The following is a 61897-nucleotide window of genomic DNA, read 5'->3' on the forward strand; positions in this document are numbered from 1 at the left end:
GCCCTACCCTTGGGTGTAGAAACAGAGTGGCCCCATACTTGATTTGGTGCATTAAAATCACCAAGTATTAGGAGAGGGTGATGTTTCGCGGCCGCAATGGCTCGGGCAAAGAGAGTATTGAAGCGATGGTGTTTCGCCTGTGGCCTACTATAGACGTTTAATACGTATAAAGGCGATTCTTGAGTTTTACAAGGAAGGACCTCCAAAAAGTTGTGCTCCACATCGACGCCGTCGAAATTAGAGTGAGTTACCGTCAAATGTTTTTGCGTTAATATTGCAGTATCGGGAGAATTTAGAGATTTAGTTTGGTGTACACTGTAACCGGGAAAAGTTATGTTTCCGTGGGTCTCTTGTAGGGCAATGACTGCAGGGGGTTTGGGGCAGGAGGCCAAATATTGTTGAAGAGTCGCTTTCTTTTTGCGGAACCCCCTGCAGTTCCATTGCCATACTACAAAGTTCGAGCGATTAGGGTTTGCAGCCATTGTCGGGAGGGGGTGTAGGAGAGAAGGCGGGTACGGCTATATTTGGATTATTGGCCGTGACGGCCGCAATCCATGCAGTGGTCTGCTGCATTTGAGTTTGTACAAAATCTAGACACTTGTCAAGTTTGTCATTTATGGCAGCTTGGCCCGTCTCCTGAGCTGTGAATCTGCTCTCTATGTGAGAAATCTTACTTTCAATGACGGCGAATTTCTTCTGTGTTTTATTTTCGAGGGCGTTTATCCTATCGTTAAGAGTTAGAACTGTGTCGCTGAGAGATTCTTCTTCGCGTGGTGTGGCAGGGGTTTTGCGCTTATTTGAGGGTGGCAGCTGGGAGGTGTCTCGAGGCATTGTAGTGTCCATGTCAGTAGGAGGAAGAGGTATCGTGGGTTCAACAGCAGGGGGCGATTGAGCAGGAATGAAAGATCGTGGTTCGGAATGCTGCGAAAGATTGCTAAGGGGCATTCGGGATTGTAGCTCGAGCTTTAACTTTTGAATTTCTGCCTTGAGGCTAGCGTTTTCAGCTAGAACTTTTTCTAGGCTAATGTTTTGAGATAAGGAGCAGTTAGAGGAAGCTGCCTGTGCCCAGCTTACCTTTAATGGGTTTGGCAGATGACTGGTGGAATGGGGGTTCGTTGACTGGGTCGGGAAGTCAAGTTCTTTGGGAGTCGAGTTTGGGCCCCGCCTCTTGCTCTTGCTGCGACCCCGCTGTGGGCCACGCTCTTGCGAGCGATTAAGGCTCGGTGTCCGGGATGATGGAACTTCTGAGGGCTTAGGTGTCTGGTATTTAGGTGTCTTAGTCTTGTAACGCTGTTTGCACAATGGGGAACCGGTGATGTGAGCTCCACCACACACGACACAGACGGGTTCACATTCATGGTCCATTGAGGAATCCTTCAGTCCGCACTTGTGACAGATTGCATCTGGAGTAGAGGGGCAGACATCCTGGCGATGTCCAATTTTTCGGCAACGGGTGCAGGCTTCCACCTTCAGTCGGAATGGGCGGCAGCGAAGCGTGCAGCCTTCGTAGTTGATGTAAAAAGGGACGTGCGTGCCACGGAAAACAACCAAGATGGTTTCGGTGGTGCTCAGTCGGCGAGCGGCCCCAATGGTCATGGCTGGATTACATCTTTGGAGGGTTGGAAGGATTTCCTCGTCAGCGTAATCCAGAGGGAGATGAAACCTTCCACGACAAGAATCTACAGGGTCGGCAACGTGGGTGACGACTTCGTAGGGGACTCCGTTGAACTTTAAGGTCCGGATGTTGTGGTATAAATCTGCTCGGTCCATGCTTGACGTACTCACGAGCACTGTGTGACTGGTGGGATTGACCCTGATTTGATCAGGGCTGCTGATGGGAAGTCCAACTGCTTTGAGAACGAGTTGTCGTAAGACACAGGGGTGCAACTTGGTACAGTCGAGACCCCCGCGTATCCGAAGAATCACCTTGTAGTCCGCATCGGGCAGTGGTGGAGGTTTAGGCTCCCATGAAGATGGTTTCTTCAGATCCGCTGCGCAGGTGTCAGCCGATGAACCAGTGGGACGAAGGTCAGCATGTAGAGCACGCCATGAGCGAGCGGCGTCGCCTCCAGCAGCGACGCCCGCTGCGACGCTGGCCGCGTCGCGCTGGGCGCCTCCACTCATACTAGGCCGGCGGTTAGGCCTAGCGCGGAAGCGGTCGAGCTGAACAATAAACAGTCAGCACTGTTCTCAAGGAGCATTATCACATCCCAACAAGGTGTCGAATGGGTGCCAGGTCCACTTACAGTTGGTGTGATGTGTGATCCAGGGTCCAAGGACCTGAAGAGGTGGTCATAACACGGTAAGTAGCCGGAGCCAAACGTACACACGTCAGCGTTTGATCGGGATCAAGACGCGTCCTCCAGTTTCTAGGGGACCTTCGACGCAAAAATTTTGGTCTGTCTGTACATTCGTCTGTTGGTACACCTTCAACGGTACCCTAAACGGCACCAAACGACACCCCTAATGGCTGACCCCATCTGCAGCGCCCATCAATATTGCTCAAGGTTCAGCGTTCATACTTGTGCGTTTGTCAGTTAAAAAGCAATTATTGCGCATATCGAACGCATCATAACAACACGTCAATATTCTGTATGTGTGTCTGTTACTAGAAAAGGCATACATAAAGGACCTTAGCGTTTATCACTTTGCGCTGACCATGCAACGCTTGCACAAAAAGGCAAGTGTTTTCAACGCTTTGCTAAGACGACGTGGTGGTGACACCTACTCGCCGCTTTGCGTTCTACACCTTATCACTTCCGGGACGGGTGCGCAGGGCACGCGCGTTTTGTTTTCCAAGTTAACTGCCAGATAGCGCTCATGTCTCACGTGTGACGTGAATAGATGCGCTTGTTTGCCTCCGCTGCACGCTCGAGGCACTCTGACGCAGCGCCTACAAAATGCCATTCAACGATTTTCTTGCGCAGAACATCAAATAAATGTTTTTTTCACTCTCTCCAGAGGCGAGGCTATCGTCTTTCGACGACATTTGCAGTATACCACGCAGATACGGGGCCAATTTTTTGTTCTGTGTTTGTCATGAAAACGTCGGAAATTTCAGTACAAGGAAACTCAGGCAACGGATGTGGGACGCAGTGCATGCTGCGCTTATTCTGCTGGTATAGAAAGCACATGGGAACCATGAGACAATCGCCATGCACCACTCGCCTTTCAACGAACGCATGGTTGTTTAGCCTGAGCTTATTTTTCCGTAGTAGTCTATTCGTCTGTCACCAAGAATTCCGAAAAGGCATGCGAAAGCAGCTGCCATATGTATGCGAGAGCTTCGTTCAGGGACTTCCACCTTTGCATCTGCCAACATGTAACTATAAACGTAACGGACATGCACGGTCTTCTCACGTTTGCGTGTGGAGGGCGTATTCGTATAGGACACTAAACTCTTCGTTGTTGTAACAGCGAAGCTTAAATTGCACTCCATCACAAACAAACAAACAAACAAACAAACAAACAAACAAACAAACAAACAAACAAACAAACAAACAAACAAACAAACAAACAAACAAAAAATCAATCACACAATACCCAAGAGCAAAAAAAAAAAAAAAAAAAATCGGCAGATCCCACGTACCTGGGAATCGATGTTATGCGAAGCACGCGGAGGTAAGTGCACCATGTTGCAATTTTTTGATTGAGCGACACGTCATGAAATGACACTAAATATATGTACAAATCGTGCACGCACAGACATATGTTGAAGAGTTGGAGATGTCTATATAACCAGTTGTTTGCACTTGCGCAACGATGCCAACTGAAACATGCGTAATAGTAACACCACAAGCTGATATGAAGCGTTGATGCTCGCGAGGATGCTGGCCCTGGACACAGCTACATAAATCAACTTAAGCATATGCCAAGTAACCACAATTGACCTTAACCCGACGCGACGGCTGTATCAAAGGAGTACATATGTAATGTTTATAAAATTGGGTGGGCAGCACTGCAACCACTATTGGCGTTTCACGAAGATTAGCGTCTACTTTAAAAGTAGTTCCGAGACCTGACGTAGCGCTGTGGTAAAATGCTTCATTTCCACGCACAATGCTTGGGTTCGATTCTGGCTGGGACCCTGACATTTATTCTTTGCATTTGTCGGGTCGACGCTACCGATGTCGGGTATTTCTTAGCGCTCGCTCGCTAAAATTGTCCGCGTGCATTCTCGTCGTTCCTTGGTAGATATTAAGTGTCAATCACCAGTGGCAGATACCCGAATACCAGCGGCACGTACCCGCCTATGGGTATGTGCCACTGTCTGGCGGGAAGCGTTTGACAACGTACGCGACGGGATTGTGACATTATTCATGTCTTGCCTAGGATGCTAATTTTGGTTCACGCCAAATTAAGGGGGTGACCACGAGAGCACCCAACCGTAAGCAGCTAGATAAATAGATAGACAGATAGATAGGTACGCTCAAAGTCGCCGAAGTTTACTAAGAAATGCTTCGCATTTAAAACCGGTATGCGCTCTCTTCATTGTTCTTACAGTGAACCTGCTTAAGGTATGATTAACATGGACTCTATTGTTCAAAACCCCTCATGTCGGTATGCGCCAAAAGAATTGGGCAAGCGCGACTCAAGAACAGAGAAAGCAAAAGATATAGAGATAATAGTGACATAAGAAGTCAAGACAGAGAAACAAAGACAGAAAGAAGAAGAAACAGATAAAAAGAGAGATAGAAGGAAAGCATAGAAAAAAAGAGCCGCACTATCGCGTATAACAAGGGCGAGCGTCAGCAAAGGGGAGGGCGTGAAACATGCGAATGGGAAAGAAAAAAAAGAAAGAACTAAAAAGAAAAAGAAGAAAAGAAGGAAAAAAGGAAGCGATAAGAAGAAATTGAAAGAGAAAAGGGCAGAGAGAGAGAATGGTACAAAGAAACAGATGCAAGAATGAGGAAAAAAAAGACACAGCAAGAAAGAAAGATAATTAAAAAAAAGACGAATACAATGTCAGAAAGAAAGAGACAGAGAGATAGAAAAAAACATGAAAAGGCAAAAAAAAAACGACGGGATAACATGTACAACGAAACGCACAGGCTAGTAAGAGAGAAAAAAAAGAGTTCACTAGAGAAAGGCAAAAACAAAGAGAAATGAAAAAAAAACCCCAAGAGTTAAAAAAAGAAGCAAAAAGAGATCGAGAAATAAAAAGTACCTAAGAAAAAATAAACAAATAAAAGGAAACAGATACAGAAAAAAAAATACAACAAACAGAGATATAAAGAAAAAAAAGGAAGGGCAACGAGGTGAGTTTTTTCTTGAAGATTGACATCAATAGTGCAGAGCCGCCATAATTTTTTTCCATCAGCTACGGAGAAAATTTTCGTTGAGCTGTGCTGGATACAATACAGGAGCAGCTGGCCATAGTGCATTGAGAAGTAAAGGAGACAATATAAAAAGAAATATGGAGATTGAAGGCCGCAGTCGCATTGTATCTTGGCAAATCACAATATCTTGAGTAAATTCGTTTGTTTCAAGCCGTGGTTACACGCAGATGACCACGCCACCGTTTTAAGCGGGTAATTTTCTCTAGCAAATGCATCGTTCTGCAGTTTTTCACCGGCTCGTTGAATGATCATAACTACTTGCAAAGTACCGTTGTTGATGGTCAGAAGAGTACAAAAAAAGTACACCGATTGCTGACTAATATGTAACGCAAGAAAAATGAAGCTTGCTTTAGTCACCACAACACTTGTTCTTATCGTTATCATAGCCAACGAAGTGGAGCTCACCAATGTAAAAGGTGAGCAATTCATTCTCAAGGTTGTCCCTTCTATCAAGATATGCTTTGCAGCAAAAAGTAAAATTAACATCACGAAGCTTCAATTTCTCTCGCGAAGATTGCCACGGCTCAAAAAAAATTATTGCATTAGCGGCGGCGCCCAGACGCCGGTTTGTAATGCACGTAAATCAAAGAATTCACAACATACCCCGATAAGCTTGACAAGGTGAGCTAGCGAAGAGATTCTATAACTTTTGAACTAGTAATTAACTGCCGATTATCTATAGCTGTTGATTGAACTCAAAGAAACGGTGTCCTTGGGTGTCGTGTGGTTCTTTGTAACATTGAGTTACCGCAATAAGCTCGGTATCGTTTGACCTTGAAGAAAGTAGTGCCATTAGCAACCGATATCATAGGTGTACGCAGGATTTCTTCACTTGGTCTGAATTAAATAGAAATGTGGTTTGGGGTTAGCATTGTTTTCTGCGCCTTTAAAGACGAGTAGCATATGCGCCGCTGTGGAAAGGAGTGACGGCAAGGGTAACAAAGGCCAAGGGGGGTGTGGCATTAGTCATAGAGATGATAACTATTTTGTATATTGTGCCCGGAATATTGTGTCGGAGATACCACTGTCTTGCCGTGCCTCTTACATAGATCGAACGGGCCGATGCGTTAGCACGAGGCTCAGAGAGCACACAATGATGTCAAAAAAAAAAAAATGAGCATGATCACTTGGCCGCCCATTGTGGTAAGTGCAATTGCTATCATGTCTTAAAATATACAAGCGTTACATCAAAATCACAATATGGGGGAAATAATCGAAGCATTTTACGCCAAGATGAAGGAAACTAGTATTATGAGCAGGCCTCACTTAATATCCTAGTAGATGAGATTAGCTCTTTAAATGCCACTTAGGATGTGTAATGTGATGTCCGCTTGAGTTGTGCATGGTGTTATAAAAATGAAACCTTGATACGCATATGCTGATAAGCTCTACTCGAGCACAAAGACGCACGAAACGAACGAACCTGTATTCACAAAACGAGCACGAATAACTATCGTAATTCTCACTTCCTCGTGTGTCAGCAGCACGCTCATTTCGTAAACACAGCTGCGGCAGCGAGCGAAGTGACCTTCGGGCACTCTTTAACTACTGTAACTTCAATCAAGCTTGTGGTGGAAGTAAAAGATGTACAAAGCACCCGAATCACACGATAAGAGCGTGTACAGGAACGACATTGCTCCGTGAAGGCGTGCGCATCGCAACGCGTGAGGCGACGACCTTCAGAGGGCGCACAACGCGAGCCCGTCGCGCCATCTCGCTATTGATGATGAAAACGCGCTGAAGTTGCTGAAGTCTGAGGACCGCCAACAGTATATGCTGTATACGATCAGTATACTGAGGACCGCCAACAGTATATGGTGTATATGATCACTGTACATTCTAACCTAGTTAGCATGTACAGTGATCACCTGTTTTTCTTCACGCAGTCCTTCCTGTTTTCAATTGTCAAACTAAAACACTTGTCTGCATATATTTATTGTTTAATACGGTTCCTTGATAACAATACTCGATCTGTGTTCTCTTCTTTCTGTGCTTCGTTTTTTCTCGACTCCTGTTTTTTGTTGGTGTACGATTGGTGTACTTCGTACTTGGTTATCGTTCAAATGTATGATTGTTCTATGCCGTACTGCTGTGTTCAGTAATTATGTGTTCTTTATTATTCTGCTTTTTTTATTCAAACGTCGAAAGTTGTGACAGTGATGCTCACCCCTGTAATAATCCCCATGGGGGGATTAACAGTATTCTGTAAATAACTAAATAAATAAATAAATAAATAAATAAATAAATAAATAAATAAATAAATAAATAAATAAATAAAATATAAATAAACCGCCGTCAGCAAGCTGTACAACTCACGATTTGTGGCCCAGTGGTTTCATGCCACGCGCTGCGGAGAGAGAGGTTCTACGTTCGATGCATGATTACAGAAATTTTCGTTTTTTTTTTTGCTGCAGCGTGTTAGTGTTTTTCAATGTCATGCACCCGTGAGGGAAATACGTCAGCGGAGCCGCAGTTGGCCCCCGGCATAAAACACTCGGATGTTAAAAATATTGAGCGACAGACCGATTACACCGAGAGACACAGAGACAGACAAAAAGAGTAGCAAAGAGAAAAAAGAAAAAAAAGAAGAAATAAAGTGATAAATCGAGAAATGAGTAGGCACAGATAGGAAGATGGAAAGAGACAGACACAAGAAAAGATACAGAACAAAGAGAGAATGTGTAGTACAGCCCTAACCATCTAGAGTATAGTATAACATAGGAAAGGGTGGGAAAGAGAAACATGAAGAGGTAAAAGCTTCGCCAAGGCTTGACCAGCTGGTAACGTTTTCAACAACTCTGCTGTGACCTGGGCCTTGTGCGACTTGGTAGAAGCTACGAAAATTTGTAGCTTTTAAGTTGTTTGGCGATTAAGTTAGCCGTGTTTCAGATAAGAAAGGTAAGGGAAAGACAAATTTTAGAATTTGGCCTGAATGGCTTTCTTCAACACTTACGCTTTGGAACGAACTGTTGATAGGGCACTATTAGCGTTGGAGCATCCCCACCCCCCTCCTCGCCCAAATATTCACACCCTTTTGATCGCAAAAGTGTGCCATTGTTGGTGATCGTCATTTTTAAATATTGTGGACGCTCTCACGAGTGTTTAAAGAAATTTATTCTCACGAACAGCGGACATCAGCAACATTCCAACAGAACATCGTGACGGAACACAACATGCATAGGAACACCACAATGTGTTAAAAAAGATATGTTTCTGTGCCGAATATACAGATGTCAACTAGCACACTCGTAACTTTTTCAAGAGAAGCTTGGCGTTGATGCTTCGGCGAAAGCAAATGTCATAGCTCTAACCCTAAATTGACACTGCTCACGAGTCTAGCTTATTAGTAAACATAAGTACGGGGGGGGGGTCACAAGTTCCAGGCCACATCTCACGTATTTCTGTAGATGTGTGGCCTGGAAACTTTTAACCAGGACTTTACATACGTTTAAAATACAAAATGCTAGGCTCAGACACTTAATTCTGGTTAAAGAGGGAAAGCTGGGCAAAGTAGTATTGGTTAGTGATGTAAAAAAATGCCAGAAAGAAATAATGGCACAAAAAAGAAAAAGTCAGGAAGGCGCCTGTCCCATTTCTCTTCTACTGTCCCTTGTATTTTGTGCTGTTGAACGTCATGAGTGAAATTCTCGATTTTATCACATTTTGACAAACAATTTGTAGGCAAACCATATGGATATGCGAGTATAAATATGTAGTAATGCGGCAAGTGACTCCACTATATTAAAAAAAAAGAACACGGCTTTAGTTCTGTTCTCAAATTGAAGTTCTCTTCTTTGTGATATTGCCCTGACCCGTTTGCATACGCGGGTATTGAAAGCAGCATATTCGTTTTGAAAGGTGTTATGCAAAAAAATTGTTATTTATAAGATCTTACTCCTTGTACGCAAAAAATGCATGAAAAAGAGTTACCATGATTATGTTTGATCGTTTTCATTAGGCCGACAATGTAATAGACCAAGTGGCTGCAGAAAAAGTAAAATCTGACTGTTTTTGTGCAAGAAGGAAGACTGCTGATGTTAGCAAGGATTATTCCACTACAGAAGCGTAACATGTATCACACATTGTCATGGACTTCCACATTGTTAAAAAAAATGCGTCAAGTATTACACAGATGACATTTGTTTTTAGTAAGTTAAGCTGCCCACAGATGGAAAAAACAACGTACTAGTGAATGCTTAAATATTAATAAACATTTAGATTTCAACTCTGTCTATGTCTCAGGTATAATATTTTATTACAATATGCAGTTGACAAAATGGTTTTAAATCCATCCATAATGGAGAACTTGTGTTTGCTAGCTTGGTAACTAATTAAGTATATGTTTTTGTCAACAGCCACCTAGGTACTTTCAGGGATGAAAATTTTGAAGGCTACTTTAGAGTCCACGTTATATTTTATTTGCTGGGGGGCACTCTGCATAGGCATATTCTTTATATCTTTCTCTCTGTATTTGTCTGCGCTTTTAACACTTTAATAATTTAGAACATCTGATGGCAGTGTAGACTGAAAAAAAAAGTTGCATTTAGAGAGCCCGATGAGAGTATGTCGTTCCTGTGTTGTTTTAAAGCATCAATTTAGGACCAATTTCATGCGTAATGAACACAGATTTTTTTTCAATAGTTCGTAGCATGCATTCGCTAACGCGCCCAGAGTACGTTATTGGAAAGTGTCCTTTATCGAGCAGACAAGGATTCTCGGTGCTCAGGTAGGTATTTTAAGCTATTATTGTCAAATAATTTCTCGGCTACTTTTTGCATTTCACAGATGACCTTGTTAGTACCTTTCTTTTGTAGCTAAGTGCTGGTTTGAGCTCAAACTATGAGAGCTGGCGTAGTTGAAAATGGGCCGTATTTTCTGACCACGTGCAAGCGTATTGAAATATCGGAGATGAGTATTTAGCAGCGATTCGGACGAAGGTTTCCTGCGTACCCTCTTAATGCTTTCAGAAGCATTGCTATGAACAGAAGTATTTTTTTTTTTTGAAGAGTGGAGACACGACGGTTGTATCCCTCTAAATAACGAAATTGTCGGAGCAGCTTACTCCTGAATAAGGAAAAAAAAAGACCCTGATTCTAAAACTTGTCTGTGCGCAAGTGAGGCCATGCCTCACTTGGATACAGACCCAGAATGTGCACATATTTTATGTGAGCAGGTCATCTGGAACGTGCTGCGAAAGACTTGCACTGTACCCCTCGTACGCCGGAAGGTGGATGTTTACGACGATGCCGAACAATTCGCTGTGCATAAGGCGCTTGATCTAAGAACAAAGTCTGAACTTCCGAGCGCCGAGGTTCCGTTGTGAGGTGTTCAGCTGATGATCGCAGGGGCAGCGACAACCCGCCACGCGCGCTTTAGACGCTTCCGCTTTGTAGCGTGATAATGGTGGCTACTACGGTGCACGATGATGAGCTTTACGATGAAAGTCTAGGTTTAGCATATTGTAAAAGTGCTTTTAATAGTCAAAGTTGTTTCTTGAAAGAGTGTGAAACACGTGCAATATGAATATCTGGTGCCTGCAGCTCTCCAGTTTCACATCAATATCTTGAATTGGGAACTTATTGAAGGAATGGCTGTGGGCTTTGTACAGTGCGATGAAATTACAATGTATTGTAGTCGTATCATAATAAACATGGGTACTAGCCATGTTCTTTGGCCAAAAAGTCCACGTGTAATATAAATGTATAGTCTGAAAAACACACATGTTGTATAAATTATACCAGTGCTTTGCTAGAGAAATTAATTGGGTATTCTTGATAAATATAAGAACCAATTCAGGTTGTCATGTGCACTGTTAAGGGGTTTTCAAATGTGTACGTAGGAACTGGTAAGAGCCAGAAGTACGATGCATATATCAATAATTATTACCCATCTCTAGCTGTTAAAGGTTCAATGGCCCAAAGGTGGAGGAAAGCTCCATTACGGCGTAGTCGTAAGTACACTAATATTATACACTAATGAAAGTTCTTCGCATGTTCCAGTACAAAAAATGTTGAGGTCGTCATAGAACACAAGGACACTAATTGCAGGCTACTGCCTGAAACACCAAATTTATTTCAACACCTTTCCACTAAAAGTAATAAGCTTTTCCTTATGTTGGTCTTGGTACTGAGCTCATAAAGTGTAACAAGTTCTAATCGCCTATCATCATTTAAAACCTAACGATTTTAAAGGCTTGCATGTGTCATGAAGTTTGAGATGGTTATGACGCGCAAAAAAGTCGGGCCTTCTGAACTAGATAAATTTTGAAACTTAAGAACTTGTTGGAATTGAAAGGTATTTTTGTATATTGATATCAACCGAACGGGATTCATCATGTCATATAACGACTAGAAGTTAAACGCGTCGTGAATTGAGGTAAGGTGACCATGACATTGCTTCGCTTTTAATTGTATTTAATAATCAATGAAAAGTGAGCATAACATATGTCATAAAGTGGAAGGCGGAGTGCCAAGTATCTCGTAGAAATACCCCTCAACTGCAATGCCACTAACATGTGAAATTTTGGAAATTCCAGCAGGACCGAAACGCTTTTTGAAAAGACCTGCATCTGCAACAAAAAGTGAGCGAGATCCTTTCATTACGCTGCCGTGGGCACTGCCTCTTTTTTATCAGTTTTTGGTGGGCTTATTGCTTCCTTCGGTAACTGCCTTTTTAGAGTGGTAACTCTTTAGGCACTTGTCGCCGAGTACTGCGTCAATGGGGAGAAAGCTTAGGTAAACTTGCAAAGACGCAATAATGCACATATTTTATTTTGCGAGCACATTGCCATTTTCTATTCCTCATCAAACGCGAAAAGTGGTCATCGCCGTCAGCGTCAAGATGAAGATTGCATAAAGTGACGTGATTAGAGAGAAAATTGATGGCGTCATTATTTGAAGAAAACCGTGACGTGACAAACACCATTTTGTGAACTTTTGATGACTTGACACAATGAAGTCATTACATGACGCCGTCGCGGCCGATCTTGGATTCAGTGTTGAAAACCACGTGAGTGGCAGACAGCTGCAGTGCCTTCAGTTCTGGATGCACTTCAGTCAAATTAGATGCAGACAGCTTCATTGGAAGTAGGGGGGCGAGGAGGAACTGGGAATAATTGAATCGACTGAGCAGAATAATAAAAAAAGCAAAATAAGCAGAGCGCTTCTGTCCGGAGAACATCTCAGAAGCATGTATCAGGGACCCTGTGAGCATAGGTGGAATACCCCGAGGTTAGCGTTATCTACCCAAATGAAAAGCTAATATGTCACTCACGATAATGACCTCATGCCATGCGCCTGGCTTCAGGCATTTATTCTGCTTGTCGCATAACCATAGACACCCTCACAGGTCGGTCAGTCCATCAGAGCAAACCAGTTGGGTATGAATACTTATAATTAGGAAGTGCCAAAAAAAGAAGAGCTTTGACAGAGACGTCTGTATGAATCCGTATGTGCAATACGTAGCTTTGGGGGGTCGCCACAGCACTTTCGGCATTTTCTTTAAATGACGGCAGAAAAACTTTAATTTTGTAAATTATTTTGCAGCAGTGATATTTAAGTAATATTAATGTTCTTCCAGGCAAAGGACACACGCACAACGGACATGCAACCCAGTGGAAAACACAAAAGAAAGGTAACTATCTAGCTTACCACGTGCTCTTATACGTCACTATGACTGAAAAAAAAAGTACGTGTGACAGTTTCAGTTAATAACCAAGCCTCCGTAAAGCTTAACTATGATACAGAGATCATAACATGCTCACCCGTAACACAATCAAAACCGACCAATCAGTAACGAGGCCAAGTGCTCTAAGACCATTGTGCATTTATATTCTGTCATTTTGCCACGAATGCATTATTCTTACTGAGTCATTCTGGTGTAAATAAATTTGGAATCAAATCATTTGGGCATCGCCTTGTACGGCCACACTTCGGCTCCCTTGTAGCGGTGCGTCGTCGATGTATGTAGAATTCTCATCGTCTTCGCCTAAACCAAGGTATTAAATAACGTTCAGTCTTTACAAACTAATGGCCATGTTATTTCTCAAATTGAGAAACACCAAATTTAGTTTAACATCCTTGCACCACGCCAAGTTTTATCATACGCTCTTTCTTCAGCCAAATTTTATTTCATTGAGCAAGTATGTGCAACCCGTGCAAATTATTAGCAGCCTTTTGAACAAGTACCATCATTTTGAAGCAAAAAAGATACAGTAATTTGAAATGACCACGCGTCATTTACATCTTAGGTCATAAAATGAAGAATCCGATGGGGAAAGACAGCTCGAAAATGGGTGAGTGGTAATGCCATTTTGCGAATAACGACAATATGGTTGCAGCATTTACGTGTAAAAATAACGTGTTCCATATTATTTGACACCAAGCGGTGCCTTATCATGGTATTTTTTGTTACTACCGTGCACATGCACTTATAGCTTATGCTGTCGTTGAAGTGCAGTGGCTCTTTAGTTGAGCTCATTTCGCGTTTCTACACTAATAACGAGTTTCTCACAGGTACGCGCAGATACTTCCTGGAAACTTGGGTAACACGACTTGAAGCCAAGATTTGAAGTATACACTGCGTTGTAGTGGCATACAAAGTATTAAAACGATTACTGCATTCTGCGCTACAACCCTCGAAATTTCAGTATTGATATTGATAGCACTGTATTTGAGCCCAATGTCGTAGAGCGAAATTCATTACCGATGCTTCCAGATTACCAAAGTTTTCCAATGTGGGACACCTTTGTTTAAAACACCGTTTTAGTAATTCATGAACTTGATTTATTTGTTGAAGGGTACATTATAATTATATTTTTAGATACACATGGGCTCGTCAAAACTTCTATGTCGTTGCAGTATTGAGACATGTCGCTATTAAATTCCATTTGAAGTGCTTCATTTGTGAGAATGTCCACATAAACAAAAATACAGTAGCATGTCAGAACACATTAGGGCATGGTCGCTGCACGTTATTTAGTGTAACAGAAAAGAGTTGCATACATTACTTTAGCAGTTGGTTTTTGTGAGTGCTTACTTGGTCACTAGAGAAATATCTTAAGTGCAACTGTGTTTGTGTGTGCATACGAGTACTTGTGGTGCATGTTTTGTCTGTTAATTGCAGATAAAGTAATGACGACAATGATGGTAACGCAAATAGGAACTACATGTAAGTAAAGTGTCCACAACACCAAACTTTTGCATGAGATTTAAACCATTAGATGATAAGTGAATAAAGAGCTTCTTCCCATCTCCAGTGCCTCAGATAAATTCAAGTTTTAATTCCGAGGCATATCTTTTTTCTACGACTTCAATTTATCCTATGTTGCAAGTTGCTCTTGTCGTAGTCAATGTAGGCAACAAGCACGTCAGCATCACTCCTGACTTGCCACCAGCGATGTGTATTTATCGTTAATCAAGATGCTTTCCGATTTATAAGCTGTTCACCAAAAAGCATGTGAACTGTCTTGTTGACGCTACCACAACAGCTCTATGTCGTAGCCTTCAATTAAAGTGAATAATTTACTGGACACCAATTCGGCATGGCCCCTGCTTCCACTGCTGCAGTCTTTTCACTGATGCGGCAAGTTTGTTGGTCTGTCCGTGTTACAAGGAGAAATTTGGTTGATTAGCAGGCTACACATGCCCATGAGCAAGTTGCCAGCCATATGGCGTCACAACCACGGAGTCCTTGATGAAGTAGTGCACCCAGATTTATACGCAATGAAACAAAAATGTGTTTAATAACGAAGAATGATTCTAAATGTGAAACATGATTGAACACATTATCAAGACAACAGCGAATCTTTTTATTACATCAAGGTTACAGTAACAGACATTTCTGACGAGCACACATTGCTGCCTTGGTAGCAGAAGAGAACCCTGTCACATATGTGTCATAACAAAAAGCTCAAGTACAACAAATGTTTGTAGTTACACATATAAATGTGCCACCACAGCAGGCTATGAATCGTCACAGTAAAAATATCGCTTATGTGCCGCAAAGACTTTGCCGCTGAACTTAAGAAACCTTATGATGCAACAGACCTCCAGCAAAGACTTGCGACGGACAAAGAATAACAACGTAGCAAGTGCATCATCATCATCATCACCACCACCACCACCACCACCACCACCATCATCATCATCATCATCACCATCATCATCATCATCATCATCATCATCAGCCTGACTACGTCCACTACAGAACAAAGGCCTCTCCCATGTTCCGCCAGTTAACCCGGTCCTGTGCTTGCTGCTGCCAATTTATACCCGCAAACTTCTTAATCTCATCTGCTCACCTAATCTTCTGTCTCCCGCTAACCAGCTTTCCTTCTCTGGGAATCCAGTTAGTCACCCTTAACGACCAGCGGTTATCCTGTCTACGCACTACATGCCCGACCCATGTCCATTTCTTCTTCTTGATTTCAGCTATGATATCCTTAACCCCCGTTTGTTCCCTAATCCGCTCTCTTCTTGTCTCTTAAGGTTACACCTACCCTTTTTCTTTTCATTGCTCGCTGCGTCGTCCTCAATTTAAGCTGAACCCTCTTTGTAATTCTCCATGTTTCTGTTCCTTAGCTAAGTACTAGCAGGCTACAGCTGTTATATACCTTTCTCTTGAGGGATAGTGGCAATCTACCTGCCATAATTTGAGAGTGCTTGCCAAATGTGCTCCACCCCATTCTTATTCTTCTAGTTACTTCAATCTCATGGTTCGGCTCCGCGGTTATTACCTGCCCTAAGTGGACAGTCTTTTACAACTTGAAGTGCACTATTACCTATCTCGAAGCGCTCCTCTTTTCTAGGTTGTTGTACATTACTTTCGTTTTCTGCAGATTCATTTTAAGACCTACCTTTCTGCTCTCCTTGTCTAACTCCGTAATCATGAGTTGCAATTCGCCCCTGAGTTACTCAGCAATGCAATGTCATCGGCGAAGCGAAGGGTACTAAGGTATTCTCCATTAACTCTTATCCCTAACTGTTCCCATTCTAGGCTTCTGAAAACCTCCTGTAAGCGCGCGGTAAATAGCATTGGGGAGATTGTGTCTCCCTGCCTTACACCCTTCTTGATTGGTATTCTGTTGCTTTCTTTATGAAGCACTATCGTAGCAGTTGATCCCCTGTCGATTTCTTCCAGGATGTTTATATATACTTCATCGACCCCCTGATTCCGCAGTGTCTGCATGACGGCTGATATTTCTACTGAATCAAACGCCTTCTCGTAATCTATGAAGGCTATGTATAGTGGTTGGTTATATTCTGAGCATTTCTCTATTACCTAATTGATAGTATGAATGTGGTCGATTGTTGAGTAGTCTGTTCGAAATCCTGCTTGTTCCTTTGGTTGATTGAATTCTAACGTTTTCTTTACTCTGTTAGCAATTACGTTTGTAAATAGCTTGTATACTGCAGAGAGCAAGCTAATCGGCCTGTAATTCTTCAAGTCCTTGTCATCTCCTTTCTTATGTATTAAGATGATGTTAGTGTTCTTCCAAGACTCTGGTACTCTTCCCGTCAGAAGACACCTCGTAAACAGGGTGGCTAGTTTTTCTAACACAATCTGTCCTCGATCTTTCAATAGATCTGATATTACCTGATCCTCACCAGCAGCTTTGCCTCTTTGCATGCTCTCCAAAGCTTTTCTGACTTCTTCTATCATTACTGGTGGGGTGCCATCTGGGTTACTGCTAGTTCTTCTAGTATTAAAGTCGTGGTTGTCCCGGCTACTGTACAGATTTCTGTAAAACTCCTCCACTATTTTAACTATCCTATCCATATTGACAGTTATTTTGCCTTCTTTGTCGCTTAGTGCATACGTCCGATTTTTGCCTATCCCAAGTTTCCTCTTCACTGCTTTGACGCTTCCTCCGTTTTTGAGAGCGTGTTCAATTCTCTCCATATTATACCTTCTTACGTCGGATACCTTCCGCCTATTAATCAACTTCGAAAGCTCTGCCAGTTCTATTTTGTCTGTGGAGTCACAGCGATGGCGTAGTGGTTATAGCATCCGCCTCGCTTGCAAAAGGTCCGTGGTTCAAATTCCGGTGCCGCGCAGTTCCCAACCGGATAAAAAAAAATCCGCGTGGTGATGGAACTGCATTACGAGGCCTGGGGTGTGGCCTCACCGGTAACCACCACCGGGAATGCACTCCCTCACCAGAGAAGGATTGGCCACCCTGGTGCAGTATCTGGCCACTACCTCCCACATGCATACGTCAAATAACTCACGGCCCTCAGTCCCCAGCAGCTGTGAAGCAATTCACCACGGCAGCAGTCAGATCTGCAACGCAGCAGAGGGTGCTAAGAATCTCTGGATCCTTACAGGCCGCCATTGGAACCTGAACTTGGCAACGTTTAACGCTAGAACCTTATCTAGTGAGGGAAGTCTAGCTGTACTATTAGAGGAGCTAGAGGGTGTTAAATGGGATATAATAGGGCTCAGTGATGTTAGGAGGACAGATGAGGCATATACGGTGCTACAGAATGGGCACGTCCTTTGCTATCGGGGCTTGGCTGACAGAAGAGAACTGGGAGTGGGGTTCCTAATTCACAGAAACATAGCTGGCAACATAGAGGAATACTATAGCATTAATGAAAGGGTGGTAGGTATCGTAATTAAACTGAATAAAAGATACAAGATGAAGGTAGTACAGGCTTACGCGCCTACATCCAGCCATGATGACGTTTCAGTTGAAAGCTTCTATGAAGACGTGGAATCGGCAATGAGTAAGGTAAAAACACAGTATACTATAGTGATGGACGACTTTAATGCAAAGGTAGGGAAGAAGCAGGCTGGAGACCAGGCAGTAGGAGATTATGGCATCGGTACTAGAAACGCCAGAGAAGAGCTACTAGTAGAATTCGCAAAACGCAATAATTTACGGATTTTGAATACCTTCTACCGAAAACGAGGAAACCGGAAGTGGACATGGAGGAGCCCTAATGGCGAAAATAAGAACGAAATATACTTTATAATGAGTGCACACCCAGCCATCGTGCAGGATGTGGAAGTGGTTGGCAAGGTACGATGCAGGGACGATAGAATGGTACGGTCTCGAATTCACCTAGACTTGAGAAAGGAACGCCAGAAACTAATACGCAAGAAGCCAATCAATGAGCTAGCACTGAGAGGGAAAGTACAGGAATTCAGAGTCTCGCTTCAGAACAGGTACTCGGCTTTTAGTGAGGAAACCAACCTTAGCATAGATACAATGAATGATAATCTGACGAGTATCATTAGGGAGTGTGCAGTGGAAGTTGGAGGCAGGGTAGTTAGACAGGACACTGGCAAGCTTTCCCAGGAAACAAAGAATCTCATTAAGAAGCGTCAAATCATGAAAGTCTCAAGTAGCAAGTGCAAAGATACGCAAAACGTCAGAAATTCCTCTCAAACAATGCTGTTGCGTTTTTCCTTCCCTTGAGGTTTATCACTCATAGAGATTTCTGAAGCACCTAACGATAGCTCATTTTGAAAAACAAGCTACTCCATCTCCTGGACATTTTCATTCAGCCCATAGGTTTGTGCTACTGGTTGTTTGTGGCCGTTCTCAGAAAACTATTCTTTGTTAAACGTCGTGTCACGCCGAGAAGAGATAACAAAGGAAGGAGAACAATACGGGCTTGTTTTTTTTTGTAGAGCACTACATGAGATAGAACTCGCCGGCACTGAATTTTCACATCAAGAATATTACTTTAAACAGCATCTCCAATGCCTTCCATACCTTTTTTGTCTGTTCCATGTAAGGTTGAAACACGAGGTGTGCAGTTATCACCTATAGCTCTATATGAATCGTATTTCTTCGTTAATACTCATTCCATTGTCAATGTAACCCTCCAAAACAGAAAAACTTTCCCGAAAAGCCTTTGGTCATTTAGGGGATACAAAGCATCATAAAATGAGTCAGAACACTTGAGGTAATCCTAATTTTCCCGCAACTTGTTGCACCCAATGCATTGCCTGGTGTAAAAAAATGTGCTCCATGTATCAATTCGCCAAGTACACCGCCGGGCCATACGATCAGTAAAAGTGGACGTGCAATCAGAGAACCTAGACGAGAACAACACACAAGGCTCGCAATTATTGTTGTTCTTTTTGGCTCGGCTTTGTGAGTGACATTTCACATCAGAGGGGTATACCACGGAAACCCGACATCTTTCACTATGGGTCTAAACATGGAGTGCGTAGCCGTCGTCCTTGCTTCCATCACCACGAGCTTGGGGTAGTACTAGAGATCTGAAAATTGAGTAGATTTGGTTGCTGTTAGCTATACCGACAGGAAGACGCATCCATGCCTCTAAGTAGTGTAAAAGAATATGAACACATTGTTTTCCTTGTGCATTCTTTCAGTGACTAACTCGGCCGTAAATATAGCGCAGACTTCTCTTGGATTGAAAGGTTCGGAGAATAACAGTAAGTATGCCTGCGACTTCATTTAGCGTTTACGATCAAGCATTGTCCTGGGCAACTGCAAGCTGAGTTTGATCAGAGCCTGGGGTTTCACTATAGTCTGAGTCTGTTTTAGGAATGGGGTACATTAGCAATCTTGGCGGTCCTATACTGTCGTCTGACGCCTTATGTCGCTTCGCGACACAAAGACACGTATCATGTATAGCACAGCTGTGTATGACAGTATGGTAGAGCATATAAAGGGGCAAAAAAAAGGAAGTAAGGATGAGAAGAGCGGTGTGAAGTTGGGGAGGAGAAAAAAGAGTAGGGCAGAAGGTAAAACAAGCATGATATAGCCACATATATCGTTACTAAGGCAAGATCATCAATAGTACATTATACCAAGAAGGCGGGAAAGAAAAGTTAGGCCTAGAAAGCGTTAGTTAAGGGTAAAAAGGACATATAGGAGGCGGGGGGATGAGGGCTAACCACAACATGGCCATTTATAATATAGCATAGCCATCTGGTGGGATAAGCAGAATGAACAAAGGAAGTGTCTCAGTTCGACAGGGTGAGACTATTTCTCTGTTCATTCTGCTTGTCCCACTACATGTTTCCATCTGTAGGCTCACACAATAATTTTGGAGCATAGCCTGGCGTAGTACAGAAGAGATAAGGCTAGAAAAAAGACGAAAAGGTGAGGAGGAATCGGGGGAATAAAATACACCGTAACCATGTATGGAACTACGCAGGTTTACGATCGCTTGTAACGTGGCTATGTGTAATGCAATATAGCAAGGCGATGAGAGAGGAAAAGAAGGTGTGGGATCAGGCTAGTTGGTATTCCATAACTGCGTGAGCAGCCCGGAAGATGCAAAAATACAAGGAAGCGACGAGAAATGGCGCTGAATTCAAACTAGTATGTATTAACACGATCCATGAAAAACCAAAACAAACTAGCCCAGGTAATGGCAGTTCATTCACTTGCGCAAGAATTTGTGGTTCCTTGCGTTTGTGCCTCTCCCCCTGTGTTCACGTAGCCAGGGAAAGGAACCTATAATGAATTATGCGAAGATCAGGCGGAAAGAAAGGAAGAGGGAAGAAGAGAAAGCATAGCGTATTCGTGTATAGTATGGCGCAGTGTTGTGAAGTGTAGTATGGAAAGGAGTGGTGAAGGAAGGTGAGGGTGAAAAGTGGTAATGGGAGGATGAAAAGAAGAGAAAAGAGAAGATGGCAGGGAGTAATGCTTTGGCGTGCGCTGAACCGCAAGAATAGGAGGGGAGATGATGACGTGTGATCGATACGTTTGTCGTGAGGCATTGCGCAATGCTTATAATGTGTACTCCAACTCAATCTTTACAATGCCGGTAATGCGTGCTGCTAGACTGCGAAGGTGCAAAGGGCACTTAGTTTGGAATGTTGCTCAGTACGGAAAGAAGTGCCGCAAGAGAACTCTTAAAAAAGTTTATTGTTAATCTTAAAGTGATCGCGTGAACGCTTCCGGAAGATGTTTTTTTTTTACCACTCGCCTTGTTTGATTGCTCGTCAAGTGATCTTCAATTGATTTTTATTTGGTGCTGTATATGGGAAGCGCATCATTCGCATCGAGAAAATATCTACACATGAAAAAGTCACTCATGTAGCTGAAAGTTAACGATGTTAGCCCTGGAGCAATATTGAGCTGCTTTGTGTCAAATACCAATATCAAAAGTTGCCTAAGCGTCCTGGTTCAGGGTCTTACGTGATTGATCTATCATAAAGTGGGAATGCTTCGAATGTGCATGCATTATGACGGCATGATAAAAACAGGTTGAGAAGAATTTTAAATATACATTTGCCATTTGAAGGCAAGGTTGTGGGTATTGTTTCAAGAAATATATTACAAAAATGCAAGGCTATTCTTAAATAAATGAAGTTTGGCCTTTGGGAATTCGGAACAATATATATATATATATATATATATATATATATATATATATATATATATATATATATATATATATATATATATATATATATATATATATATATCGAACAGAGACTGAGACATTTATCTGGTGAAACAGGCCTCAAGCGGTACATTGCATTGATTTGAGGTATCAGGTATAGAGTAGTTGTGTGTCTTTAAATATACTTCAGTGTGTGACGAAATTCTGCAATAGAGATGACAATTACGCTAATGTTCAGGAGCCCTTGCATCTAGGGCACCGATGTGTAATATGTGTCATTGCAACATTTGAGGCATAATTGATTCCTTTTTTTAGGTGCGGGTCTTCAAAACGTCGACGCTGGAATGGGCGGAATGGATGGAACGGGTGGAATGGGTGGTATGGGAGGAATGGGTGGTATGGGCGGTATGGGCGGAATGGGTGGAATGGATGGAATGGGTGGAATGGGTGGAATGGGTGGAATGGGCGGAATGTATTGATGGAGTGGATTTGGCACAGGATTTGCCGGTAAGTGTCACTACTTTTTTCTATTTGAGCAAAGATATCTCCCTAACAAATGAGGGCTAGATTTAAAAGCTCATTTTATGCGGGTAATGGTGGAAGTTGGGAATGAGGTTAGAAGACCGCAATGCTTGTCATTAAAGCAGCTTCCACGATGGAATCATGTCATTTTTCTAGAAACAAAATGTCGAAACTTTTTAGAGTCAAAACATCTGTAAGAAACCAGACAATATCACCTCGCCTGTCATTGCACAAGCAAAATTTATGCATTACTAAATTTATCTTTGGGGCTTGATAAAGAAGATACTATATGAGATAATACACCACAAGAACGATAATACGGCAGTAAAACAGGCTTTTCAATGGAAGAATGGCACACTTGACGCGGGAACGCTTTTACTTTATGACCCTCACCACTCGTGAAACAATTCAATTTATTTTTAAAGCTTGTTTTTACTGTCAACAACTGACCTGTTACACTATTGCCGCTGTTCTTGTCTGTAACCTAGAACTTTACATCCGTTGTAAGGGGAAAATGCTTACATTCGAAAAGACGTGTAAAGACTGCACATGAACAATTTCGTAGACAAAATAAAATTATTTCACACCTAGTTGAAATTCACGGGTTTACTTTTTTCTCCGACACAATAATAATAAAAACAAAAAGAAAGTGATTCCAACAAAATTATAGGGCACGTTGTTGCTAAAAATTATAATAGTAATATCATATAAGAAAATTTTGATACCAAACGTTTAGAAATAACGCACCTTATACTTTTCTTGGCGTTATTTTAGACTGGCTATCATTATTATTTTGGACCTTGTGACTTTGTCACCAGTTGCTAGCACTACACCGTTCAAGAGGTTGTTAACGCCTGTCTGTCACGAAAGCTTCAACACTTATCTTGTGAAGCTCATGTGTGCGACTTAAGCAGGGAGGTGCTAAATAGCACATCCACGTGCTAATGTGCTGAAGAAAAGAGTCTGCCTGGAGAACGAGAATAAGTGCACGAGTAAGGTGTTGGAATTGCAGTCTACTTAGGTAATTACGTAAGAACTTACAAGTTCACGGGTTCCCCATTAAAATTTATCTAACAACGCAAGGGGGTTTACGAGACGTGTGGTTGGTCAATGGTCTTTGTGTACGCGTACGCATCCGTATGATGTCTGGTAATCTAAGTTTAGTTGGGAAGGTAATAATATGTCAATATTGCTGATGACATCGCATTGATGAGAAACTTTGCGGATAAATTCCAGCTCTTGATTAATAAACTAGACATAAAAATTAGAAGAATAGGTCTGTAAAATAAAATGAATAAAGCTAAAGTAACGTGCAACAGTCTTGGAAGAGCACAGCGCTTCGAAATAGGTTGAAAGACACTAGAAATTGCAAGGAATATGTCTACCTAGGACAGGTATAGTAACTGCGGAGCCGAACCATGACAGTGAAATGACTAGGATGATAAGAGGTGGATAACATTCGGCAATCATTCTAAAATCAAGAATGGTAATCTGGTAATCTACCACATACCCCAAGAGAATGGTATATAAAAGCTGCATTTGGCGGTACACATCTACGGAGCAAAAACGTGGAGGCTTACAAAGAGGGTTCAGTTTAAATTGAGGACGATGCAGGAAGCGGTGGAAAGAAAAAACGATAGGTGTAACCTCAAGACACAAGAAAAGAGCAGAGGGAGTCAGGGAACAAACCGGGGTTAAGGATATCATAGTAGAAATCAAGGAGAAGAAATGAACATGAGCCGGGCACGTAGCGCGTAGGGAGGATAACCCCAGGTCGTTTAGGGTAGCTGACTGCATTCCAAAAGAAGAAAAACGCGTTAGCGGAGGACAGAGGGGTAGAAAACTTGCGTGTACAACGCGACAGTAGCAAGCGCAGGGCTGGGCTGATAGGTGGATCATGGGAGACGCTTTTGTCCTGCAATGGACGAAGTCATGCTCATGGTGTCTGCATGTTCTACCAGGTCTTTCTGGAAATGTGTCCCACTATCCTCAAAAATCAGAGAATGGCATGTTACTTGCCCCCCTTCCCAATACTACTTCTGCAGGTCTCTTAATTTGACTGAAGACGTAATGTGGGACAGCATTCAAGGAAGTTTAATGAATCAATTTTTTAATTGTTGAGTGAGGAAATATGCCACAAGGAGGCACTGAAGTCCTTCGTGCGAAAAACGCCCTGCAGTTTAAAGATGTTACAAAAGGTGCCCATATATATTTATATATGCCAGGAAGAAATCCAATGGATCCGGCGGGAAATTCAGTCGCCAACGCAGACGCTCTCTCACACACAAACTTAACTGCTCAGGACAACAGCTCCCTTGTGTCGTTGCTTAAATTTTCCGAGAGAACTGCTTTATTATTTTCTTTTAAGCAATGGCAAGCAAACGTAAAATGTCAATTTTGCTTGTTTGGTAAAAAACTCATTTGTTGAAATGTGCTTTTTTTCTAACGAGCCGAACAAATCTGACCCTAATAAGCAATGTACCATGGACGTTATCGAAATAAAATTTGTTCTTTTTCATTCAACTTCTTTATTGAAAGGTTTGTTCCTGGCTAGAGCATGCAGCTAAATGACTCTTGATAGATGCCATGCTTTTTCAATTAATGAGACAGACACTGTGGCGCAATTTCACATCTTTTCTTTTTCTTTGGTAGCGAGAACACTCCTGGAATGCCAGCGTTCAACATACAAACTTTGAAGAGCCACAGAAAGAGGAAAGGAAATCGCAAAGTGCGAGATATTTCTGCGTTGTGGCTTCTAGTCTAAAAATTACGAGTCATTTTTCAGTATGTGATGTGAACAGTTGAACTAGGGTTAAATATGTTAATTTTTATTTGGTTATAAAACTTAATTTTGGTAAATAAATTATTTCTTACTGCTTCACCAATTATTTTTTCCTCGTTTCTTTGTGTTCACTTACAGTTTAAGAAATTAAAATTGGTCATTCGCTAAACTTTCCCCTGGTTCCTTTTCTGTGTTTGATACTTGGAACTACAGTGAAGTATACCCTATATTTTTAAAGATATTTAGCAATTTCTACTCTTTCGCTTTCTGTGGTGGTGGCTTTTACACCTAGAACAACATAGCTGACCTGGTTGGAAATAAATCGTTTTCAAAATAGGGGTCTCGAACATGGTCGGAAGAAAAGCGTGAAGAGACAGCCTGCAGTGTATTGACATCTTTCCCGTGCCTGTGTTGGCCCACTCTGTCTTCTATTTTGACGTAAAGTGTGGGATTGGGCTAGTAGGTAATCCATTATTAAACTTGTCAGCGCAAAAACTTCCGACAACTAACATGACATGACTTTTTGGTTTTGTGTATTTTTGTGTCTTTTGGTTTCTGTTTGAGCAAGTGATCTTATCGTCTTTTTTGTGACATATATATGTGCGTCATAGTAGTAATAAATTAGTTGAAAGTCTGCGTTCGCCTTCATCTCTTGTGTTAGTTGTCGGAAGTTTTTGCACTGAGAAGTTTAATAATTCTATCGACAGCTTCTCGACAACTTGCCAGCAAAAACCAGAAATAGTGCACGTTGTGCAAATTAAGCCCTATTTTTTAGACTGATTTACACCATACATCTACTGCACCGTCTTTTGTTGCGAGCATCGGGATTCTGCTCTCTGGAGGGGGGAAAATGCCACAATAAATATGCAGCACCAAGAGAGCAACGAAGAACACGCACAGCGAGAGAAGAAGACGAGGTTCTCTTCCGGTCAGTTTGCCAGTGTTCTGGTACAATTAAAGTGAGTTTCCTGTATTCAACTGCTGCTGTTTCTGCATTGTGACACTATTTTGAGCTTGTTCGTCAAGTTTATTTTGAAATTACCTGATCATGACATCAGCGCTAGCTATATTAGGTCAGCAAGCTTGCACACTAAAAACAAACACAAAGGTAAAATAATCGCGTATTCTCGGATATGCATTGTGACGCAGTTATTACTGTGTGATGACAGGTTGTTAATAATAACGACATTTGGGGTTTACGTCCACAAGCCACAATATGATTATGAGAGGCGCCGTAGTGAAAGGCCCCTGAAATTCAGACCAAATTGTGTTCGTTACCGTGTACTGGTACAGCACACTACACGGGCCTTTGTACCATTTTGCCTCCATCAAATTGCGACCACCACGGCCGGGATCAAATCCGGGACCTCTGAGTTAGCATTGGAGTACCGTAGCCACTGTTACGACAGGTTGCTATTTTACTCTTGCACCACGCTATACAGGTCAACACGATTCGTCGCCCAACGTGACGCCTGCCCAGGTCTTTTCGCAAACGAGTTTCAAGCACCAGCGTTGCTCGATTGTACAATACTCGAATGTCATGCGGAGGGCCAGAGTTGAAATCCCACTCGGTCCTGTGTATTTTCCTTTACTGATTACTTGTCGTCTATTGGTTACTTATTCATGTATGCACATAGGTTACGCCATCGATACCTACGGTAACTGCGGTGGCGACGCCGCTCAACGCTAGAGCTAAACAGCGGTGCTTTAGAACAGCAGGCCTGCGCAGAACGCGCTGCGCGTAGCAGGGAAAGCTGGAGGACTCTCCTTTCTATAGAAGAAGAACGTCTATTCGGGCTAGTTGGTTAAATTTAATGTTAATAGGGGTTACAGCGCAAGCCCGAAAGTGCAGGGACAAAAGTGTACGGAAGGCAACTTCCGTACGCTTTTCTACCAGCACTTTCGTGCTTGTGCTGCAACCCCTATTACCATCCTTTCCATAGCCCGTTCAAAACTTTCTTCAAGGATTTACTGAAAGTAGACCTACAAGCCGATATCCAGGGAGCCTTTAGTGAGAATCATGTTTTTAGTTAAATAGAGAAGCACCCTCCATTATATATGTGTCATTCTGCAGATAAGAAAGATACCTGATACAACCATCAGTGAGGCATTATGTGTCCTATATTCGTGCAGTGGCTGATAACGATGAAGAACTATATATATGGCTCATCATTTTGTTGAAAGGAGGATTTAAACCACACCGTCATTGCTCATTTCACATTCCGTGACGACTGGTCGTTATTTTACTCTTGCACTGAACTAATTCAAAAATTAAACAGGCACTAGCTTTGTCTGAATAACTAATAAACGTAAATCGTGTTTGTAGCTTTCTTAAATGTGCAGTAATTTTAAAAGTAGCCGTGTCCAAAAGCTTTTTATTGTCGCATTTATCATCAAAGAATTGTAGTCGATGATGTGGTTAATGTTCAAGTGATTATCCGCCAAGGCCTGATTTATTACTTCAATGGACCCCTTCGTCTGACGAGTTCTCGTTGAACCTTGGGCCACTGTTTTGTACTACGCTACGTTGCTTTGAGCCTAAAGCAGCTTTTACTGCAAAAAGACAAGGACGACAACACACATTTCGCGCCCCTTTCTCTCCGCCTAAAGCCCGGTATTATTTATTCCCATTGGAGTTTGGATGGATAGCCTTGCTTCTTAAGATGAACGCCTTATATACCTCCCGAAACATGACAATAGACCGTTGGCGGAGACAATACGACTGATACAACATCATCAATACAATGGAATGAGCTGGAATTTACCTTCATATAGAAGTCTTCATATAGGCAATAGCTAAAGGGGCCGTGTTACTTTTAACTGCCGAGCCGTTGGAACCTCCCGTAATCTGTCCAATGCGAGCAAGGAAGACTGGCATCGTTTGCGTGGCCAGGCAACCATTTGATTCCGACCATAGTGCCACCTACGCCTGCGTTGGCAACCACCAGCGCTGGTACGCGCAGTAACACACTTGCACCGCCCGATCCCGCCATATAAATGTTAGCTACTTTGCGCCGGCTGGCGCAAAGTAGCCAAACTTGCCAACCCTGAGCAGAAGTGCTATGCGAAACTTGCGGAGCAAGTTAGACGTGGCCAGTGAGAGAAATGGCAGATGATGATGTCCTCCTCCTCATTTTTCATTATTTCAGACATGTCTCACTTTTTGCGCTAGGTTTACGCAGCTATGCCGGATGAACAACCTCTAAAGCAGGTTCTTTGAATCGTTGCTTTGGATAGCAGCAGTGTATAGTGCATTTAGTTCTATAGAAGGAGACTAGGAATATTGCGTCGAATTTTCATTAAATGTAACATCACTACTTGCGTCTCTGCAACGCAAGGCGTTATAATAAAAGTAAGGAGGCATATATAGCTGCTCAAAACTCGAGGAAAAGTAAGTAAGGTGAGAGATAAAAGCATGCACAATACCATTGTGTTTCGGCATTGTATTCTCTCTTTCGGTGCCCCTAGCCGTTATAGCATGTTCTCCGAAACACTGTAAGAGCGTCAGAAGCCAGTGTTCACAATAAGCCATCTAGCAACCTTGAACAATGGTGAACTATACTACCTAGCTGAAGCTGCTTGAGCTAGACAGCATTTCTAGTGAGGCCAACACCTCTCTAGAAAACACCCCTTCTTTGCAGTCGGTTCAGAATATGCATAGAACATGAAACTCGCCTCATGGGCAGTCGCACTTGTTATTGTCGTGATTGTAGTGACAGAACTGGAGGTCGCTAAAGCAAAAAGTAAGTCCTAAGGATAAGACTTTTTATATTGCGATTTTTGTGTTATAGACGATCTAGTCAAACGCTAAAAGAAGGAAGACGAATGCCGACGGAAAAGTTTGAAAACAATAACAAATGCTGAAAATGAGTTCCCGGTGTAAGATGACGTCTAAAAGAAGTCACTTGTCGCCCATTTCATCGAGTGGTATTTGTTTCTACGTTTTCTGAGCGTGCGCCAAACCACTCGCCTCATGCGTGTTGTCAAGCCGTGACGTCATGACTGCCTCATCCGACAGTCGGCCGGCCACAGTCTTTCGAAGCGGGCTCGCCATGACATTGTTGCACAGTTTCCTTCTCTACCGTTCCCTCTTTCTTCAAATCCTGGCCACAAACATGGTCCAACATGCAGCGACAGCCATAGGCGTGTGCATGGCAGAGAGTGCGGAGGGGCAGCCGCTCCCCCTGGTCAACTAAGAGGAAAGGTGCCAAGTCTGCTCCATGCATTGAGGTAATAGAGAGGGGTGGCGTTGCGATTAACATTTCACCCTCTCCCCCCCCCCCCCCCGCCCCCTAAAGAGAAACCCCACGCACACCTATGGTGACAGCAGTAGGTAAATTAATGTCCCAGAGGATGTTAAATGCCTTGTTTCATTCAACAAAGCTGATGATTATGATGAGTTCGTCGTTTTGTGTGCACCTACGCGGTCGGCGTTCGACAGCTGGCAGTCCGTTCTTTGCGCGAAGAGGCAACGCATGAGCTGAATTCCTTAGCCGTTGCACACTTCTGTGAATACGGCAGCTACTCGCACATCCACGCTACACCAAGCCATTTACTACAGTCTGAATTAATCGAGATCGGTTGGCTTCGTCACGATGTACAGCACGGAATATTTGAACGCGAACCTCGTTTGCTCGATATGCAGCTAGACAGCGAAACCTTTCCACGACTTTGCTGTTTTTTATCAGTCGCAGCTATGTGAACAGACATAGTGTTTCGAGTTAGCAAATGGAGCCAATTCCTAAATGTGTCCAGGGTCGGCGTGATGAATAGGCAGCAGTATCGAAAGTCTACGCTGCTTGCTATTTTTAGGAAACGTACTGGATGGTGTGTAGACTCGTACGATCTTGTTATGAAAGCCGTCTGCGCAGTAGTAGCTAGGCATTTCCTTCCGCCATGACAATCCCTTTAAAACCGAACACTGACCGTGGGACAGCCTGCGTCATATTACGACGCAGGTTTACCCGACGTTTCAGACGTACCACAATTGCAAGCACCGAGAGCAATGAACAGGCACCCGGCGTCCGCATGCGCGGGGGCTGTCATGACATTTGTTCTGCAGCTTTTACCAGTGGCCACGAGGGCACTATAGGCCCGACTGAAAATGGCAGCAAAATATTTTTTCTCGTATTATTTGTGAAATCACTTTGCTCTATTCACCATTTTAGTAGACAAACTCTTATTTTGCTGCGACACAGCACCACAGCACGCAGGCAAAACACCACCTGCAAAATTATTGCTCCAGGTTCCTTTATGTATGAAATCACAAAGGACATTGTTGTGAACGTTGTTAGGCTGTGTAAAAATTTGTCCCCAGTGAAAAATTTGTTTTCTGCGTTGTTATATGGCAAACATAAATCGTTACAACTGTGTTACTTCGAAAGTTTCATAATCCTAGGAAAAGTGAAAATATCGGTATGTGTCGAATACTGTAGCAACGACACTGGTTGTTCAGTGGTTTATGGACTGCAAGAAATGCAACCCCTCAACTGCAAATACTACAGCTGCAAACTTCCGGTTGTAAGCCCAACTTTTCTTCTTGAGCCATGTATATTCAAGTGGGAAATGTTTTCAAAGCGTACCGCAGAGAGCTATCGTTACAGGTGGGAAGCATTGTGTTCGCATCTATGTGGAGTTGAAGAACAGCGATATTCAGACGAACAAGATATCACGTCCAATAGAAGGCAACTATTATTTCACGGCTTTAATAAAATGTTCACTATCATTCCACACATAAACTGCAAGGCAGATTTCACAGTGAGCTCAGTGTTGATGCCGACACTCTTGGTTTGACATGTGCTTGAACGCCTCATTTTCCTGTATGCTTTTGCCCATTTGTTGCAGTGTAGCTTTAATGTAGTAGTGAAATGTGACAATAGCGTAAAATTTGTGACGAATTGTTTATATCTGTATAGACACCAGTCGAAACCGTTCGAAGAGGAAGACCTGCCCCGGGGAGACAGAGTGAGTGACGCTACAACGTTCGCATGAGGGCTATCATACACAGCCTGAAAGCTGCAGCGAAGTCTTTCCATTGCAAATTGTTATTTTTTAACCTCGCTAAGCCAATTAAAAAAAGGGGGCATGGGGAGGCGTATAATTCTTCTAGTAAGAATGCAAAACGTTTATTTTTTTTTCGCAAAAACAGCATTTTCTCGGTGGAAACAACTTTACTTTGCATGATAAACCACGCTATAGTATTGCATTGAAACTGTTCTTTTACTTCCTGCATATACGAAGCCAAAACCTGCTCATTTTTCTATCGTTATTCATTAAATGTTAAACAGCTGAAGCTTAAAGAAAGCCAAAATTGAAGAGCTGTACAAACAGGCAACATATGCATCCAAAAAGAGTAATATAACCCTGCTTACATACAACCGTTACTGTGAATGACACTGAAAACACGTTATAAATGCCTGCAGATAAATAAACGGGGTTTCATTTTGCACTGAGATCTCAAGAAAACCATGATCGTGACCATTTTATGATGCAGTGGTCGTAAGCATGGTATTACTGACATATACGTTACTGTGTATTTTCAGACAGACCGAGATTAGTTGTAAGAAAGCCTGGGTCCCATGGTCGAGGTGAGTGATGAGCCGATCCATCCCTTGGGAAAATGCACTGTTCGGGTTTCTATAGATGACATTCTTTACCACATTGAGTTCATCATTATGCCTTGATGCTCTCATGTCATGATCTTGGGATGGTACTCCCTGTCATCCCATCATGTCGTTATCGATTGGGCCCGCGAAGAACTTTCCCTGTCTCTATTCGGTGGCAGCATTGCAGACGATTTCTCAGCCGCTTATAGTCAAGTGTTGGTGGCCATGGACACTACCATTCTTTCTTTCTCATCCGAATTTGTTCCCATCTATTGCGCTGCGTTTTCCGACAATAATGTTTTTTTTCACGCCAGCTAAGCTTGCTACTCGCCGTCACCACTTGTTACTTCCTTTTGCCCTCCTTACCATTCGACAGGGTGTCAGTGCACTTCATGTTTCCAACATGTTTCCGTGCCCAGTCAACCTGCGCCGCGAGGGTCATGCCTTGGTCATGCTGACGACCTTAATCCAAGTTTTGTCTATCATGTGCTTGATGACTCCAATCCTCTACAGGTTGACGCTGTGAACGTTGATGTTCTTCCTGCGCAGCCATCCCAGGACCTACGGTTTTCTTGATGCATTGGCCCCAACCTCACACCCAACCAGCAGACTCTGCTGCTCGCGCTCCTCGACCGCTTTAGTACGTCTTTCGACCTTCCACAAGCTCACTTAGGCCGCACTTCCACTGTTGCCCACCACATCGACACCGGAGAGCACGCGCCGTTTCGTCAACGGCCATATCGTGTGTCCACAATGGAACGCCGAGTCATCTACGAGCACGTTGGGGACATGCTCGAACATGGTGATAAACAACCTTCGTACAGTCCCTCGGCCTCTCCTGAAGTGCTGGTAAAAAATAATGATGACACCATTTATTTTTGTGTGGAGTATACCATCGTTTGAACAATATAACCCATAAGGATGTTTACCCGCTTCCCCGTATTTACGACGCGCGAGACTCTCTCCGAGGCGCAGAATTTTTCTCGTACCTTGATTTACGATCCGGCTACTGGCCGGTCTCTGTGGCTGAAACAGATCGCCCCGAGACGGTCTTCGTCAACCCAGATGCCCTATATCAGCTTACCACCATGCCCTTCGGCCTATGCAATGCGCCTGTCACATTTGAAAGGATGATGGAAAACATCCTGCGGGGGCTCAAGTGGCAAATGTGCCTTTGTTACCCCGACGATATCGTCATCATTTCGCTGGACTTTCTTACTCACGTACTTAGACTCGAACGCATCCTCACATGCATCGCCAACGCCGGCCTCCAGCTCAACTTGAAGAGATGATCCATCGAAGCTACAAGCTGTTACTGAATTTCCACAATCTGAAACGCTGAAAGAACTTCGCAGCTTTTTCGGGTTATGTTCATACTTTCGACGCTTCATACGCAACTTCGCCACCATCATAGGCCCTTTGACACAGCTCCTTCGTGCTGACCACAACCTTTCGACCTGGTCACCAGATTGCGATGCCGCGTTCAAAACGCTGCGTCGTCTTCTCACCTCTCCTCCGATGCTGCGGCATTTCGACTTAAGCGCACCGACAGAAATACACACAGACGCCAGTGTGGACCTTGGCGCCGTCCTTGCTGAACGAAAGGTTGGCTTCGATGAGTACGTCGTCGCTTTCGCCAGTCGCGCTCTGACGAAGACTGAAACTAATGGGTTTGTCACGTGGTATTTTTTTTTGTATTTCGCGGGCATTTGCAATTAGCAGAATAACACTAATACCTAACAGATATAAAGCTCAAGACTGTCTAATCAGACGTTTTGCAAATCAATCTACAACATTCTCAGTGAAAATGTTAATCTATCTTTGCTTCTTGAAAAGTTAGTTAATTAAACATATATAATTAAACAATATTTGATAGCAAAATAGTGTTATTAACTCCAGGCAATGATGAGTAACATGCATTTGGTCGCGTCGGAATTACGTCTCCTCGCATAATTCAAGTCTTTGGTTCAAGTTACGTGCGACACCCTATGAATACTCAAAAATATTTTTCAAGTTATTTTAATGTTACTTCCAATGGTTTCGACCGTTGGATCGGTCTTCACCAGGGTCGCAAACCCTGATGAAGACCGGTCTGGATGTATATATATATATATATATATATATATATATATATATATATATATATATATATATATATATATATATATATATATATATATATATATATATATATAGTGAGGTCAGTGGGAGTAATAATTCAATGGGCCAGTTAGTCTTCGTGAAGGTATGGGATATGGCACAACGGGAGCGTTGTCAACAAGGATAAATATATTTATTTCCCAACAGTTTCGGGAGGGGTCCTCTCTTCATCAGGGGATGAGTTATACTGACATGAACTTCCAAACTTCGTTGCTGGAAGTTCATGTCAGTATAACTCATTCCCTGATGAAGAGAGGACCCCTCCCGAAACTGTTGGGAAATAAATATATTTATCCTTGTTGACAACGCTCCCGTTGTGGCATATCCCATACCATATATATATATATATATATATATATATATATATATATATATATATATATATATATATATATATATATATATATATATATATATATACATATATATGCAGGCGATAGTGTGCATATAAGTGCTATACCGATAAAAATATTTCAGAAAACAAGCACAACCAATAAAGCCACTTTTCAAAATAGTGTTAGATTGAGTTGCATTGATCTGTGGGAAAATGCTTTAAATTATTACTTATGAAGTTTCTAGATATTATTCAGAGGGGAACTTATTCCTTTCAGTTACTCGAGGCCGACCAGGAGCGGGACGCCGTAAACCTTGCCCGAGGAAGCCGAGACTGGGAGGTGAGTACACTAAACCATCTTCTCACATAGGTAAATTCTTCTGAAAGCCATTTGGCTGATAGGAATGCTGCATAGATAGATATTGAAGAAGTGTATAGGTAACAATTTGTGTCATAATGCTGTTTACTTTGATTTCCTTAAACTGCTCGGTGAGAACGGGCCTTCGCCCTTAATATTTATGGGTTAACTTGTGCGGTATAGTTTACAGCTTCAATGTCATGCCTCCGTATATTCATACGACTGCATGGGAAGGATTGTTCCGAGGTTCTTGTATGGGATGAGTGCATTGTTATTCAGGTTATTATAAAATGACACTGCTTCTGTGAGGACAAGAACGTGAAATTGGGAACTTGGAAGTTGGGGCTTGCAGAATTTAGCACGTTTTAAACCAGGGGCGATTGCGCGCATGAAATCTTTCGAACTTGCTATGCAGTATGCATCCACTACGTGGTCTTAATTAAGGGGATAGGCGCAGCAAGTTGTGTGATTTTTGTAGTTGGTGACCGACTTTAAGCTGTGAAGTCATTATGATATACATATTCGGACGCCTAATGGCACTGTACGCTTATACCACGCAATGTTACTGTGGTAATGCATGTATTGGGAAGAATGTATACAGGACGCGCACGCGTTTAAATCATGAAGGTTACTTTTACTGCATTTCCAAGCAAAGGAAGTTATTTTCGCTGTAGTTCCAAGCAGACACGTGACTATGTAGTAGAACACTTGCTTGCCACGCAAATGACCAGGGTTCGATCCTCGCCCCGCCACGATGGTCTAGTGGCTAAAGTACTCGGCTGCTGACCCGCAGGTCGTGGGATCGCATCCCGGCTGCGGCGGCTGCATTTCCGATGGAGGCGGAAATGTTGTAGGCCCGTGTGCTCAGATTTGGGTGCACGTTAAAGAACCCCCCAGGTGGTCTAAATTTCCGGAGCCCTCCACTACGGCGTCTCCCATAATCATATGGTGGTTTTGGGACGCTAAACCCCACATATCAATCAAACAGGGTTCGATCCTCACTGGGCCCAGAAATATTTTCATTCGGATCTTCATAAACTTCTTGGTTGTGCGAAAATACTAATTGTTCGCTCAGACGCTGACATGGACGGCGTCTGAGCAATGTCAATGAGTCAATGACGCCGACACCAACATGGACGCCGTAATTTCTGCGAAACTAGATTTTTAACGTGGTCGCGTTAAAAGTGATTCACCTAAATGTTGTCATTTTCTTCTTCAGCGGAGCAGGGGTACGAATAGGTGAATTTAGTGAATTTCTGTGGCACATACCTTTTTATTATGATGATAGTTTCTGGACATACTGTGGCACATACCCATTTTTTAAATAGGCACCACAAATTACGGCTAGCTTAAACAATTTCACTGTTCGACACAAATAGCTTGGTCACCGCGTTGTTCCTTATGTGAAACGCCAGAGTGGACAGAGGTTGCCTATGTTATGAAATGAATGATCCTTTAAAATGGCGCTTGATGAGAGCTAAATTACATGTTTACGCTGATAATTGCAATATCTCTGATGACACGACTGCGCAATTAGAGGAGCGTGATACCTTGTTGTGAGGGTGCATTTACACAGCCTGTGGTAGTTAGAGACAAATTTTAATGCATAAAAATGGACTGATGCACCATATCATGCACCATAAAAGGCCTTCACCACTCGGTGTCCGAAAATGAGAGGGTGGTTTTCACCCCTCCTTCACACATTCGATGCCTTCTCCTCGTCTCTTAGTTCTTAAAAGCACGTTAACAATGTCAGTTATAAGCGCTATAGCCTATCAGGATTTGGCGCTTCTCGGCTACACGCTGTTATCGTCACTTGCACAGTTGTCAACACACAGAATGAAGTAAGATCGGTTGATCGTGCACATTATGTATACAAGAGAAGAAAGAACGGATGGGTGGCTGCATGGAAAAGCAGTGCAGCAGACAAATCACACTTGATATATCACGTATATGGGCCAATCGAGAACATGTACGCTACCGACGTCACCAAAACTTTGTCTGCGTCACAGAAGTACGCAAGGAAATTAAATATTGGGTGAAAATATTGAGCTTGGTGGTTTTGGGACCTTAAATTCCACATATCAATCAAATCGAATATTGAGCTTGGTTTTTTTTTCTACACTTTGAGAACCTGGTGAGTGGCCCTTTAAAAAAGCCCTAGTCTCACACATACGACAAGCCTTTGCGTGTACTTTCGCGAACAACGATTGATCTACTAGCATTGGTTTTGCAGCAATTCAACCTTTTCGTAGATCTGTATGAGTTGCAATGCGCTAATGAAGGTCGCGTTTCGCCTTAACAAATTGACATCCTCTGTGAGGACCTAATATTCTCTATGGATGCACTATTCTAGGAAACGGGAGGAATAAATGGACAAAGCCTGTCCCCTCTTCGACTGGATCAGGCAGTGCGAGTGAGTTCAGTTGCTGCTTTCTTGCGACATGGATTCGGTAAATGTGCATAAGCGCCTATATGATTTCTGCTGCGCCAGACTTTTTTCTGGTTGTGATGCTGCCTTTTTTTGATTCGTTAATCTGGGCTTTATGTTTTTATACGCCCCAATTTATCAGGTCTCATACAATGCACTTGCACCCATCCCGTCCATCGAATAAACCATTTGTCGGTCTTGACGTGTACTTAGCGTACCCAACTGTAATTTTTTCTCTCGAATATTAACCTAAATAGCAGCTATCTAGGATTATTCTCCACACCATACAAATGACATCCTGTTCATAATTTTATGCTTGAAATCTTTGTGTACGTTCCATTCACGGTCGTTATCGTCTGCTCAAACTTCTTTTTTAGCATTTGTGTTTGTAATTCATATTCGAGAAACAGTCGCATTTCACATCAGAAGGTTTCTACGCCTAATGGTAGTGATAAGCAGCAAGGGAATTATATATTTTCACGTCATGTTCTCCAACAGATTCTTAAAATTCACGCAGATAACCTCGAAGACCTCGAGGTTACCAGCACAAAGTTATTTCAAGATTGAAACACAAGAATGCTCGTTTACTTGTACCGAAACAGCAAAAATAACGGGATCGTAAACACAAAAGACCCCGGATTAATTATCAACACAGTGCTATACTCAGCGACAGCTTATCTCGAGAGTGAAATGAACGCTATGGAGCGGGGCATCTGCACTGATCTATGTTTATGAGTGTCTCTTCAAAGCGTCATGTGTCAGATTACGTTGATGCAATCTCGGTACATATTTTCGCATACTTTTTGCTGCGGTTCGACTGAAGCGCTTTCAGTATGCACTCCTCACGAAATTCAGTAGATGATTGTCGGTATCGATTCTACAAATAAAATGACGCGGATTATTAATGTCTTTCTCATTTTGTTCAAAAAGTCTATATTTCAAATTTATTTTTGGCGATAGTGGTTCTCTATAAGATACCGAATCGCCAGAAACAGCCAAAAACGTGCTGAAATTATAATAACATAAGTGAAATACACCAAAAACAAGTTGGCCAGAACATCACAACACAACTTTTGACAGCTGTGACGCAGATCAGAAATGAACGTATATGATGGCAATATTTTGCTCCCTAGTAATCACTGACAGCAAAGAATATGCCAATTCTAGAACCGATTCAGATGTTTTTTTACTGTGATCTTGGTGCAAAGCTTGCATATCAGAACCATCAAAAGCTTGATGTTAGTTTCTTCATTTTAACCAAAAAATGTGAAAGAAAAATTACGCTGCTATAGAGTGGTTTCAAAATAATGAATTTATTCTCGCCCACAAGAGCTGAAGGACATGATCAGCGCAGTTGCTCTAGCTTTGTGTTAGAACGAGTCACACCAAGCTGTAAAAAAGATTCTCAAAGCCATTTGCTCGTTAAGAAAAAGAGAAGCGACGATGAGCGGTGATGATGTTTTCGGAAGAACTCGCAGGATTGCTAAATTTTCGAAGACATGGCCAGTTAGGTTTTCTACTTTTAGATAAATACATGCTGACTGGAAACTCACCTGTCAGCATGTCTACGAGTACATTTTGTTCTGCCACCGTGCATATACAGCATAATGGACACGTGTGTACCAAGGAATTTTTGTGCGCGTCTATTTATTTATATGTTTCATCTACAGCTCCTGGAAATGAACATGCCAACCCGACAAATACAATTTCCAACAGTGGAATGGGAACCATGGGTAAGTGCTGCCGCCTTTTATTTGAAAAGGGTTAACGAGTGTCTTCTACATATCGAAATAATACTGAAGGAACAAATAGCGTAAGACTCTATAATGTCCTATTTATGAAACGTCGCTGATGCATGAAAAAAAAAAACGAGCAAATAAACAAATATTTGTATTTAATATAATGAGGTGTAGCCCAATTGCATTGTAGATTGAGGTACGCAGTGTGTTGAACGATTCCTTCCATGACTCCCGTCGCGAAGTAAAAATGCGTGTCCTGTAGCGTATTAACAACTTCGACATTTCATTTCATTCGATATATATGGGAAGAATGAGAAAAGAAATCAGAAGGCCTTAAGGGTAGCTCGGTCTTGTTTGTATGCATTCTATCGGGGCGGAGGAAGAAAATAACTCCTAGGTTTGTGCGGAACACGCCTCGCAGTCACAGTAAATGCTGGAGATGCAAGCTTTCTGAAGAGGCAGTGATAAACTCTTCGGGCGACTACAGCAAGCACCGTTTCAAGATACCAACTACGCCGTAAATCATAATAACTTTGCGAAGTAGTAAACTGTCCCTAAGTCATTATTCCCCAGTCTGCAGAGAAGCAAGGTACCCATCACGCGTCTCGAAAGAATCATGTGCTTTTTGTTAACGTTGTGGCTGATGATGATGAAGAATCATGGTTGATCGCTTCGTATTCGGTGGGTAGTATACTACTAGTTTTGAACCACCCCCGCGTCACGCAATCAACGTTGTGTAACAGCTGCTGTTGATATAATCGAAACTGTTTAAGCTCACAGGAGTCGGCATGTTGGAAACACAAATGAGCCGCTGTATGCTTTCATTTTCACCCTCTTTTGCTTCGCTTAGAGGAAGAACGCAGGTTTCTCAGGAGTGGTCTGGATGTGTGAGAATGAGTGTAAAGAGAGAGAGAGAGAGAGAGGAAAAGAGAGATATAAAAAGACAGTAGGAAAGAGAGAAGTTTTTGAAGGAAAAGGATTTCTCACGAGGCGGCTGACACGTATCCCTTATTCAAACGGAAATCAGCGTCTTCAACCCTTGGCTACTCAGCCATGCTAGAGGATAGAGCACACGTAGCCATGTATGACATATAAAAATGACAAAAATATATCAGGACAGAAAAAGAAACAAGAAAGAAAGCAACAACGGAGAAAATACACACACATACAAAAAAAGAAAACTAGTGAAACCTAACAGATCACCTAGACGTTCGCTTCGAAATTCATTTTGTGATCCAACGTCTCTGAGACGGATCACAAAATAAATTTCGAAGCGACGGCCATCCTTGAAAGCGAGCCGAACATGAGGAGAAGGTTATTACTCGAGTCGTGGCACATACAGAGGACAGCCCATAACATCAACTGCTCTCTCGGAACCCTTCCCCCAGTGTATACTCATGGACTGCGCTCTACGGCTAAACGAGAGAGAGAGGGGGTAATTATCCTCCCGGCAAGTGCTTTGAAAGACGCTGTTGCTACGTAGCCTCCGCAGTCACCCATGAGCAAGGAACCAAGTCGGTTCCGAAACGTCGGGTTTCTTCAAAAACTTTTGGTTGGAGTCTAAATCATCTCCCGAAGCTGTTCTTTACCTCCTTGTGCGCTATATGGGTTGCATATGGATGACTGTTGTCCTATGTAGGTTATATATGGCAACTATCCCACCGAATTTAGTGGCTGCTATCTCATAGCAGAAAAAGTCAGCGAAGGAGGGAAAGATAAGAGCGGTCTCAATGACAATTGCAAACCTTATTGGCCTGCTAATCACTTTTTGTACTGAAAATGACGACTCTGCAGTCAATGCCAATTTTCTATCCGGCCATCGCGGTTGAGAAATAATAGTTTTAAACAGAGTATAACCATAAAAAATTACCGGTGCATGTACTACTTCGCCTTCCGTTATAGATGTAACGGTATAGCATACATTTTCGTTTTTTCACGTCATTTCTGATCAATCCGTGTATTGTGTGACATCAGTGTGCGTTAAAGAACAGCAGATGATAACAATTTCTGAAGCCCTCTACTACGACGTGCCAAACAAATCAAATCATGATTTTGGCTCGTAATTTTCAGATATTACTATTGTTATAGCAAAAATCTTACTTTTAAGTAGAGTTAATTACAGTTCATAGCGTTTTTATATGACACTGAAACAATGCTATGGGATGTGCTATTGGATGCGACACATTTTAGAAAATAGAATTAAAAGAAAAAAAAGTGATTGGACACTCGGCTGCCATTCATGTTGTTTTTGGACACATTGGATGCTTCGTCAGTAGTCTATACCCCCTTTAAACGCTCGTGTTCACAACCCTGAATGTCACAACACTGAAAATTGAAGATATACGGTGGGCACTTTCAATATTGTTGAGGATAGCTTCAGAGCATTTTTTTAAATATGTGCTTGGGCCACATTGTTAATGTAGCCATGTATTGCTAATATTTAACAGGAAATGGAATGACGGACATGGCGGGCATGGGTGGCATGGGTGGCATGGGAGGCATGGGTATGGGTAAGTACAACGCTATCTGAGTCGTCTATAGAAACTGTAAACGACACTTAGAAAAGTTCGCTGGCGACAAAACCTATTAAACTAGAATTGCTTCTGCGTTCCAAACTTCAGTCACTCCTGATGGCTGAAATGGAGGATGACAGCGGGCACAGAACGTTGCTTACTAGAACTAAAGACTATGAAGCTCGGCGTTCTGAAAAGTTAATAATGAGTTACATGTTCGCAACTTCCCTTAAGGGCGACTAACCAAAAAAAATATAGAGTGACCATGGCGCACCGGTCTTTCAAGAATCTCACTTGCTTTAGAAAACACGTGAAGTAAATAAATAAATACAGTACCAATCATGAAACTTCTTTTTCAATGGGGACCTGATAAGCACCGAGACCATATGTGACATATTTGAACATTAAAGCTCGTATTCCACACATTTCTCAATTTATATGTAGAATTTAAAGTTTCATCTTCTGGTTTTGAATGGCTTTCATAAAATATTTGCCTTAGGCTTTCTTTTTCTCTGTTGCTCAATATATGCATTGATTCGAGTATTAGTATCAACTGTACAATGTTTTGCGTAACTCATATTTTCTGCCTATCTTGGTCTATATGTTAGGGGAAACCTTTTAGTGGATGGTTGTTTTAATAAGTTGATACTCCTCTGAATGCGTACTAGTAATTTACGACAATATAGCTGTTAAAAATATTGAACTTTAGTCGAGTAGTGGATATATTTATGAATTTTGAAGCCAAAACGCTGCCCAAAAATGTTCATGGTGATACACTACAAAGAAGTCTGCACTAAGTGCACAAGGTTGCTTCTAGGTTATCTATACGCCTGTCGCTAAGCTTTCAAGATAGTATCGACACCCACAAAAATGCCAAAATGTCAAGTGTTTGTTTGTTGCTTGCCATGGGGTATAAAAAAAGTTCTACCTTTATATAATACTGCAAGCTCTTATATAATGTGCACTTGGTCAATAATGTTTCTAAAATTAATCATAGTGCGTTAGTGGAATACTTATTCTCCAGAAGATGCAATAGAGAACAGTTTTAGTGCACGTACATTTGTCCCACCGAATAATACCTTCATAATACCTAAAAATGTCATTAAGCCAGTGACCAATTTTCAATTACTTGTGTGTACGCAACTATTGTTCAGACAAAACGCACCGGTCCTCTACTGCCTTCGATGGAGAGAGCACTGACAACCATGACATCGTGTCGGATCGACATAAACCTACTTGCATTGCTTCATTCTGAATTTTCCGGGACATAATGTACAAATGCTTTTCGCGTTTGAGACTTCTATACATATACATCTGTCTGAATTCGTGCCCAGTTATACTTCAGTGCACCTATCACACAGTGAACAGGGATGCTATTTCAAGCTTTACTTTTGTGTATACCCAAAGATTGTATCAAACAGTAAAAAATGATAAATATGTTCCGATGTTGATTGCTTTGCGCTGATTAGAACGGCAGTTTTGAAACACCCTCCAATTGTGTTAAGCAGCGAAAACTGAACTAATTGTTTTCAGTGAGAAATACTACTGAACGTATGAATATCGCCGCTCCACTCATACCAAGCTATCCGACCACACGAAATGAAAATAACTTGGCAGCATTTTAGGTGTTTATATACGCAGTGCCAAGAACTGAGATCTTGAGATATGCATCAAGATTAATTATCTTAGAGACGAAAAATTGTGGGTTTTTCAAAAAAGAAGTTCCGTTGAGAATATATGACAATAAATCTTTTCATGGTTTTGAATTGTTTTGCTAATTGCACAGCGTAATGTGTTAGAAACAAACACGGGAAGTGTTTTTTTTTTGGAAATATTGGTTTACCCAGGAATTACAAGCTCTTGCATAATGAAAAAAAATTAAATTTATGTTTAGAGAAAAGAAGAATGAACTACTCAACAACTTTTCTGAGCCGGACTGAACAGAGACAATTTTTTCTACACCAAAATTTTGAATGTTTGTACATTTTCAGAAGCTCAGAAACAAAAATTAACTTTTTACAAATATGCGCTACTTTAAAAGTTGTGACGCAACAATTGTGTAAACAGTATGTTTGTGTTATCAGAAGCATAGTAACTCAGCTTAAAAGACGAAAGAGGCAGATTGGTTTTTGATCTTTTATTGAGATAATTGAATGTACTTTGATAATTACGTGTTCAGCTTAGTTATTCAAGTATAAGAATGTGCCGTGGCTTGAGATTTTGTGCGGCAGGTGATTTGGCAACAAAAATACACTTCACAATTAATCATAAGTTATTCGTAACAACGTTTTAGCACACTTTGAAGTAAACCGTGTTATAATAACCAATATTTCTAACGTCCCAACAATTGCTTGCTGAACGCTTTTAACAACAAGTATTTTCAATCAGTGGCATTGACGACTTGCTTTGTCTTTACAGGTGGATACGGTGGAATGATGGACCCGATGGGAATGGGCATGGGAATGGGCATGGGCATGGGCATGGGAGGTGGAATGGGAGCTATGGGGAAGGCCATGCGTAAGTGGAGTTGCTTTTGTTGCGAACTTATTCCAACTACCATGCATGCTTGCTCAAAACATAGATGTTCCTAAGCGCCGGACGTATGCCGAAGCTGCGATATTTAAGGAACAATAAGGGCAACTAGTTTCCGTGTTGAGTGCTTGGGTTATTCTGACTGCCTTTCATACAGACGTTTGCAATAGCGATCAACTTTCATTTCTCTCAAGAGTTTGCGGTTGTGCCACAGTGCACAGTAATTGATTTCAGTTACAATGTGGTCAGTCGCTGATTCGATACATTTGCAGTGCAATACGTGGTTAGTGGGCCTTCAGTCCTTTGTAGCTTGAGTCAAATGTCTTTGTATAGGCGAAAGGAAATTAAGGCGACTTCACACTACAGGGGGGCTAAACCTGAAGGAAGCCCGGAACTTAGCAGCCTCTCTTGTTTCTCTTCTGTTTTCTTGTTATTTACTTCTTTTTTTTCCTTTTCTGTTTTTACAACGAAAGCTGTATATAGCTATAGGAGAAAGGAAAATCCGTTCGGAAGTGGTGTCACCAGCGGTCACCATTGGCTGTGCTATCGGTTACGTCATCAGGTGCGTCGTACCCAAGCACAATCGCAATTGGTTGCGTTTGCGAGTGACTGACGTTGTCCATCACGTTGCATCCGTGGCACCGAGCGCGTGCGAAACAGTTTTACCTGAAACCTTCTATACGGGTGTACCACGGACAACTCTAGAAGAGCGTCGAAAGTGGAAACGTGAGAGAGCTCGCATTCGCGGGGCCGGTGGTGCAGTCCGGGCACAAATACGGGCCCTGCAGGCCGAGTGACGGCAGCAACTGCGTACCGATGATCCGGGAGCCTTCCAAGTAGCGCCAATTCACGAACGGGAATGCAGGCGCCGGTGGGAGGCGGATCCTGCAAACAACGCCACTGAGTTCGCTCGCGATGTCAAAACCTTGTAACGTGGTTCTGTCCATAGAGTTTACTAAAATTGACAGAGGGTCGTTTTGTCCATGAAGTTTACTAAAACTAACTAGAGGGGACTCTGGCGCTGCGATCGTTCAGCGACAATGGGAATGATGGGTAGTACACACATTTGCTTCGTACTTGCGGGTAGCGAATCTTACTTGCGGCTTCGTTTATTGCTGGTTACGGTTTTTGTTTTCAAAGAAAGAACAAACCCATTTGAATTTTGTGACCCGATTCGAAATGGTAAGCCTAAAATATTAAGGTAGTGAAGCGTAACCATTGAACATTTGCTGATTTTCGTTTCGTGAGAAAATAGCTCCAAGCCACACGAACACACGCTGCAGGAAGCAGGCCAGAAGTACGAAGATTAGACAAATGTGTGTACTACCCATGATTCACATGCTAATTGAAGTGCCGTGCGTCGCAGCTCCCATAGACACTAGCGCCAGAGTTCCCTCTAGTGTGCATAAAAAAAGTCCATGGTTCTGGCGTCAACGTGATAATGGGGGGAGTGCTTTCATTGTGCGAACGGCCGCTTTCGGTAGGAGTTTCTACAGCGGCACATTGGCTTCGGCGGCGACGTCTGTGACCACCTGTGATTCGAGAACAACCACTATGATTAACGCATTGCGAGACGCATTCAACCGCCATTACACTCCTTTATGGACATGATCACGCGAGGCACAATGTGCGGCATGAAAAATAAGCACTGCATGCAGTAATCCCAAGCCAAACGTGTCTCAAACCTCATTAAGGAGCACGAACATGTAACCAATAATTGTGAAAAACTTCAGTGCCACGTCGGGTTGAGCCTACTGCTAAGCACCGGGCCCGATGGATTTAGCTTTCGATGATTACCCATTTGTACGGAGTGTTTGGGCGGTGATTTTTCCCGCTCACTTGTCATCATCAAGGTCCTTGAAGAACGAGAAAAAGAAGGCTTCTCCTAGCGCGTGTGCACGCTCGCTTTACATCATGAAGGTGCTCTAAGAACAACAGCAACAAAACTTTTCGGCGTGAGCCCGAACTCCTTTATAATCACCAAGGCTCCTGATAGACGAAAGGACGAATACTTTGTGCCTTTTTTTTTCTTTCTCTTCCTCTCAGTTTTTCTACCTCTTTCTTGCCTTCATGTTCCTATGTTTCTCTCTTTCTCTATGTTTCTCTCTACCACTCTCACGCTTCCGGTGTTTTCATTACTTTCTTTCTTTCTTCTCTACCATTCACGCACTTCCTGTGCTCAAATCCCTTTCTTTCTTTCACTCCTCTCTTTCTTTCCGTCCTCTTTTTCTGTCTTTTTCTTTTTTGTTTGTCTCTGTTTTTTGCTTTTATTTTTATTGCTTTCTGTATTTTATCTTGATCATTACGTTTCTTTCCGTGTATTTCTCGCTCTGCGCAAACGCTTTCTCTGTCTTCCTTTTTTCTTTCTTCTCTTTCCATCTTTGTATGCACACCTTTCTGTCTCTTTGTGTCTCTCTCTTTTTCTCCCTTGTACTCTTTTTCTACTCTCTCACTTTGTACTCTTTCTAGTACATCCGATATGTCGCACTCCATGCTGGAGAAATTGGCGCAGCGGGAGAGTGCGGGTCAGGGGCGCACGTGTTGCGCGAGCGAAGTGGAAGGTGAAGGGGACGGGAGGACACCCTGGCCAAGTTGTCGCACTGCACGCGCTTGATAAGTATATGTAATTCATGATGTTGATGGCGTTTGCAAGCGCATAAAGCCCGAAACATATGCTGCGTTTTTCCGGCGCTTTTCCTGCGTTTCGTACACTGGTGTCACTCGGCGTCGACGCTGCCGGTGACGGTGGCCGAAACGTCCTCTTATGGATTCATACCAACTGGCCCAATACAATTGTTTATTCTCTTCTGGACGATTCACATACAGCGCCAGCGCCGACGCCGGAAGCAAGTCTACGAATGGAGAACCAATCAGCGCATGGCTACTTGTGACTCCTGCTGCGTAACAGCATCGTTTGCTGCTGTCAAAATGGCTGCCGCCCGTCTCGAATCTATTATGTCGTTGCGGGGTTCTGTGTGATCCGGAAATTCTCAACTGATGCTTATATTTGACTTAGATTGTTCCTCAGAAGCTTTGACAGGAAGCGCTCGGGATTTCTCTGAAAAATTTTCGAGCGCCGTACTCAAGTGCATTCGCAGGGTTGGCCGGCCTGAGTGTATTGGCTGAATACGTGGCCTAAGAGATGTACAACAAATTCAAAGCTCAGGGGCCGTATTTTGTAAGTTTCTGGTAATTCATGTGCTCAACAGCTGGCGCTATAAATGAAAAACGTGTTTTCTGTGGTACTGCGATTTGTTTTTCTCACCACAGAACTGCAAATACAAGAAACCGGTTTTCAGGAATATTTCTTGTTGCTGCATTGACTGACACTGCACTCTGCTTTGCGTGGTCTCGGGTTCATTCTCTTCGACACACTCTGCGACGCTGAGCTGACGCTGGCCTTGGCGCTGCTCGTATGGTTCGCCACCCTCTCTGGCGGCGTTGACGCGATGGCGCCGAGGTAAGCGGCGCCGAGAAAACGCTGTTAAAACGTTGCATATGTTTCGGGCTTAACGGTACAACGAAAAGCAGTACAGCTACGCTGTCTAATGTTAGAGGAAAACATCTCTTTGAGAATGCCGAGTTGAAATAGTTCGTAACGGCAAAATGAAGCCGTTTCTGGGACGAGCGTACGTATGGTCAACACGGAGTACTGTACGCATCTGGCAAATACTGGCATTGTCTAAACTTAGCGTAAAACACGCGTTCCGATGATCACAAGATCAGCCCATCCGTCCGTCGGTTGATTCTTAGTCTGATGATGTTTTAATACGTTGACAGCTGAGTGTTGTAGCTTTTTAGGTTTTTACGATGCTGTGTAGGCCAAGGAAAATCAACAGATATCGCGTTTGTCTATTTTCAGTTGGAACCATGATAGCAACGCAAGTGGGGAGTTCAAGTAAGTTGAGCGACTGTGAAACGAAATATTTGGTGCATAACGGCACAAATTTATTTTGCGGCTATCTTTTTTATTTTATAGATTTTGATCAAACTCATCCAGCACTGCCTCTGGCCTTTTTTAAAATGTTACCTTTTTTATATTCTTTTTCTCTCTCTTATCCCCAATAAATTCCTACGCCCATGTTGAGAGAATGCAGTTGTTCGAACACTGTGGTGACGCTTTGAAGAAAGCACTCTAACTACAATCAGACCAATTTATTCACAACACGAATCCGCGTTGTACCATTGACAACTTAGCCACACGAGCGCGCGCAACCACTCCTAAGTTTCAAACCCACACCGACGTTCCCGACTGCCATGATGGCTGCTGCTGCGTGCCGTGGTTGACGCTCTGAATCACTTGTGCTTCAAAAACCAGATTATAGTTTTAACGATACTTCGTCCTACAAAAATTCTTGCAAGAGAAGCGTTTATACACGCATGTGGAAAACAGTGTCATTATGCATAAGTGAAGGTCTGCAGATTTCGGAGACACATTCATCTTTCAGGCATGACAGTAAAGCCAGTAATTTTTGATGAGCAAGCATCATCTTTTTTTTGTGTGATAAATACTACAAGTTAAAGCCTAATTCTTAAAGTGTGTACGTGTGCGGCAAGAGCACTGTTGTGTGTGAGTTAATGCAGTGGTTTCTGCAAACTGCTACCATGTACCATGGGGAAATAGCTGACCGTGATGCTGTATCGGAGGCTGATTTACATTATAGTAGACGGGTGCCTTTGGATACCATTTACTCATATCAATACAAGATATTTGTTCCTGTTGTTGGAGTCGAGCAGTACGAATTCATTGCACCCATTTGTAAGTGCGGCTGATTCCACGTTTATATCACAGCCGGTATAAGGGGCCAACATTACCTGTAGCTTTTTAAGTACAATGATCAATCAGTCATTGAATGCTTAAAAGATCGAGCTTCATGCCAGAAGGTGACGAAAGTGCTGTTGAAGTTGAGCGACCGGTCTCGCTGAACGATTATGACACTCCACCATGTGTGTGTCGTCTGTGTGTCTGTGTGAGTGCGTGCGTACGCGCGTGTGTGTGCTTGGGAGTTCATGTGTATGTTTCCTCCTTCATCTATTACCAATTCTTACTTTGCTTACTTCTCAGTATCTCCTTAGCCCTGCCCCTGCTCAAAGCAGCAAAACTTTCTGGTGAACATCCCTGCTTTTCATCATCACATTTCTGTCTTCCCCATCCTTCACCCTATTACGGTGAAGGACGGGATCAGGCCCACGATGGAATAAATGCACATGTGTCCTGCCTAAAAAAACCATTTATGAGATCTGCGTAATATAAGAGGAAGGAGAACAGACGAAAATATCTAGAATTGGGGAGGTCTGCTGTTCAGCAGTAATGTTTTAACAGTCCATGGCGCGACAATGATTTCAGCGTACATTGACGCAATATACTACAGAATTCCCCGTGTGTAACACATGACACATTGCCATTGCCTTGTATAGTTCACTGACACCTTGAATAGCTGTGCGACTTTGTGGTTCCATATACATCTGTCATATGAATTCTGACGCATGTGGCGATCATATAAAAGGCTAAAAGGTTAAGGTTGGGAGAATGAAGTTAGCGTTGTAGTGAGAACTACAAATGTGATGCGTAGTGTTCTAGAAGGGTAAAGATATGGGCGCGTTGTAACATCGGCATACTTTTTCAAGATTTCGAGAACACGTTGAAAGATGAAAACGAAAACACACAAACCATTATGCCTATCATTTGAATTCTACGAGACAAGAGCATAACTACCACAATCTCTTTGTTTCGTTTTTTTTCTCAGTGGCTGCGACCGGGACCAGCATAGCTGAGATAGTTCTTAAACATAAAACAGAATCAGGTGAGTACATTGTCCTGGTATTTCTCCTAAAATAATGTCTAAGACATATTCTACAGCGCAAGACATTCATAAAAAATTGTACCTAAGTGCACAATAGATGCAATTCACTTAGAGTTTCTTGGTATATACTAAAAAAGCCGGCAGTTTTTGAATAAAATTTGCGACAAATTATGAATCAAATCAAAATAGTTACCGAAATCGTTAATCAAATCGTTCAGACTAATTACCTATATTATATAGACTTGTTCATCGATTACAGCGGCCGCCAAGACTTATTTTTGTTTTATTTACGTAAATTACGTCCTCAGTTTAGCTCTATTGTAGTCAAAGTCATCAGTCCTCATTTGTGTTTGCTTAATTTGTTGTAGGAAAACATAACCTCATACGCACGAACATTAAATTCCATTTATGTGTCATATAGATGCGCACATTTTTCTCATCTAGCATGCTCATAACCACACTTACAGCCGTCCAAATGTTTGGGCCTGGTTATCCTAAACGTAGCGTTGGTGCTGTGTTCGCGGGTGTATGTCACTGCGGGACATGCTCAGGTAATGCGGCCCAAGTTAGCTTTAGCCTCCCTACAAGCTTTGCATTGTGGTGAACAAACATTTGGTTAGTTGCGACTATACAACATGAATGTGAAGATTTTGTGCGTCTGTAATAATTGCATCGGTGTTCCCTTTTTAAGCGACTTGTCGGAGGCCGAGTACTTCAATTTCACAATGGTAATGTACAAAAACTTCACCATACGTGACCACTCTGTCTTTCACGTGGTGGAACAAGGACCTCGTCGTTCTCAGCCTGCTGGGATCGTCAAGAGGGTGGCAAGTTTGACGATGAGTGACGTGCTTTGCGGACAGTTTTTGGGGTAGTGGGCAGTGTTAAAAGTGGCTTCATTTCCGGCAATATATATATATATATATATGAATAAAGGAGCACACTTACGAAAATTTGATAATTGTTTACTCTACGTTTCGGCCGTGCCACGGCCTTCGTCAGGATATATATATATATATATATATATATATATATATATATATATATATATATATATATATATATATATATATATATATATATATGGAGAGGAACATAGTTGAGCTTTCTGGTAGCTAGTGGATCATATCCATTGTCCTGGTGAATGAAATGGTACTAAATTTGTAGGTTTTGCGATGTCTACTGCTGCCTAAAAACAGCAGAAAATAATCATTGATGAGTAGGATTGCGTCCAACGAATTATACTTGACATTCGAAAAGCTCTCCAGATACAAGCTTGAGCATTTAAATATATATATATATATATATATATATATATATATATATATATATATATATATATATATATATATATATATATATATATATATATATATATATATATATATATATATTGTAGGCATCTATTATGCGCTTCATCCTCATCTGAACAGCAGTCAATCATCATCATATGTTCTGGCTGACAATCATCATCTGCTTGGCACGAGCGCTTCTTTGTCGGGTCCGTTGCGCTTGTTCGTTCCCGAGTTCACGGCCAATAAACCTCGCTACAACCGAGTCGTCATACGTGGTGGAGGTGGATTGACGTTCCCAGTACCTCTACTTACAACGCCTACTCGCTGGAGCTCCGTTCAGGCCGCCGCTTGGACCCTCAGTCCGCCAACATGTCTCAGAGTGAGTGGGTGGATGCCCTTTCGGCTCCCGTCTCTGCGCCGCAAGCCGTCTCTGCGCCGCAAGCCGTCACTGCGCCGCAAGCCCCTCCTCTTTACATCGTAAACCACCAGCGTGACCCTCCGATCTTCGCTGGTCTCCGCGGCGAAGATGTGGAGGACTGGCTCGATAACTACGAGCGGGTCAGCGCAACTAATCACTGGGACGACTCTAACAAGCTCCGCCGAGTATCGCTTTATCTCACGGGCGTTGCCAAGACATGGTTCTTGAACCATGAGATCGACCTCACCGACTGGCCTGCCTTCAAGCAGCAGCTTCGCCAAGTATTCGGCACACCAGCCGTTCGATCCGCTCTAGCGAGGAGGGCCCTAGATACTCGCCAACAACATCCCGGCGAGTCATACACATCTTATATCGAGGATGTCCTCGCGCTTTGCCGGCGCGTCAATTCTTCGATGTCCGAGTCGGACAAACTGCGCCACATCCTGAAGGGCATCGGAAGCATTGCCTACAATGCCCTTGTTGCCCAGAATCCTTCTACTGTCACGGACGTCGTCTCTACGTGTCAGCGTCTCGACGAACTTGATTCTGTTCGCCTTCAGTCGGGCAATAGTGAACACCGTGCAGCAGACCGGGACCTGCGTGACATGATACGGGAGATCATACGAGAAGAACTTCAATCAATGGGTATCTCAAAACCTTCTCCATCTGTCACACAGCCTTCAAGCATGGCCCTCCGTGACATCGTAAGGGAGGAACTAACATCATTCACCGGTCCAGCCTACGTCCAGCCACCTCCGTCTAGCCCTCCAACGTACGCGCAAGTTGCGGCCGCGCCTCCTCGCAACGTAAACTCTACTTCACCGCTGCCATCATTCACGCCGGTTGCTGCTGCACCACCGGTCCACTTCCGGCCAATCCCACCCGAACCTCCGTCAGTCCACTTGAGTGCGCTATCTCCCGGTGTGCCGAACGCCCTTTACTACCCGCCTTGGCGCCCGTCTCGCCCAACATGCTTTTACTGTGGATATCGTGGCCATATATCGCGCTTCTGCCGCAAGCGCCAGCAGGACGAGCGTCGCGGGTACGACATGCGCGAACGGGACTTTTCCAGAGGGGACTCTTACGCTCGGCGTTATTCATCTGGACAGCAGCGGTCTCCATCTCCGCCCGCGTCGACTGAGACGCGGAACACTTACCGTTCAAGCCGACGCCGATCACCTTCGCCCTTCCGTCGCTCCTCCTCTCCTCTTCGGCCAGCCTCGTTTACTACTGATAACCGGTCGGAAAACTAAATGATGCAGTTTTCGGAGGAGAAACTGCATGTAACAGTAGGACTCATATTCCTCCAGCACGCCCGTTCAACATGGTTTCTGTTACGGTGGAAGGAGTTCTCGTGGACGCTTTGGTGGACACCGGTGCTACAGTTTCTGTGATTAGGTATGATTTGTGCAAACGCCTGAAGAAAGTAATGACACCTTATAATGGACCCAATCTAGTCGAAGCCCAGGGGAACGCTATCCGCCCTTTTGCTCTTTGTACTGCTCGTGTGTTTATTGATGACATTTTGCATTACATCGAGTTCACTGTGCTTACCCGGTGCTCTCACCAGCTGATTCTAGGGTGGGACTTCCTATCTTCTTCTTCAGCCGCTATATGTTGTGGTGAACGGATTCTGCACCTAACTAATACGGACTCCATGTTCGACGAAGGCGTCTACAAGCCTCTACGCCTGTTCGCTCGCGAAGATCTCGAACTACCGCCACACCAAGAACGAATTGTGACCCTGATTTCTAAGGACATCGACCACGGTGACGTCTTGGTGTCCCCTTCGTCGACTTGCGTCGCAAAAGGCATAGCCCTTGCATCAGGTGTCGTACGCTTTCACCATGGCTCCGCGCTCGTCATTGCTACGAATGAAACGCCAGAGAAAGTTCTCCTGCCAGAGGGCACTGCAGTAGCCTGTGTTGTGGATGCTGAGCCTGTCAGCGTCACGCCACTTAACCCTGCCTCTACCAACGACCGTTCTATGAGTAAGCCTGCCTCATCCTCTCCCTTCACAGCTCTTATCAGTGATGACTTAACAGCTATGCAGGCGCAGCAGTTGCTTGCGTTATTAACGAAACACGCCGATTCTTTCGACACCTGCTCCTCAACGTTGGGCCGAACTACCACTGCAGCGCATCGCATTCAGACGGAGGGAACATCTATTGTACATCGCCGCCCGTACCGCGTGTCTCTCGCTGAGCGAAAAATCATCGAGGAAAACGTCGCTGACATGCTCCAACGAGAAATAATTCGTCCATCAACTAGCCCTTGGTCATCCCCTGTTGTTTTGGTACGAAAAAAAGATGGCTCCGTGCGCTTTTGCGTTGATTACCGGGCACTTAACAACATCACACGCAAGGACGTATACCCCATGCCACGCATCGACGACGCCCTTGATTCACTGCAAGGCGCCGAATACTTTTCAAGCCTTGATTTGCGTTCGGGATATTGGCAAATTCCCATGCACGATGACGACAAAGAAAAAACGGCATTTGCAACCCCCGATGGCCTATACGAATTTAACGTGATGCCTTTCGGGCTCTGCAATGCGCCCGCGACGTTTGAACGCATGATCGACACCGTCCTGCGTGGTCTGAAATGGAAGACGTGTCTCTGCTACCTTGATGACATTATCATCTTTTCATCAACGTTTTCTCAGCACCTGAGCCGCTTGGATGACGTCCTAACATGCCTCGCCGGTGCGGGTCTGCAGCTCAACACTAAGAAGTGCCGTTTCGCCACCAAATCCATCAAGGTTCTCGGTCATGTCGTCAGCAAGGACGGTATTCGCCCTGACCCCGAAAAGATCGCTGCCGTCCTTCGATTTCCATGCCCCACAAGACTTAAGGATTTGAGAAGTTTTCTTGGCCTCGCATCATATTTTCGTCGCTTCATACAAAATTTCGCTTCAATAGCTGCGCCACTTCACAAACTACTTGCATCTAATGCACCCTTTGTGTGGTCCGAGGAATGTCAGTCGGCGTTTCACCTATTGAAGAAAGCTTTGACGTCAGAGCCTGTACTCTGCCATTTTGATGACACCGCCCCAACACTCCTGCATACCGACGCCAGCGGCTGCGGTATAGGTGCTGTTCTCCTCCAACGCGATAACTCTGGACGGGAAAGGGTCATCGCATATGCTAGCCGAGTGCTAACTTCTACCGAAAAAAACTATACCATCACTGAGCAGGAGTGCCTCGCTGTGGTTTGGTCCATACAAAAGTTCCGTCCTTATCTGTACGGCCGTCAATTCACCATCGTAACGGACCACCACGCCTTATGCTGGCTTTCTACAATGAAGAACTTGTCCGGACGCTTGGGTCGTTGGATTTTACGCCTGCAGGAGTATCAGTTTGAGATTATTTATAAATCGGGCAAAAAACATCAAGACGCCGACGCTCTTTCTCGTTGCCCACTACCTACAGCGTCGTTCGACACTCCAGCTGCCACCTCCAACGACACCAGTGCGGACGTGACTCCCACTTCTGTTGCCTTGCTCGCCTCGCTGTACCAACCGCCAATCGACGATGAACAACCCTTCAGTTCTCACCAGCAGGCTGACCCGTATTGTCGGCGCATTATAGACCACCTTTCAGGAGCTACGCGTCCACCCAATGCACGCCTTCGTCGACAACTCGAGCACTTCAAGTTTCAGGACGGTGTGCTGTATCGTCACATATATCATCCTGACGGCACACGCTGGGTACCTGTTCTGCCACGCGCTCTTCAACATCATGTACTTAACGCCTTTCATGACGATTTAACTGCTGGCCACCTAGGCTTTCAAAAAACCTACGACCGCATTCGAAGCCGCTTTTATTGGCCTGGGATTTCTACCAGCGTAGCAAAGTACGTGGGTTCCTGCTCTCCATGCCAACTTCGCAAACTTCCGACATCTCCCCCAGCTGGTCAGTTACAGCCAATGACGTGCCCTACAACACCTTTCGAGGTCGTCGGTGTCGATCTTTATGGACCCCTTCCTGTTACTGGTGCTGGAAATAGATGGATAGTCACCGCCGTAGACCATATGACACGCTACGCCGAGACAACTTCAGTAGCTACTGGTTCAGCATCGGAAGTTGCTGACTTCGTCCTTCAGGCCATAATACTACGTCATGGTGCACCTCGTGTACTTCTGAGTGACCGTGGAAAGGTGTTCTTATCACAGCTTTTAGGTGAAGTTCTTCGCGTTTCTGGTACCACACACAAGATGGCGTCTAGCTACCATCCTCAAACAAATGGTCTGACCGAGAGATTTCATCGAACCCTTGCCGACATGATCGCCGTATACATTCAACCGGATCACAGAAACTGGGATAAACTTCTACCGTTCCTCACTTTCGCCTACAACACCGCTGTTCAGCGCACAACAGGCTACTCACCGTTTTATCTCGTTTACGGACGTTCACCTACTTTCTTTATCGATGTTTCCTTCTTCACCAGCAATGGCCCTACATCACCATCTTCTTGCGAAGAATATATTTCTCGCCTTGCCCAGTGCCGCCAGCGCGCTCGTATGAACACGGAAGCTACGCAACAAGCAAGGAAGGCCGTCTACGACACCTCTCATCGTGTGGTATCATTCCGACCGGGTGACGAGGTGCTGCTATTGACACCAATTCGCACACCTGGTCTCTGCGACAAGTTCCAGCCTCGATTCATCGGCCCATATGTTGTTTTAGAGCAGACTTCACCTGTCAACTATCGTGTGACGCCTCTTGTCGTGCCAACTGACCGCCGTTACCGCAGCACCGAAATTGTACACGTTTCCCGCATGAAGCTTTTCACACGGCGTTCCTCGTCACCATGACTACCCGCCCGCAGCGGCCAGGCTGGCCGCTTCCACAGGGGGGGAATCAGTGTAGGCATCTATTATGCGCTTCATCCTCATCTGAACAGCAGTCAATCATCATCATATGTTCTGGCTGACAATCATCATCTGCTTGGCACGAGCGCTTCTTTGTCGGGTCCGTTGCGCTTGTTCGTTCCCGAGTTCACGGCCAATAAACCTCGCTACAACCGAGTCGTCATAATATATATATATATATATATATATATATATATATATATATATATATATATATATATATATATATATATATATATATATATATATATATATATATATATATATATATATATATATATGAATATATAGAGATGCAAGGAAAGGCACGGTGGTTAACAAGACGCGCGTACGATTTGCTACCACTGCGCTGGCGGAAGGGATAAATGGGGGAACTATATAGAAGAATGGAAGAAAAATACACAGAACCACGAGCACATTTGGGGATACAAATGCAGTCTACAGGTGGTCTCTCAGATTTGTTGAGCTCAGGTACTTAAGAAAGTAACTAGAGCCTTTCAATAGAGAGTTTGAGAACTGAGGACCGAAGACACTGATTGTCCAGGCTGCGTTGGTTAAGCTGCCTGCTGTGTTCCGAGTTGCAGATGAGTATAAAAAATAAGTCAAACACAGGCAGCGTTTTGTCAAGCACACGGGGTGCCACATGTGGCGAAATGAAATTACATGAGACGAGAGACATGTCATGGTCCACGTTGCGTCTGAGTCCTTTCGGTGGTGACTCAAGACGTCTCGGGGGCACACGCTAGCTTTAGATTTTCGGGTCTCAAGACGACGCGAACCATAGATCCCAAGAGTGGCTTGGGTTCTGCGCGTGCGTCTTGGTTGCTCAAAAAGATTGTGAGTTTTCAAGCTCCCTGATGCTTTAATTCTCAAACTCTCTAACGCTGATTGCATGCAATCAAGTATCCTTAAAGTAGCTTATGGAGCAAAAAAAAAAAAAAAAACCCGAGAGAAGGACTATTTTTTGCGTTTTTTCCGCGCCATAAGCTACGTTAAGAATGTACCAACTCGCCCAACGAGTCACTCTGCAAGTATCCTTGGTGAATTTGTGCTCCCACCCGACCGTTGCAATGTCGTAGTGACTGTAGTTTGCAGAGCAGTGCACTTGAAACACAGCGACAGTAGTAGCAGGCTACCTGGTCAACGCAAAGCATTTGCCTCAGTTGGTTCATCACGTACATTTTGCATTTTGTAAGCGTATTTCATTTCCTTTTTTTAAGCTAACAATGCGGAGGTGGACAACAAAAGTGACGGTGGTACTAAACCTGGTAAGTGCTACGCATTCTCAAAGTAAGCATGCATGTTAGTTGTTAGTTGAAACTAAGCATGCATGTTAGTTGAACACACGCTCTGTTGGAACACGATAGGAACACACGCACATTTAGGTAGAAAATAAATTAAGCGAAGCTTATGGTAACAAAGTGACGTCGTGGTAAGTATATCCAACATGGGTACTTCGCACATGACTTTAAGTAGAATAATGATGAGGTATTCCAGTGATGGATGTTTTGGTTTTAAAGAAGGATATTGTCAGGTGTTTGATGTCGTAACTATGCCTGACCTGCGTTTAGTCGTTAATGCGTGAATTGCCTTTACTGGCAGTGGGCCGCCACATTTCACGCACAGCGTTCTTACGTGATATGACTGCATGTTAAGAACTGTCGCTCTGACTAGTTTGTATTATGCATGAGGTTGGCCATGTCTTGTTCATATTATAAGATGCACTTTCTTACACATTCGAATGTCTTTATAGCCACAGGCAAAGAAGAAGGTGGCTCCGAGGGCGCGAAAGACACCACAAATGAGACAGGTAACGACATTTTATGAACAGAAAGCAAGGAGGTTTGTATATTTTTCACTCGTGCAGAACGTACGAAGCAGAATTTTATATGTGGTCCAGAGATGTGACAGTGCTACATATTTTGAATGCTTACAGCTTTATCTAGGCTTTCATAGAGACACGTTTATAAATAATAGTCAGACGACAATGTTTCTAGCGGTAGACCTAATGATATCCTCACCTGAACAGTGGCGTATTACGTTAATTCCGGTTGGTGGTATTATCGACTGACAAATAATCATTGTTCTAAAAATACTGTGTGCACTGTTTGAATACAAAGCCATTACTTTGTTCAACAATGTTTACGGGTGCCAGCCAAATATGCAACTGCGCTTGAAGTGTTCTGTTTCAGCAACCATAAAACCGTGATTCGATCTCTTTCTTGCAGACATAAAAACTGCATGTTGTCTATTCGTGAGGTAGCACGAGTTCTCACCCGTACTGCCTCCTGAAGTGGTGAAAATAAGTACTTCTTTGTAGAACTAGCCAACAAAAAATAATCCCAGTTTCCCCGCAAGAGCGAAACAATCAATGCGATATCAATATATTGAATTGTCAAGTGAAGAACAGGAAGCAGATTGAAACTTCGAGCACATTACTCAAGCACAAAGGACGCACGAAAGGAACAAACACAGGAAAAGCATGGACTAACATGAATCACAGCTTGCCACTCTACACGCTGTTCAAACACAAAGGACGCACGAAACATACGCGGAGATTCACACAGGACGAGCGCGAACTAACAAGTGTCACAAATGTAACATCAGTGCGGTTGAAAGCGTGCGTTTTTTTTTTTTTTTGCTGGTGGGGTCTCTACGGCAGTCGAGGTGACATTTGTGCGCTCTGTAACCTAAACGATATCTTTTTCGGCGAAAACACACGACGTAAGTACATGCCCCTACCCCAACATAAGCGCCCCGTCGGGATTTTCAGCTTGACGAGCCAAAGCATCGCAACATGTGGGGCGCAGAACGTGCACTTCGCTCCATCTGGCTGGCTTACTGGTAAGGAAGAGAACACGCTATCGCCAAGATTTGCGTATCACCAGCGACAAATTGTGCGCATAAATAACACACCATTAGTGTGCGAAAGGAAGCTCGTTTTTGTGGCTGAACGATGCGCACCACGCGCCGCGGAGTGAGAGGTAAACCGCTCAATTATATGCTTGATGATTGGTGTTGTTTATTGGTGCTAGGGCCATTGGATGTCCAAAGAACACCACTACATGGTGACGAATTTGAACAGTGTACACGTAAAGTGGCTGTATAGGGGCCTAAAATTCTTCACCCTAAGGGTGGGTAAAACAAATAGGTATTAAAAATATGAGGGTGTCATGTCATGTGCGCAGTAAAAATGAGAAGAAGAAGGTTGTGACACATTAAATGTTCTGAAGAGGCGGTACGTGTAGGGATGTTTCGTGAAACGTCTTTGTCTCATAAGGCCATGAGACGGGTACTTGTGACGCATTTATCGCATTAGTGGTCTGCGTTCATAGGTCGTGCTTTGGATTACCAGGATAAATCACGTGAAGTGAAAAGAATGGAGATCTTTTAAAAAACTTGAGAGTGATACAAGACTGAAAAGAGGATCTATATACCGATCTATTCCACACTTCGAAAAATATCTTTTCCCGAATTATTTTGTTTCGCAGATTTTATTTAGTTAGAGATAAATATGGCTTGATGGTGACTCTGATGGCAAGAAACAGCCTGGAGTGTCCATACAGTGCAACATTACGACGGAGTTGATATTCTGTCTGAAAAAAGTGTAGACAAAATCGAGTAGTAGCTGATGAAAATATCAATTTCTACCTATTTATGAATTGTCTTTTGCATATATAAGTAAATATTTGTGAATGAAGACGTTGCTACTGCCAATATAACTACCAGATGCGCAAAATATATATTGAGCTTATCTGGACTGAATATGACCAATACTGCTTTGTACGTCACTTCTGTGAAAGAAGATAAACAACATAGGCGTGTGTGTTCAATATACAGCTTTACAAAAGGCTTTACTCGAAATGTGAGGGCCAGAGATCGAAACGAGTAAGGAGCATTTCGTTGGGCTTAGTTACTGGAATCCAAATATTACTGGAAATCAGGACCATCGACGATTTTTTTGCGATTGATACAGTGCTCAAGACCTGTTGTTCCACGTGTAGACTTCATACTAATGAATAGTCATTCACAATTTAAATGAAGTTATGCATCGAGCTGCTTACGTGGCCTGAGCTCCTGACACAATGCTCTGTTCATGTTTTTTGGTACCACTGGTATCAAACGGAGTCATAGATTTCAGGCATGCCTCGCAACTATATAAACCCTGTCAGCATTAGATCTACCTCTGATTTGTAGGTGGGCTCAGCCTGATATCATTTTATTTAATCCACCAAGTCTATTTTTGTGCATGCTTCCTCGCTTACAGACCAAAAACCATCTAGCCAGAAATCAGAAGGTATGTATCGTTTGTGGCAATTACAACATGCATTACGTTGTATAAGCTTTCTTGACAAGCCACTGTCTGAATTACTTGCGGCCTAGATTGTATACACTGAAGCGGTATTGGCTGTTGGAAAGTTTTAGGTGGATTGTGCAGCTTAACTCTCCATGGACTTCTATTGATCATGCCGGTATTAAGAGTGGTCGTAGGTTTCAAGTACGTGTCGTGAGTGTGAATACACGCTCTATGTATAACTATTCTTGACTGGTGGCTGCTGCTAAGGGCAATATAACAGCTTCTTTAATCCACCAACCATATTCACACGTATGCCTCTCGACTTTCAGATAAAAAAGGAGACTCAAATCCAAAAACTCCAAAAGCAGCAGGTACGTATCATTCATCTTACGACAGGGCCTGGTTACAGCCTCTAGAAAAGGTTCGCAGAAGAAAAGGGTTGTTAGAAAACTATATTCCCGCTTTGTCACAGAACACATAAATGTTTAAGCTTTAAGTAGTTCTTGCGACCTAAACAGTTAACTTTAGAAGCATCTTGCAATGATAAAGCAAAACATCACTTGAACCCAGGGAAGGCAACAACCGCTGAACTTTTGCTGTCGGGAGTAGATATGCCAGTCAAACAACTCGTGCTCTTAGCGGAGGCTTAGATAGAATGCACTGGAATACTGTAAATTGGTTTTGCGGAATCCCGCAAGCTGGTGGAAGTATTTTGTAAGGGAAATCGAGAAACACTCTTTTGTAGCCCGAAGCCTCAGGAAAATTCACGTAGATTTCTCTCTCTCTCTCTCTCTCTCACACACACACACACACACACACACACACACACACACACACACACACACACACGCACACACATGTTTATATATGGTGGCGTAATATTTATCCAGGTTCGGGTGTCAAATCAGGGACAAACGTCTTTCCAGTGTGACGACTGCGTCAATGTAAGCTAATCAGGATCTCTCAATGGCCAGCGTGCGGGTGGATAAATCAATAACTCGAAGCAAACGGGCAAGCATTATTTCATTGACAGAATGCAGTGAAACCGAAATGTCTCACGAATGGCCACACTGTCCTACACATAGCTGCTGAAAACTAAATACGATGACGTAATGCGAAGAGAAATCCACACACTTTTGGGCTTGGTGGTCATCTCTCTAATCAATAGGTAAAAAAAAAAGGCAGGAGGGGGAATCGATCCAAAGTACAGCCATAAAGAGGATATTATTTTTTCTTTCCGGCAGTGACGATAGCGAATGATAATTACGAATGGATATGGAACCAAACCGTTGAAGCAGTGCTGTGTTACGCTGCCATAGTACTAGGTGTGAGTCGTTTCGTTAACTTTGTCGGAGCCAAGTAAACAGCATGGACGTTTCGCCCCATCATTTTTTCCCTTTTCGGTGTCGCTCTTGATTGCATATATATTCGCACCCATGTCAGCGATAAAGTGGTTGCAAGTGTGCACTCTATCCTATCCAACTTCATACCCGAAACACTCTGCGCACAAAGAAAATATAGTTTATTTTAGAAGTAGCGTTTACGAACAATCATGGCG

General features: G+C 43.2%; 2 protein-coding genes across 2 annotated transcripts; both read left to right on the forward strand.

Annotated features, from left to right (window-relative positions):
* The first annotated feature begins 5516 nt into the window (after positions 1-5516).
* Positions 5517-22155, forward strand: LOC142790840 (uncharacterized). The gene is made up of 8 exons (XM_075885368.1): positions 5517-5755; positions 11236-11289; positions 11875-11919; positions 12918-12971; positions 13588-13632; positions 14463-14507; positions 19689-19751; positions 21992-22155. The coding sequence occupies exons 1-8, from the start codon at positions 5677-5679 to the stop codon at positions 22153-22155; spliced, it is 549 nt and encodes a 182-aa protein (XP_075741483.1). The 5' UTR covers positions 5517-5676.
* Positions 22156-28590: 6435 nt separating this feature from the next.
* On the forward strand, positions 28591-60710 carry LOC142790841 (uncharacterized; the record flags this gene model as incomplete). The annotated part of the gene is made up of 16 exons (XM_075885369.1): positions 28591-28723; positions 30896-30944; positions 31523-31567; positions 32005-32098; positions 32195-32387; positions 34357-34419; positions 36794-36853; positions 38539-38601; positions 41055-41117; positions 43539-43637; positions 47515-47550; positions 49400-49456; positions 57263-57310; positions 57796-57852; positions 60310-60339; positions 60669-60710. Coding segments are annotated over exons 1-16 (1078 nt in total), but the record flags the coding sequence as incomplete, so codon positions are not given.
* Between the last annotated feature and the right edge of the window lie 1187 nt (positions 60711-61897).

This window comes from Rhipicephalus microplus, unplaced genomic scaffold, assembly GCF_043290135.1.
Source record: "Rhipicephalus microplus isolate Deutch F79 unplaced genomic scaffold, USDA_Rmic scaffold_132, whole genome shotgun sequence".
In the NCBI taxonomy this organism is placed as follows: Eukaryota; Metazoa; Arthropoda; class Arachnida; order Ixodida; family Ixodidae; genus Rhipicephalus; species Rhipicephalus microplus.

Excerpts from the sequence above, each read along its gene's own strand:
- LOC142790840 (XM_075885368.1), top strand. The coding sequence starts at position 5,677 with ATGAAGCTTGCTTTAGTCACCACAACACTTGTTCTTATCGTTATCATA. Across the intron at positions 5,756-11,235 it reads GGAGCTCACCAATGTAAAAG|CTGTTAAAGGTTCAATGGCC; the intron begins GTGAGCAATTCA and ends ACCCATCTCTAG. Across the intron at positions 12,972-13,587 it reads GTGGAAAACACAAAAGAAAG|GTCATAAAATGAAGAATCCG; the intron begins GTAACTATCTAG and ends TTTACATCTTAG.